This window comes from Tyto alba, unplaced genomic scaffold (assembly GCF_018691265.1).
Source record: "Tyto alba isolate M040663 unplaced genomic scaffold, T.alba_DEE_v4.0 Super-Scaffold_17, whole genome shotgun sequence".
Taxonomy (NCBI): Eukaryota; Metazoa; Chordata; class Aves; order Strigiformes; family Tytonidae; genus Tyto; species Tyto alba.
Genome location: NW_024881279.1, coordinates 15551178 through 15623266, shown reverse-complemented (window position 1 = coordinate 15623266; position 72089 = coordinate 15551178). Strand labels below are relative to the sequence as shown.

General features: G+C 36.6%; 1 long non-coding RNA gene across 1 annotated transcript; it reads left to right on the top strand.

Annotated features, from left to right (window-relative positions):
- Positions 1–37719: 37719 nt before the first annotated feature.
- On the top strand, positions 37720–71598 carry LOC122153218. Its single transcript, XR_006165083.1, has 3 exons — positions 37720–37822; positions 43457–43607; positions 71560–71598. It is a non-coding gene; the product is annotated as an uncharacterized LOC122153218 (long non-coding RNA).
- The last annotated feature ends 491 nt before the right edge of the window (positions 71599–72089 follow it).

Here is a 72089-nt window from a genome sequence, read left to right as displayed (position 1 = left end):
AAATAATTACAAGTATTAGCTTCCCCCCTCCCCGCCGTGTAAGCAGTGATTTGTCTGTATTTTTTCAACAGACCTTTACTTGACCTAGTTTTTTCTACATCTGGAATATGGAGAATAACTTGAGAATAGATTGTATTGAGAAGATTGTATTGAGACATCAGTCTTTCATAATATTGCTGTTACAGTAATGGAGAGCACAGCTTCAGTTTATGCATTAACAGTAGCTCTGCTGACAAGAAATACACAAAAGGCTAAAACATAGGCATGGCAAGACTGGAGATGGCTGAGCAGAAAGCATTATAATCAGTGATGAATAACTTGTAAAGATGTATGCTTTCAGTTGGCAAAGGTTTCCACCCTCCATGTTTACTTTGAATGGGGCTGGGAGAGACTATAACTTGGTTCCTCTTACCCTGTAGCCATATGAGTCAATTCCCTGAAGGCTGCCTAGGGCAAACACTAAGTAAAGCAATTTTGTTTAGTCAACAGGCTGATCTCATTCACACAGACTTTTTGTCTTCTCAATAAAGAAAAGTTAAGAGTTACCATCTAACTGCTGTATGGTTCTAAAACTTCTGTCATGATCAATTGTCCATAGCAGGAAGTTAGCAGCAGAGTTTTATAAAGAAGATGTTCTACAATCCACCACAAACCCTGAAGAATTGGTGTCTGTGTACTCACATGGAGTATAAATCAAGATATTAAATAGTCTACAGTATGTTTAAGAAATTTAAGGTGTCATAAGGCAAGGCAAATGAGCTAGTAATTAAACTTGTTGGCTACATTAAAATTGGCCATAATGGTATGTACTGTATACTTACCAGAGAGCTTATTGATATCAGACGAGGTGAAAAGTAATCTACATGGGATATATGTCTGGATTGTGAGGCTATTTCAATGACAGCTACAATATTCAGACCAAATATAGGATTAGGATTTAAGGAATAAATTTAATTCTAACAGATGCATAAATTAAGAGTAATTTCAATAAACTTTCAGAGATTCAGATAGATGTGAAGACTAATCTAATCTAGCCTGAATTCTGTGTATTTGATTTATTTATAAACAAGTAAAGATACGTTTGTTTCTTTCAAAAACTGTCAGCTAAAAGGATTTCTCAGAAAACCCACAGAGAAGACTCTCAAAACAGAAAAGTTAAATGCAAGCTTGTGCCGTGCAAGGTCTTTTTTAACTCCTAGTTGACTCAAAAGTCACTGAATGTCAAACTGCGCTAGGAAGGCCTTCATACATAATTAGATGCTCATATTGGCTGGAAAGACTCAGTGGTGTTTTTTATTGCCAAAGAGTGTAATTTAATTACTGTCTATGTGCCCTGCTGGGCCTTACTGAAGCCCCATGTTGCTTGAATAGACTTGAGGAGCACAAGTGTTTCTGCAAAGCAAACATCTTCCCCTCACTCAGCCAGTCTTGGACAGGGCCTTTTTCTGCATCTCCTGCTTTTTGTTTTCACAGTGATATTACTACAGAGAGACTTCTGAGTCATCGTGTTGAGGCATTACTGATCCAGCAAGTCAAAACTTACTATTAATGATTTATATTGGATCTCACTGAGCTTTTCCAATTTTTTTTTTTGGACCAACTAAAAATTCCTCATATAACAAAAGTGTCATAAGATATTTCTCCTTGCTTGTATTGATTGTTACAGATTTTCAACCAACGTTTAGATGCCAACTTTCTCAATATATATTAATGAATATGTTGTTATTCCTATCATACGGGTAGGGAATTGAGGTTCAGGAAAACTCCCCAATTGTGCAAGGTCACAGGAAAGACAGGACTGAAATGAAAGCTCTGGAAGATCATCACAAACTTGTCCAACTTGTGTCTCCAAGAATCATTGTACAGCATTCATTCCCGCCGTGGAAGCATTAGCACTCTCTTTAGATTTGAGGAAGTAGTAGCTTTGTTTGTAGCTGATTTAAAAAATAGATGATAATTTTTATTTATTACCTTTTCATATTCCAAACACAGCACTGTTAGGAATACTGGTTTATTAAGCTTCACAGTGCCATCTGTAACAGGCAGATATTTGTGTCTTTACAATACAACTTCTAAGCGCACAAGAGAAACTTCTTGTGAGAGGTAACACTAGATTAGTCTGGAACTGTTCACATGGGAAATGATAGCAGTGTTGGATTAAATCTTAATATCATATCCACATAAAGATTTTCAGTTTAGCACTTCTAAAATAAAAAACAAGATTGAAAATAGATTTTTTTTTTTTTTTTGGGGGGGGGGTTGTATTGCACTGGCCAAGAAAGTTTATGTGGGGAACACTAGCAAATACTGATAATGATGTGCAATATTGTTAGCATAGTCACTATTGGTATAATGACCTCTGAACTGAACTGTAAAAATACTGGCCTAATCCAAATAACTATAAAGAACAGCAGGTGTTGTAAGGCTTGCATCTGTTGCTGAAAGACATGTCTTTTTTGACCAAATGACTTTTATGTTTCCTTTTCTGCCTTTTGGTACAAGTATGGATTATTACTTTTTGTCTGCTTTTGGGCCCCTACTTTTCTGCACTCATATTTTTGTGTAGTATAGTTTATCACATATTCATTTCAAAATTTGCACCACAAAAATAAAAACCAAAAAACCCCAAAACCCTCCTTGTATTTCCATGCTTAAAGACATCACATTAATGCCTGAAAAGTAATTTGGAGCTTTCTAAAGGAAGAAGAAACAATGTTTCCCGTTGTTATTAATGTTATTAAAACCAAACAAAACAACAACAACAAAAAGATAAAAGAGCATTATGGTTTTTTAAATTTTAGGGGTTAATGTATAACTGATGGTTGTTTTTTTTTTTTGTTTTGTTTTTTTTTTTCTGGGTAGTGATGTAAAATTATTCAATTGCTGTACAGTGACTTCTAAATGTACCTTTTCTGATTACCCTTGGGAAATCTTAGAATGCTTACCTTTGGGATGTGATAAATGGAACTGAGTATCAGAAGAGAACTTGTAGGTAGAGAAATGAATAACTGCAGTGATTGTACTGGATCACTATCTGTGGTATACTTTAGTCCAAACCAGAATGATCCCAAGGAAAGATGAGATCTGAAAATCAGCAATTTTTACATCACAGGGACATTGTAATTTTTTTACTTGAACAAGTTCAGATTTTGCAGCTTGCAATAGTAAGGCTAATATATGTGATAGTGCAGGCTAATGTGTAAAACAGAGTCTAGAGTGAGTCTTTTTAGTCACACACTGGGCCGCTGGATAGCACTGTGTTTGTGAACAGACACCATTAACTGGTGTATGTCGTATCTGTTCTGGCCAGCCAGATGTTTGACAAATAGGAGACATCCCCTGCTCTTAGGTAATATTTGTTGGTTTTTACAGTTTTCCAACCTTTTGTATTAAACAAACTGAAATGAAGAAGTTACTTAACCACTACCTTTTCTGTATGGCTTCAGAAGACCATAAGTCCATAGGGCTGCTTTTAACAAAAATATTCACATAAATATATTTATTTTTAAATACTGTGTGTGCATTTGTGCAGAAAATGGTGACACAAGAGAAACAGCTTTGATGGCTGTCAGTGCTTTTTGGTTCCAGTTGTTGAGTCTTTTTACATCATCGAGTGATACAAGCAGGATGTCTGTGATAAATAAGATGGTAAGTTTGCAGGGTTATATGCTTTAAGAGATTGCATTTCAGCAAGAGGTTTAGTATCTACAGCCCTCCAGATGGTAGTTAAGGGTCCTACTACTTTTTGTCTCTTGCACTGAGAAGCAGTGTACAGCTGCAAAGTCTGAAATCGAGACAGAGTTGGTTCTTGATCGAGGAACTATGCATACACAGAATATACATCTCTACCTAGCTTCACTTACAACTAAGGATGTGATCAGAAACATCAGAGGCAGGAACAAGTATGTACAGCACCTGGGGTGATACCCTGGCTCCACGGGAGTGCTGTGGAGAGGTAGGCTTTTACACACTGGTTTTCTGTTCTTGCATCTAATGAGCAACTTCCCCATTGAATATGTTTAGACAGACACATTCTAGGTTATACTAGTTTTGATTTCTACAGCATTATATTGGGACCTCATCACTGTGTTGCAGACATTCCTCCATCCTACTGAAGAATCCTTGTTCACTGCTTCCCAGCAGTGAGCATCTAACGAGTAGTAGAAAGTTGTCTTAATCTTTATATCAGTGCTGTTGTGCTTTGCAGTATAGCATTTATCCCACTACTGTTCTTTGGCTACCAGGGTCATTGGTGGTTCTGGCACGGTGCTTTTATCTGTTTTGTATAATACAAGCTTTCAAACTGGATTAATTATAATTTATCGTTGTACTCCTTTAATAGTGTCAGTCACCTCATTCCACATATCTTCTGTTTGTCTTCCACATTGTTTGTATTGATCTAAATTCTCCTTTCATGTTCTGTCCTCAAAAATTGTTTGGCAAAACATAAAAATTATGTAACAGACCACCCACATTGTCTTTTTCCTGAAATTTAAGTAATGAATCTGGCTTTTTATTCATGACAGAAAAATTATTAAATGTAAATGCTATTAAGCAGGGCAACCCTTTTGTTTCTTCTCAGAAAATTACAGTCAGAAATTGCATGCTTATAGATCTGAGTTACAGTTTGCATATACCAGACTTCTATTTGGATTTGGAAACTTGGAGATCTTGTGAGGTCTATTCTGACATAACTTCCATAAGCAGTGCTTGAAATTATTTCCTAATTTTTTTAAGATTTTTTTTTAAAAGTTCCTGCTGATAAGTCCAGCCATTTGAATGCTTGAATCTGTCCTTTTGTTAGAGTGATAACAAATTATCATTCAAAATCTATTTTTAAATAATACAGAAAACTTTTTTGAAAATTAAAATTAACTTGTTTTTTTAATGTATTTGAAACTGTACAGCCATAGCTTTGCAAAGATTAGAAGAAAATATTATATATTTTGCATATATACTGAAGTGCCTGAAGTAGATTTTATGTACAAAAACAACCTGAGATTCATAGAAATCTTGGGCAGAGGAGTTTACAGCACATACTTACTGGTCTTAATTCTCTTGCTTGCCTTTCACCTGTCGTCTAACTTGACATAGCACAGTCACCATAGCCTGGGGTACTGAGTGTCTGTCTTAAGTGTTCGTCCAAGAAAACAATCAACCCTAGAAATATCTTAGAATGCAGCAAATGTAGAAAAAGAAGTTGAAATGGAGAGGCAGGGACGTTTACTTATGAACTTGTGTGTGAGAGGAAATCAGAACTCAGATTTCTGTACTGAATGCTATTCGTGCAAAACTGAAGGGCTTTTTTTTTTTTTTTTTTTTTTCTCCTTTTATGGTGAAGAAATAGAAGATAGCACTCTTCTGTTCAGGTTGCCTCACTGTTTGAAGTAGCAGTGCCGTAGGTCTCATTGGTCTTGGTAATATTGTAGAGATGGATAGAGAGCAGATGAAGTGGTCAAAGATAAATGATGCTGTGACTGTCAAACAGCACATTAAATCCAAGCATGTGTGTTCTTGGAAGAAGTTAAAATCTGAAATGAATTAAAACTATTAGTATTTATTTGTTGACCATTTCCATTTAGTTTCGTATTTAACTTTGTACGTTTGGACTTAAATATAAACTGTAGAGATGCCCCCCCACACACTTCACAAGCAAGAATGAGTCACCTACAATCAGAAGTTACATGACTGGTGAAGTTCAAAGATCAAATTTCATTCAATATGGATGTTTTATTTTTACTGTTGTTACTTGCAGATACTAATAGTTGATCTCATTCATTTAATTATAATTTAATTTTTCATCTACTCTTTAATCCATCTACTTTAACAAGAAATGTAAACAGAAGTTAGATTCAAAATTCCCTTTTCATTTTTAGGAGAGCATAACATTTCCTACTCTCAGACTTGCTTATTGTTTGGGACTCTGCGAACAGGTCTTTCAAGCACTATTAACTGAGCAGAAAATAGAAATTTTGGCAGCGCCAGGCAGGGGACAGAACAAAATCTGTAATAGATCCAGTGGCATGTAATTTTCCAAGTGATCTTTGATTAAGAGGTTAATAAGATTTATGAACCATACTAGCTTAAATTCCTGTAACAATTCCCATCGTAATTACCTCAGACATATCACAAAAGGTTCAGGGGTTAATTTAGTTTGTGTGAGTATCCAAAAGTTTACAAGCTTATCCAGGGCATACATAAATCTTTTTAAATGGCAGATTTGGATTTAGAGTATTAAGGAAGATTTCTCTAGAGATTTCTGGCACTTTTGGGTTAATATTTCTGTCTTACCCCAGTTGTAGTCCTCCTATTACTGTCCAGGGTTTTAAAGTACAACGGAAGTTATATTTAGACAAAACTCAAACCAGAACAAAAAAGAAACACCACACCAAATCCTAACAAAATCAAAACATTCAGAATACCTGACAAAAAATCCTTGGAATCCTGAATCAAAGTAATTCAGATTTGTCTGTAAATGGAACTTCTACATTGTCATGCACAGACAGCTCTTCTTTATTCTCATGGATAATGCAGCATTTGTGCATAGATAGATATGAAATACACTACAGTTTAATTCTACAGCTTTTTGCATCTAGTGTTTTAACAATATGGAGTGGTTTATATTCTTGTGTGATTTATCTCCCGTACAGCCATATTCCTAAGTGGATGTAAGATACAGTTCCAGGCAAAATATTTATATTCTGGCTTCTTGATGAAAATATGTAAATGCTAGGTAACAGATTGTTGTGCAGACTCCTGCCTCCTCTAAAACATCAGACTGCAGCACTTTATCAAATGCAAACAAGTGAAATAGACAGTGTAAATGGATTGGCTTTGGTGTGCTTCAGGGGAGGGAGGGTGAAAATTGCTTACCGATGGGGGGAAAAAGTCAACTTGCGTTCAGAGAAGATTCTCTGTATTGATCAGTGGCTTGTTATACCGCGATAGAAGTGAGTGGTTTGATCTGGGGATGGTAGATCAAGGCAGTCAGCCAGGCCTTTAATAAATAGTTTTCATAAATGGTGCTGGATAAATGACTTTGAATCTCTGTAAATGTTTCCTTTCATATCCAGACTATCGGGAAAATATACTTTTACATTCTCAGATGTGTTTTAAAGACCTAAAAGCTAAGGGTATCAAACAGTGAAGATTAAAAATCTGGACTATTCTTGGCCATGATGTATACATTTACTAAGAAAAAGTAGATCGTTCTTTGTATGCTTTTTCTGTGTTTTCGCCGTAAGCTACTTGCAATAAGCATGTTTCAGTACTCAAAACTTAAATTCTTTCTTTGAGGAGCTACTTCAAAAGAGTTATGTAGTACATCAGACAACTTGAGTGTATTGTTCACATTTTGCAATATTGTACCTTAAAAAGTTCTATTTGTTTTTCCTGTAGATATTATAAGATGTTAAAATGTGTTAGTACTTTAAGTATCTCAGGAGAAAATCAGTGCTTGTGGAAATAAGGGAGAAGGGTGCTGCTCAGAGATGGCTGGGAGTTGTTACTTCAGGGAACAAACATGTAGAATAAATGTAATAAATGTTTTCTGAGACTATAAGGTAAACTGCAAGTTCTGGAGACTGTGTGGAAATTAGCTGGAAATGAACACCAAAGGAACAAACCTATATTATTTAGTTTTCAATGCAAAAGACTAAAGGATCTCCCATCCCTAAAGTGAATAACTATCTGTTCTGCAACAGTGGTTTTCTGTAACGTTTATATCTTGCTCAAGGCTAATCAGGGGAGGCTTATAAATTGTTGAAATCACTGTATAGCACATTTAGAGCTCATTTCACAGCAGTTTAAATGGCTGCAATGAAGTTAATAGCCTTCTGCATTTCTTAAGTGTTTGTGATTTAAAAAATGATATAACATTGACAACATTTTAGAGTTATTTCCAAAAATAACATGGTAAATCTAATCATTCTATAATCAGTACATGATAAAAATGCCAGTGCTGTGAAGGCCTGTTTTCAAGTATTTTTCATCATGCTGTCCAAAGTTTCATATATTTGGCAGGATGATTCAGGCAAAATAACCACATGAGAAATACAACAGACCGAAATGTTTTCAGGACTGAAATTCTGATCAGGGGAGAAAGAACTTAACAGATTTGTGACAGTAGCCCTTCTCTTTTGCAAAGTGTTAAATTGGAAGAGGTTATAGATTATTTTGTTTTGTCAGCCATCTAAAAGCAAGAACAATTAACCTGAAGAGACTGCTCCTTGCTCTGTACCCATGTTTAATATAACTTGTTATAACTTCTTGTATTGAACTAGCAGAACCATTTAGCAATAAGAAGTGTTGAACACTACAGTAATCAAGTTGCTAATAAAACAGTCACACAATAGGAAGAGATGGAAATAAAGTTGGCTTACATCCTTCTTCGTATAATGTAGTTGCAAATTCCTGTTGGTAAAACTGAGAGAAAAATCTCATTTACTGATGTAAAACATTTTTATTGAAGAAGCAGCAGTTACATACATGATGATATTATTTATGTCCTATCAAGTATTAACCATTATCCATTTATCCAGCTGTCAGTGACAAGATGGCTGCATATAAGTGATGTCGTCAATAACAGGAACGTTAGTGAACGGATCCGCTCATCTTTTTCTGTTGTCCGGGAGCCTGTAAGTTCAGTGATGCTGCAGAAGTTCCCACTGGGTTTATATTGATTGGGCTAATCAGTTTTTACCTTGCTTGACCTATATGTACTTAAAAGCCATTCCTGGTTCAGATTTACTGAGATGTGGCTGGTTGGTCACAAATTCTCAGTTCCTCAGATACCCTAAATTCTTGATAAAGGAACAATATCTGTGATGTTTTCCTTAATTACCAAGTCAGTTAATGCAGTTTCATATTTTCCCTAACCACCATGAGATGTGTGGAGGTAAAGGGTATAAATAGACACCCTTTTAATGGTCAGATGCAATGACATAATGCGAACCAGAATGTCTGCTAGGTCTCTTCAGTCACCTGGAAAATTTAAGAGCTGCTGATTTCTGGACTGTGCTACTGTTGATTTACTTCTTCCTACCATGTATATGTGTATGTATTCTTGTCTTGATGACAGGCATTAGCAGTTGTTTGTTAAGTATTTCTAATTCTATGTTACAGTCTTTTAGTCTTACATCTATCAAAGGCTGGATTTTCTGCATTTCAGTACTGCTTATTCATTAATACTCAAGGACTGAGTTTGAAACTACACAGTAGGAACCTTGCGGACATCAAGGATATAAATCAAAGCTGGTAGCTAATGGCCACTGAGCCAAGATAACATATTTAACGTAAATATTGGCCTGATAATTTTGTGCATAAGCCTGGACTTACTAATATTTGTAGCTGCATTTCTTATTTTTTACCATTTGACTTGATGTGAGAATTGGTATTTGTTTATGGCCTCAGTGACTTGTTTACAATCCAGGTGGCAATGTGCCTAATAGGGCAGTGCTGGGTTTTGTTGAATAAATATATTGAATAATAATGGGATGGTAAATATTACAATTGTCCATGTCCGCAGTTGCTCCACTCTGCTATGAAGGCTATTAGGAGTTGTAATCAGATGCATGTCATAAACTGTAAATAGGAATTTTACATCCTAACAGAACTGTTGAGTCTGAGAGTCTTCAAAACACCTTTCATATTCAGCATGACATCAGAGCTACTTCTTATTTCAGCAGGTCCACTGTAGTTAATTGTATCATACTGTTACTAAATATGCATGGATTTATAGTAAATTATTCTATGTACAAGAAGACATCTGTTGATTCACTGCTTGCAGTTTATTAGACTAATACATGTAAACTGCTTTGAGCAATAAATTACAAGATTAGGGCTTTAATGTTTAGGGATATCATTAGGGATTGTATGCTGGAGGTAGATTTGACAAATGCTCTTTGCTAATGGAGTATATTTAAAGGAAAATCTGCATGAATTAATTTTAATTACTGTCATATTAAAGGATATAAACCCAACTAATGTCAAAGATGTACCAGTGCTTTTGATTCAGTGTGTTATGTGTGTATGATTAGAGAACCCTGTTTACATAAATGTTTCTTCAAATAGTCAAACATGAAGACTTGCCTTTGAAATTGCAACCATGCCATGGTCTGAATTTTTCAGACTGTTATACCTTTTTGAGCTTTATAATGCAGTTGAGGTATCTAAACATTAAGAAGAAACAACCAGTTGGGATCACTGAAGCAGCTGTATGATAAATAGCATGGGAATTCACAGGCTGAGGGCATGACACGTCCAGCTGGTACCTGTGTTTGGGAAAGGAAAATGTTCTGTCTGGCTTTTTGTTTTGTAAAGAGTAAACAGAAATTTTAACATGGCACAAGCAGTTTTGTCTCGGGATCTGCTGGCTGCATATGATAGTGTTCTTTATCTACTATTTTGTTTTCTAATTTACCACCCAGATTACCATTTTTAATAAGACAAAGGCAGAAAAGGGGAATGGGAGAACTTCAGACAACCCCATGTGCAGTATTTAGTAAATGCTGTCAGCTACTAACTTTGCAAATATGGAAGGGAAATGACAGCAGTGGAATAGCATAAGTTAGATTGGATTTGGTGCAGCTTGAAGGAGCTCTGATGAGCTATTACAAAACAACAAGAACAACTTACTGGCAACAACTTGACTTTTCAAAGGAGCAGTGTGAAGGAAGTCTGCCATCCATGCAACTACCTAATGGATTGCCATCCATAATGTGATCTTTCATTTCTATCTTGGAAAGCTGAATACAGAGACCATTTTTTCTACCAGCAAATACAGTTTGCTCTACAAATAAGCATTTTTATTCATTTTATTTGTTCATTTTTTCTTTTTAAAAGTTGCTGCTAATGAGCCTTGCCTAAGCTGTATGCTCTAGTGGTACTCTGAAGCTATGAAAGAGAAGATTTGCCTTTATTTTATGAAACAGCAGGCTGATCTGTGGCTTAATGATCCAGCAGAACAGAAAGGTTAGTAAGGGCCATGACTGCCAGTGGCTCTGGAGGAATTTGTGACTCACAACTCCGCCAAAGCACACTGAAGTAGAAACTCCACGGACATTTGAAATTACGCTGTACCCACTCCCTCACTCCTGGGTGGTGAGTGCTTAGGTCACTTATCTGCCCTTTCATGCCCCATTCCTCCTGTTCTGGTAGGGTCTGGAGCAGGTGGCAGCACAGAACTAACTCTTTTTTCTTCTTTTGTTTCTTTAAAAATCTTTTTGCCTTTTTGATTTGCTACCCTTTGTGTTTTGAAAGTGCTCTGACTTCTGTGAGAAAAATAGAATGGCATTTAATGTCTGGTCTTGTGCTTATGATTTGCAATGGTTGAATGGTGAAGCTGTATGGAGATGTCCTAAAATGGATTTACCATTCCTGCCTTTTTTTTTTTTTTTTGATATCTAATGTATTTCTTCTTAAACTCCATTTTCTGCCCTTTCTATCTCCCTGAAGTTGGAAAATGTCTGGAATCACATGCATACAAATAGGCATTAGCAAGTGTCTGGCTCTGAGAACTCCAGCATCTATTGAGGCAGAAAAAGCTCCAACTCTGCTGTATTAACTGTTATACATGAATAGTCCCATCACAGTGCAGTAGGGAATAGTGACATATACACAAAAACTGTTATAGCCCATCATTCATTTTCCAGTAGAATAATTCATAAACATTCATAAAAGTTTAGCTATGCCAAGTGGCAAACTTCCCATCCTGCTACCCTGAAAAGCCTAAGGTTTTTTCATTTTACAATGTAAACATTTTATTATGACACTTTTTGATTAGAATCACATAAATCTCTCAGCATTGAATTCATTGCATATATTTCTTGTTGAGAATGTAGCTGCAAGTAAGCATCCTCTGATACTCTCTATATGTAATTTACTTAGGGAAGGTAGCAGAACAACAATAACACCGCAGAAATATTGGATCAAAAATTATACAGAGAAGTGTATTTTCAAGGGGAATGAGAGCATATACAAAAAGAGCAAATAAAGGCTTATTTACCATGTGTTATTTGTAAAATGTTTTGAACGTTTTATTGAATATTTCTTCTGTGTGAATTATGCATGCATTCCAGTGCCTTTGGGAAGATGCAAAGCACTATATATGACAAATGGAATACATGACCTCCTGATGGTTTCTAAGATATTGCTTTACATGGAAAAATGAACAGTTTATATCTACCAAGGATTACTTTATTCCCTTTCAACATGGGTAAGCAAGAATATTGCAGTGAAGGGAGGATTTCTGAATATGTTCTCTCTCTGGAGCTTGCTGCATGGCATTGCAGGGAGATATTGCATATTGGTGCACTGAAATTGTGTTTCTGTAGGCTAAAAAATTATTTTTCCAGTAAGCTGCAACTGAAAGCAAAGTGTGTTCTAATTTCTTTAATAATTCCAGTGAAGCCTGGTAATTTTTTTAAACCTTTATGTGTCTAACACCTGACTGGTGATGGGTTCAAACCATGAATCCTTCTGGTGGACCAACTATACTTGCCCTTTTGAGACAAGCAAAAGCTATTACCATGGGAGTGAGTAGCCAAGGGTGATGCAGTGGTGGTCTTACTCTCACTCCTGTGCTCACTGCTTTTTGGATCACACCTTCTTACAGCTTTTCCGTGTCAGATCTGTGTTTGGGAGATAAGTATCAAAGGCATGTTTCTTCCCCTCCATGCTTTCAAGAAAATGTTTAAATTTCTAAATGTAGTCTTAGCTACAGCTTCATAATAAGACATTCATGTACTCAGTGAATCCTTACAAGAGATTTCAAATAACAAAGTACCCATTATTCTTTTCTGAACTATATTTTAAGAAAAAAATACGATGTAAACACTTTTTTCTTGTTGTTATTTATGTGAATTGTAAATACTTAAATGTATGCTTGTGCAAAATTAGGTTAGTGAATCTCTGAAAGTTAAGTTCATTCTATAGAAAGGAAATTAAGAGTACAATGAGAAGTGCCATCAACTAAAGTGCACTGAAATACAGAATTCAGGAATCACACAGTTGGAGTTCCAGGTCTCACTGCTGGCATCAGAACATGAAACCAAAGCGGTATTTATTATTAATCAGTTTAATGTATAAATGTACTTAGTCTTTTTATTGACAGAATGCTTCTGTCACGTAATTTAGCCTTACCAAGAAAAAAAAAAAATCCATATTATTTATGAATTGTCATCATTAATTATAGAGGATACTAATCCTAAACTTCTCTAGAGAAAATAATTGCTCTGATTTATAGAAAACCTTTTTTTATTTTTTTAAATTTAAAACCTAGCTTTTGAATCTGAGCATTGTTAATGTATAGTTAAAAGTGGAAATAATTAAAAAAAGAACAAAAAACACGCACACCAAGCTAACAAAGAGCAGTGAGAATAAGTTAATATAGTGAACTCATACACTTGCTATATTTAAAAACAAGAGGAGTTTTACCTGACTCCTTAAAAATGTTCCGATGCTCAACTCCTGTTTGGGTGCCTAAGCACCACTGAAGTTCACAGGCATTGGCTAAAGCTCTGCAACAAAATAAACAATGGAACAATCGAAAGACAAAAATCTTTTTTTATTGCAAGATTTTTTTAATTTTTTTTATCATGGAGACCAAATTACAATTAAAAGTTAGGATTTTAAAATTATTATTAAATGTTTTCAGTCATTACTTGGCTAAGACAGTTAATTGCCAAAGTTATTGCCAAACATACTTCCAGTAACAACACAGTGCTAGGTTCCCAACAGCACGTGGCAGCGCCGTGCACCTCTCTCCTGCAGGACAGTTCCGAGATGAGCAAGTCTCAGGTAACCTGGAGGTGGGGCTGCAGCTCTCCCAGCTCTCCCTGGCACTGGAGGTATGGTTGGGTGGAGGAGGGGATGAAGGCCGTGGTACTGTGCTGGGGGTACCTGCCAGCACAGCTGGTGGAGGAGTCACAAACAGCAAAAGTGGTTTAATTTAGTCAGTGGTGGAAAGCCGGCTCAGTCTGTGTTGTTATTCTTGCCCTGAGAAGTGGAGGATTAATTTGCTGGGAAAAAGTTTCTGCATGCCAGTCAGAGCCATAGTTAAAAACTGTTAAAATGGAGACTGGGAGGTCAAAACTGGCACAAGCAATCTCTTGCCATTAGGACTAGAAATACAGAGAGTATTACTGATGCCTGAGGATGGAAAGAGATGGGTATGTATATAGATACAAAAATAGGTGTAACTGTTTTGCAGGGGAGAATAAGCATGTGGGAAAAGGGCAGAAACTAGAATCATAGAAACAGCAGTGTCTGAGAGGTTTGGTTTGCTTTCCTAAAAATACATTAAATACATGCATATATTCCCTTAAATAGATGTAATGAAGACGTGAATTCTTGATATTGATCCATGTTTTCAGAGCCATCAGTCTTTCCTTTTTAAGTGATTAGTGTTCTCATGTAATTTAATACCCAACTCTGACAAAAAGGCAGTATGAAGAGTCGAGTGGTCCAGAAATCAATTTCTGGATTGAGGTTTCAAATTTGGCTGTTCGTGATCTCACATCCTCAAGTAAATTCCTTCTAGGCCTCCCGCTTCTTGGGGTACTTACGTTTTTTCATTCATTTTCTTGCCCTTTTGTTAGGGCGAAGTCTGCCTTCTGTATTTTTGTGGAAATCCTTGCTCCTCTGGGGCTCTAGCCTAGGTGAGGATCTACAACAAAGTAATAATAAAGTCAGATCTGAAGGATTAACAACTTCTTTTTCTGAGACACTGATTTAAAGGTTGTATATATGTAAAGAAAGTTACAGAAGACAATAGATCTATTCTTTAGAAAAGTGACTACATGGCAAAAAGTGAAATGAAAGATTTGGATGGTAAATATATAACACAACCTGAATTACTTTGCAAGTGGAAAATATCGGTTTTGTCATTCATCTCTTCAGTAGCCTGTTCTAGTTAATTTGGGAAGACAGACAGGCTTCTGAGATATATTATATGATGAGTCAGCCAGAGACTTAGAGAAGTAGTCAGAGGAAAAAGAAAAAACTTTTACAGTCTCCAGTTCAGAAAATTGGGTTATTATTGTGCAGTAGTTGGAAAAGATAAGCAAAACTGTTCCTGTTGTGTGTACACCGTACTAGAAGATATCCTGCTCAAAATGTTCAGCATCACCACAAAAATGGTGGTCCATATTCTTTCATATAACCTGTTATAATCCAGCTAGGGTAAATCTCGTTTCCTACTCCGTGTTTGTTTTCTCAGTTATTCAAGTGGCCTTGTTTATGCAACTGACCTGTTTGAATTAATGTTATTAGGTATGTCTCACTATGATGGTATTCTGGGCAGAGAAGTAGGAGTGTTTTTCCTTTTTTAATCCCTTAATATTTCTTTATGTATCTATATATTACACTTCATGATGTGCACATCTTTATTTACTCTGCATGGCATCAGGAGATCATGATCATTATCTAATAAGCTACTAGAGTCAATTCTTCCCTACCTCAGTCTTGTTCAGAGAGGAAACCCCCAGAATACAGCAGAACTTGTTCCTAGTTGACTGCAGCTGATTTGGGTCATACCATTAAATTTTATCTTATTTCTGTTCAGTGAAGTAGCACAGTCTCTTTCATACTGTGGTACACCCTAACATTATATCATCAGTAAATGTCATTGGGACCTTCCTATGATAGAGATGAAGTCTTTAATGAATACTGATTTCTAAAATTTATCCTCTAATTTAAGTAGGTTTTTAAATTGCTTTTGTCATATCTAGAGAAATACATGAGGGCATAAGCACCTTTACATATTGCACATGGGCTTTTTATAAACCTAGTGTTATACTGTTAGAAATATACTCACAGGAGTGAAAAAAAGCCCAATATGCAAGTGAATACAATACTGAGGAATAAAGTTTCTGACAGAGAATGTAGTAGTTATTGTACCGATACTAAAGTATCTTAGTACCTGTTCAGTGGTTCCTCAAGCAGGAATTGAATATTTGTCTGCATTTTTTAGATGGTAAGATATACTAAAAAGATATCTTCAGTAAGCAAGAAACTCGGGACAGAAATACTGTATAAATTTTGCTTATAAGCAGTATTGGATTTTAGCTTTCATCCACACTTAGGTTAAATGGTTCAGTCTTTGCATTTTGGCATCTTTGCTAATTTACTGGTGCTAAACTGTGTTAATTTTCCTTTGCTGATGAATTACACTTATCATCTTAATCTCTTAACTGTAATTAAGTTCCTTACAGTTATCTCTACTATTAATAAATGTTAGAGATCAATCTGTCAATGTTTTACTAAAAAATGGTCACTCTGTCTATTCTTTATTTTCTCACCTGTACAATATTTTAATTTTTTCCAAAGCTCTTGCAATTCTATTATATTTTGTCTTAATTTTGTGCTTTCTTATTTGTTTATTAGTAGGATTTTTCATGTTGTTTCTACTATGAAACAGAAAATGTCCTTGTAAAAGGATAATATGCTTGGGGTGCTGACAAAGATGACGTTTTGGCTGTATTGAGGTCTGTCAAGGGAAAGTCCCTCCTGCCTTCAGTGACTATGGGATTTTGCCCTAATTGAATAAGATCCTTTGGATATAAACCACTATTACATTTTCATTGATGTTGTGTCATGCTATTGTTCTCCCCAATGCAATATTGTATCAATAGGGCTATAATAGATACATGGGTCTGACTTACTTTCAAAATGAAAAGCTTTACTCATCTTTTCAGGGTTTTTTTCAACTGATCTGTTTATGTTTATTCTCTAATCTCTTTTCACTCCTTTGCGACATATTAAAGTTGATTTGAACTAAAAAGGAAATGCAAAATCCAGACATTCTATTGCTCTCTATTCTGTTTTTCCAACACCTTGAAAACTAAATAAATCTGTGGGCCCATGTATAAAAGGAATGTGCTTTCATCTCACTCAAGATTAGGAATACTGGTAACATAGATTTAAAGCATGCCTGTAGCACATGGAAGTTGTGCTGGCATACTTTAACATGCAGGACAATTTTTAAGGTCACTGTAGTTCCATTTTACAAGTGTCAGCCCTAACTGTCTCCAAATAGCCCATTAGACTCTCCTAATAAGAAAATTCTCAACTCTCAGCTGCTTCTGTATATGCATAATGCAGAAAGAAATCAGATATCTCGTGTGCCCTGTGGCTGAGAGACTTTTCCATTCAATTAATAAGTACTGAAGTAGATGACAAGATTATTAAATAACTTTTGAAGAGGTGAAAGTTTTTATAGACTTATGATATGGATTATTGACAGAACGAAACATTATTCTGAAATAATCTATCTTTGTTATTTATTGAGAGATAGAAATAATATTTTCTGTTGTGTCCAGATATCTGAGATTACCAAAATATGAATAAAATGTTCAGTCACATTAAAATGGTCTCCCTCCAATGCAGTGATTGAAACCAAGATCTGTTTTTAATGTAATAGAAACTTAAGGAGTCTCACCCAATTTAAGGTACTATAGAAAAAGATTAATTTCTGTTTACATTGTAAACTCAGGTTTTCAGGAATTTGATTGCAGTTAGTATTTTTTAGTGTGAGGCTAGTTAATACCTAGCCTGAATCCATGAAGGAACCAGCACAATAAGGTGAGGACAATTGAGAGCCAGAAGCCTTAATACCCACCTCTTCTAACTGATATCATAATGGTGACTGGAGTAAGAAGAAAGGCAAGATAATAGGAAATAGATAAAGAGCCAAGAGACGATGTAAATGTGAAGAAAGCATGGAAAATGAAGTAAGAGAACAGGAAGAGAAATAAGATTTGATATGCATTATGGGAACTTTGGTTTTCTGCTTTGGGAGTTTTTCAGTGCTTGAAGAAATCATACTGGGAGATATTTGTGCTCCATGGCGTTTGCATTTATCTGCATTTGTTCCACATTAAATTGAGATGAATATGTTTATATTCTCCAGTTTGAGCTCCCTAAAATGGGTTGTTGCATTCCATAAGGATTGTTGTTATTTCAGATAGACATAGGAACTTTGTGTGAGAAATTCTTGATCTATTTCCACTAGAAAAATTGATTTTAAGAGGCTTTTGACAAAGTAACAAAATTGAATGTTTAGGAATGGGTATAAACTTTTACTAAGCCTCTGAACAACCTTTAGCGAAATGTAATCCGTAGTTTTCTGTTGTTATTCTGCCTTGGGACTCTAGATTGGGGGTCAGGGATTTACTTGCTTAGCTCTTTTTTCTGTATGTCTATAAGATTTTAGTTGTCTTGATAGGCAGCTTTCAACCTAATAACTACAGATTGCAGGGGTAGGATGATGGGAAAGAATGATGGCAAAGGATAATGGGTTATAAAGTGTGATCAGGCAAATACAGGAAAAGGAGAAGAAAGTTCAGCTCTATGTGATCTGTGCAGCACTTGGTTCTCTTACTGCTCTGTGGCATTCAGCTCTAACTTCTCTGAGCTTAGCACAATTCTGTATCTGTGAATCTGTGATACTGGATGGATTTTTTAGAAGATACAAAATCCTTTTACTGAAAGTGTTGTTCCAATAAAAAGCATCTAATATGTGCTGCTTGACTGAAAATTTCTAACTGATGATCTTGCAAGAAAGTTGTCAGCCTGGATTAATTTATCTCAGCCAGTGAAATAAAATGCAATCAATAACAAAAGGTAAAATAAATGACTAGTAATAAGTGTATCTGATTGTTTAAATGAAGCATACTATATGCATTATTATGCCTAACAGCATGTGAAATGCACTTCAGATACAGCATTGGTGTTAGTTTACTGAATTATAAAGCACAGCAGAGTGAACAAGGCAACGTTAGTGGACAACATTATTTAATCTAAGAATCTCTTTTAAAAAAGAAAGATTTATATTTGTTGCTTTGTGGTGATTGTGACTGCAGATTTATTAATTTTAAAATTGTCTTTCTTGTTGAGCTGCTGCTGACTTCAGCTGTGTTCAGAGCACAGTGACAAACCTCAGACTGTTGCTCCCTGTGAGCTCTAGGGCACTACCCTGACAGTAGTCTAAAAGTCACAAGAACGTCCAGTTCTTAATTCTTGTCTGGGGGAGGAAATAGAACTTGCAAGACAGTTACTGATCTTCAGTTGTCTTCTTCTTAACCTTCCCTGCCTGACAATTGGGTTCACTGGTTTCCCATGCCTGTCTGGAATGTCCACTGTTATAACACTTCAAGCAGGAAATTATATCCTGTGAAAAGCTAGTGAGACTTTTGGCAATATAAAGAGGTAAGAGAACCTACCTAGAGAATTCTCTTCAAACAAGGACTAGGGATTAATATAAATGTGAAGAGGTTAGGTGTTCTTAACAAGTGATCAATCAGTAACAAAAATGACCCATGGTGATCATCCCATCTGACCCTGCAAAGGGATTCCCAGTCTTTGAAAAACTGGGACTTCTGATCTATTCCAAAATTATCTGTTCAGAACCCTTGTTGAGATCCCAGTCAAGCTCAATTTACTTGGAAACAGCACAGGAAGAGAGCATGCTTCATCAGCTATGTAGTTATGACAGACAGGTCTTTTGGTCTTTGTTTGGTGCTTCTTTTTTCTCTGGTAGTTCATGTTTATTTATGATCCTTTTTTGCTCCAACACTTGTTCTGGACCTACATGTGGCCAAGTTGCCAAGCTGCAGAAAACATTGCTTCAGACTACATGGAATTTGTGTACCAAGAAATTGTCTGACTGAAAGTGTAATCTTTCTTGGAAACCTTTGTTCAGCTGTGGGAGGAAGAACAGAATTTCTTGGGGGTTGCTCTGTGAGGAGATACAGAGCCACTACACTTCACTGTTCTTACAGCGCATGCTGTTGTCAATAAAAGACATTCTCTTTTGAAAGAGAGTAGAAGGAAGTTGCCAGAAGAAACGTGACAAAAAGAGTATGTATGACAATATTCTCCTCCCTAGAACAAACCACACAAGATCTTTTTCACCATTGGTGAATCACACTCAGGACATGAAGGTGGAATAATTCTAAAAGCTTTTATTACACTTCATGAAAAACATAAGTTGGTGGGCTGTTTAGAAGCACACAATTACAGTTTACTGTCCCTTTCCATTCTGTGTCTCATGGTTGAGAACCTCCCACATTCTCAGCTAGGCACAGATTTGGGTTTCTCTTAGGTTTTTTTCATTTTTTGGTCAGTAAATGTTTTGGTTGTTTTACTGTTTTGTGAATGCCTGAAAAAAAAAAAAAAAAAAAGTTTTGAATCTTGATTGTGTTTCTGAATCTTGAATGTGTTTCAGCAAAACTGACCAAATCATCCAGAATGAAAAGTAAAGCTGAAACTTAAAATACTTCAAAAAGCCTTCAAAGATACCCTTTTGTCATGTCTAACCTTCTTTTGTACAGAACTCACAATCTGCTCACTAATATCTATTGGGAATGTTGCTATAATGGGGAATTTGCCTTCCAAAAGAGGTGTTTAATAATTTTTCCATTTTATTTTTCAGTATGTGTCTTCTGCTTCTAAGAATGTCTACAAATTAAGCTTGCAGATGTTAACAGAATACAGGCCATAGTTTGGAGAATTAACAAGTTTGGAGAATAAACAGTCCTTCTGGAAAAACAAAAGAGGACTTTTGGGGTAGACTTTTCTGGATAGACATTTCAGTTCTTAAAACAACAAACACTCCTTAAAGTTAAACTGAAACTAGGAATATTTTACTTGTGGTTTTTGGGTATAGTTTTCTAAACCATTACTTGTCCTTGAGAACCATTAGATGCTAGAGCAATTCTTTCTTTTTTTGTTCTTCAACATGGATATAAATATTTATCTTCACAAATCAGTGAATATTCTTAAAATATACACAGATATGTAACCTCAGCCATGACTTCACTATTATTAATGCACATTATTTGCATAAGAGCAGTACCCATGAGCTACAGGCATGTCTTACATTTTATACAGAATTAGAAATAGAAAAGGAGACATGTTATATAGCCTTTATGTTGAAGGAGATGATGGGAGTCAGCAGGTGGAAATAGGAAGGTGGAGGAATGGGAGACTGATATTGTTTTGTCATCATGGTAAATGATGTTCTCAACATACCACCTGGTCAGCTGGTTTTGAGGATGCTAGAACAAAAAGTAGCTTTTCATAGAGGCATATGAAAAGTTAGTATTTCAGGTATTTGCAGGCAGCTCTTTCAAGCATAAAGTACAGGAAAAGGCCATTCCATCTGAAATTATTCCTTCAGAAAATTTAATAAGCAGGAGATGGGAGTTGATGCCATTGGCCATTCTGAGTCAGCACCTTGTGAGTGAGTCAATTCATTAGCCTCTTCCAGTTGAGGAGAAAGGTCTTTCTGACTTTCATGTAGAGATGGCTCTTTGTCACATTGACAGAGGTCTCGGTTGCAGTAGTTTTACATTGAAGGTTCTACCCCAAATTGCAGAATATTAACCGTAATTGAGAACAGGGTAGGAAGAGAATCAGGCTACTTCTTGACACTGAGCATGTAGATGGAAGTGAATTTAATGTGAAGGCCAGACACACATAAATAAATTCCTCTAACTTAATTTGAAGACCACATGGTTTTATATAAAGTAAATTTGTCAGCGGCATGCCATTTGTGGATTTGGAAGACAATGTATGCCTCAATATCATCAGTGCTTTTATTACCTTAGTAAGCATGATGCTTAGTGGCATTTCTGGTTAAAGTTCTAATTAGCCTTCTCTATCTAATGAGCATGTGATGGTTTAGCTCGTGGCTTATTATCCTACTCATTATTCTGAAGGATAGGGCAACTGTATAAAGCCTCCAGTTTTACACTGTAACATAATTATTTATGAAAAGGCCTTGCCCCAGAAATTGAAATAATGATAATTACATTTAATCTTTTCATGGTTTATGCATTTTTTTGCAGTGAAACAGATGCCTATAGGACACTAATTACTGAGAGGGGAACTGCAGTACGCTACCAGACAGGCTTATTAAAAATATATGAACCTGAAGTTATATTTTTTTTCATCCTTGGTATCATCAATTTTCTTTTTCATGTATGTACTTTTCATGTGCTTGACTTCATGTCATATGCATATTTTATAAACACATTCATTGCTCAGTTCTAACTGCTTACAAAGATTGAGAGGAGGACTACATAAAGCTGCTTGTTTAAGCACCTCTAATTCTGGCTACTGTTGCTGTTTCTGCACTAATAGGGTCACAGAGACTGCTCAATACCAGATATGACTCAGGAATGTGTGTTTAAAAGTTAGCACAAAGGCAACTGTTGAGTTACACCAGTTAGAGTAGTTGGCAATGTTCTGACACTTTGTGTCCTGCTTGAGACTGTTTCCATTGGCTAATCAACTCTGCCTTCCTCGTATATTCTGCCGGCACGATAGCCTTGGTAGGCATCAAAATGGGAATATTCTTTCATAATTTCATGATCAACTGATTTTTGTATTATTGAAATGGACTTGAAAAAATTAAAACTGTTTAATTGGACATGACTGCCTTTTTGAAAAAAAAAAAAAAAAACAAAAACAAAAACAAAACAAACCCAAACCTACGTTTATGGACAACTTTGTAGTTTCTTAAAGTTTAAATAAAGTTTTATCAAAGCCATTATGAACATATTTTTGTGTTCTCAAGAGGAAGGGTGGTGAAATGGCATTGTTCTAGGCCATGGCTGAGCTGGCGAGTTGCCTGGTTTTACAGCATTTCTTTCCTCATTGCTTAAGTGTGAACAGTATTTGCAGCATTCTTAAATCGGAGAGCCACTACTAATGGCTTCTTCCTAGTGCACAGGCAACGGCCTCGTGCTCCAGGAGATGAGTCAGCAGGTCACAGTGCAGAGAAAAATAGAAACCAGCCATATGTGAATGAAGCCAGTGTTTCCATTGTTCCCAGTGAGACAGTGATCTTATCCCACAAATGGATTTGTGGTAAAGAAAGAATAGCAGGTTTCACTGTAGAAGTATTTGAATGATGACTGAGTACAGGCATTTGGAGATTGATGAATAATACAGCACAGATAGCATTTAACGATTTCTCTTGTCAGCTGCCATCCCATAACTTAACATCTTGAAAAGTGCTTTTTATTTTTATTTCAGTATAAATCTCTATGTCTGTCTAACTGCACTGCTGGCAAGACGAGGAGGTAACAACCCAAATGGATGATGAACTGTTCTGGTTTAATCTTAGGTAACTCTGAGTGTTATTTCACCAGTTTAAAACAGTGCTGATGGATCACTTCTTTCACTGAGAGCATGTGGATGATAACATGGAAAGCAAGAGGCCAAGAGCAGAAAACAAGAATGTGCAGATAAAAATGTTGTTACCATATGCCACTGTTTTCATTGTTGGAACTTCACTTTTCTAAGAAAATACAGCAGAACTTAATGAAGGGAAACATTCTCACAATTACTTTGGTTCCTCAAAGAGAAAGGGACTTTAACAGCACAAGGCAAAATTGTCTCTCTGAGACTTTGAACCTCTCTTATGTGAAATGTATTTGAAGGTATTAAATTAAAACTAGTGTATACTGTACCATGGTAACATAATTCTAGCACAGATGTCACAAGGAATTACACCATTTCCGAACAGTGATGTTATGATCACTCCCCATAGGATAAGGTTTTGTACCTGATTATTGATGTCCGTTGCCTTGATGCTCAGATAACCACGTATCTCATGTTTTCAGGCAGTTACCCCAAGCTACAGATACAGCAAGATCATTCTTCTTTTTGCCATGGTATTCTATAGTATTCAAAATCTTGTATAATGTCTTTCTTCAGTTGCTGAACTATAGCACAGTGTGACTTTGGTCACTAGAGTTACAGTTTTCATTTTCAACAGTATTTAAAAAACCAATACAGAGAAGAGTTAATGGAAGAGATTATTAGACTTTTTATTTCTCCATAAACCTGAGGCACAGTAAAAGGAATGCTTTGGATATAACATTTTTGTCCTTGTCCATTAATAGTGCCAGTAATAGTGTTTTAAATCCTGTTTTTATGAGTGGTGTATTATGAAGGAGAATGACATCTTAAGTAAAGAAATCAACTTCCTTATTTAACTTATGTTCTCTTCTTTCCTCCCATTTGTCTTTTGTGGTTTGCTTTTGTTGATTGGCTTTTTTGTATGTTCTATATGTACATAGCTTATTTCAGCAAATCTTTATAGCAAGGCAGGTAACTAGAGAAGATGCTGAATGTGGGATACTTTAGTCATGGAAAAAAGCCCACTCATGACAAGATGGAGCCATGCCAAGTAGTCCTGAAAGCTTTAATAGGTAATTGTAAATGTGGATACCACTTATTCAATATTCTCATAGAAATAGAAACTTAATCTCATGTTTATTTCCTGCTACTAATTGGACATTTTGGGGAGTGTTGGTGTTAGTGAAATAGAAGATTTAATGGAAAAGAAAATGAGATTTTTTTTTTTTTAAGTATTAGCTACTTTAAAGTATTTGCACTGTTAATTCCTGGTTTTATATCTGAAGGTGCATAAGGCTGAATCAAATATTTATTAGCATGCTCACAGCTCAAGTTGGATCTTCAGCTGTTCAGAGCTACCATAATGGTAAAAGAGAGGATACATAGCTGTCCTAGAGACAGACATTGCTCCTGCTACAATGAGCTGCATGATATTAAGGACTGTGCAGAATTCAACTATTCTTGGATAATGTTTCTAGGTGGTTACAGTGGTTAGTAGTGTCTGCTGAAACATGTCACTGAACTGTATGCTGTCAAATATTCATCAGAACAGTATATGAATTTGCAAGAGCTTCCTTGAACATAGCTATGTATTTTTTTACTTCTAACTATATGAACTGAATAAAAATAATATTCTGTTGTATTTTCCCTACATGATGTGAGTTGTTGAAGATGGTAATATATGTCTTCTGTTTGTAAGTTATTTATAATAATTAGTTTTTCAATGCTAGGTATTATTTTTGTACTCGTGTTAGAAGTTGAAAAAGGAGACTAACAGGAGCAACATATCTTATAAGGCAGATTTTTTTCCCTTAGGATTAATTCAGATCAGTATGGGCATAATCAATTCACCTGGATGCAGTCAAAATTCTGACAAAATCACTGGAAATGTTATGTGTATATGAAATGTCTAAAGGAGTTAATCAAAATTCACAGTCAAAGTCTATGTCATTACATAAGTATTATGATGTGGGTTTTAAGGGATTCTTATACTGAATGAAAGATAGGTGCAGAGCACTATGCAGAACGGCTCATTTCCTGATTTCCAGGAAATTAGACATATTTCTTCATGTTATTTATGGAAAGCTTGCCTCTTTATTACTCTTCATTTCCAGTACATTTCTGTAGCCCTTCTTTTATATATATAAAATGGCAACTCCTTCCCGAATGATACTCTCTTTAGTAAGACCATTGGTAAAATTATACGATGTCAAAAAAACCTGAATGGGGTTTCTATAAATTTGGCTGAAAGCACATGTGTTTTTATTGTATATTTCAGTTAAGAATTACCTGTGGTTAGGCTTTTCCCAAAATGTTGTTTTATAAAATCACAGAGTCTCCTAAAGAAAGAAGAAGATAAGCTGCTAAGTTGTTCTACAGTCATCACCATCTGGATAGAAAGATTATTTCAATTTTTCTTGTTACTCATGAAAATCTACAAAGAACAAATGTATCCTTTGAAAAAAATTGAAATAAACGGCAGCTATTCCTACCGCACTCGGTAATGAGAGCTCAGATGTTGCTTTCTGTGCTTTTCATGTTAACTGCATTTAGTTCTGTAGGAGATTATAAGATAAGAAATAATTTCCTGTGAAATAAGAAAATTCAGGCATGATTATGTGTGTAAGACTGGACAGACAGACAAAGCAAAGGAAAAAGAATAATTGATAGAGGCAGTGTATCCTGAAATGTAGCATGTCCTGTGTTCAACAGGAGATTTTAATATGTATTCTTACTGCCTCAAATCTTTTTTCCATGATGCAGCATTCTAATGCTTTGAAATAACACACCTTTCTAACAAAAAAGTTGCAAAGGAAAATACGCTGAAACCTTTTCCAAAAGCTTCCTTATTCTTTGAGGCAGAGTATTAACCTGATGCTGTATGTTGACACTTGCATGGTAGTTTGAAATTGCTTCAGGGTTCCATAATATTTCCACAGTAAAGACACCTAATTTTCTGACTGTTCATGGGCCAAGTTGCACTTTGCAAGCCATGTTGTTGTACGTACAGTATCGGTGATAAGTGTGGCCAGGTAACCTCTGTTTCTTTGTGTTTTCTGCATTTCATTGCAGAGCTACAAAGGATAATTTATCAAAGTTTATAGCTATGAACTAGAGAAGAGTGTTTTTTTCCCTGCTGTTAGTAGAGCAAATGTGAGAAACTAGCCAGCAAGGTACTATTACTACCACTGGGTGGGAATGATTTGTCCCAGATCACCCAAGTCTGAAGAAGAACTGGAACCTGAACCTGGCTCTTCTAAAGCCTTACATAAAACGTACAAAACTGGTCATGTGTGGTCTAGCCCTAGGTTACCTGGTCTGACAGTGGCCAAAAGTAAATGTCAGTGGAAGCGGATAGAACAGAGCAGACACTAATTGCTGCATGCTTGGACTCTTTTCCCATCCACAGGACTCTGCAGCTCAGAGGGAGATGGGTTGTCTGTATGGTTTGAAGTTTGATGATTTCGCTTTCATTAATTTGCTCTGTCTCCTTTTGAACCTATGTAAACTTTTAGAGTACTATGGCAGGAAGTTTCACCCACTAATTGCATGTGTAAAAACAACACCTTTTTCTTTTGTGTTCAACCTACCTTCTGCTGACCTCATTTTGTGGTGGTCAGTGCCATATTAGAATGATTCTTATTCATGGTAAGCATGGCATACAAATCTCTCCATTGTTCTCCCTATTTTGCTTGAGCTGACTGTCCTTGCCCTTCTCTGTGTTGCACTGTGGAGTTACATAATGGCATAAGTTGTCTTCTTACTTTTGTGATCCTTTTATAACCATTCCCCCAAAACTGCCTTGTCTGGGAAGTCAGCTAAAGCTTTTATCAACTGATTTTTTCACGATCAGAATTTCAAAACTTGTTCATGAAGAAGTACGGCCAGTTAGGATCATTGTGCATGTGAAATTAGGATTATTTTTTTTTTCTCCCCACACCCATCATTTTACATTTCTCTGCGTGGATGTAATCTCTACATTTGTTGCTGAGGCACCCAGTCACATAAATCCCTTACGCTATTCTGCACAGCTTTTCATTTTTACTCCTTGAATATTTTGATATCCTCAACAAATTATTTGCCTGGGTTTTTTTAGACAGTTTGATGGATTGGGTGACCCCGTTCAGGCGTTGGCAGTGGAGGCCGCAGGCACCTCTGTGAGGTGAGGCCGCGGCTGCCCTGGGCCGGACATGGCCGGTTCCAGCCGGCGCCACTACAGCCCTGCCGCAGGGACCAGCAGCTCTGGCGGCACCTCTGTGAGAACTTATTTATGAAAGGGCAAAATGCAGCTTGGGAGTGAGGAAAAACGTGTGGGAAACACCCCTGAGAGCACGACGGTGAGGGAAGGAGGAGGGGGAGGAGGTGCCCCAGGCACCGCAGCAGAGACTCCCCCGTAGCGTGTGGGCACCACGCTGGAGCGGGTGGGTTTGCTCTGAAGGAACTGCAGCCCGTGGAGAGCCCCCCCGGGAGCAGGGAAAAGTGTGAGGAGGAGGCAGCAGCAGAGAGGAGCCATTGTGGACTGGCCACAGCGCCCCATTCCCCATCCCCCCTGTCTACTGGGGACTGGGGACAGGAGGTAGAGAAGCTGGGCATGAAGGAGTGAAGTTGAGCCTGGGAAAAAGAGTGGGTGGAGTTATTTGTCTTTGTTTTTCACCATCTACTTCTCTTTTAATTTCCAATAAATTAATTTTCCCCAAATTGAGTCTGTTTAGCCTGTGATGTTAATTGGTAAGTGATCTCCTTGTCTTGGTTTTGACCCACAAGCTTTTTCATACTTTATTCCTCTGTCCTGTTGAGAGGGAGTGTGAGCGAGCAGCTGGGTGAACATCAAGCAGCTGACCAAGGTCAATCCCCACATTTGTGACTGTGTTTAATAGTCTGGGTATTAATGTAGGTTGTGGAACTTCACTGGTGACTTCCTTGTGTTGTGAAAACTACTTATTCATACTTCTGTATTCCTACATCTTTATATACATATTGCAAGGTAAATACCTTCTTATCTCAGGGCTACTTAACTTCCTGAAGAGCTGTCGTTCAGAAACTTGCATCTCCCTTATTTATTGATTCCTGTTTGTTGATTCTTTTGAAGAACTTTAAAGTTTTGTGAGATAGGATTTTTCCTTCTCATTATATAAAGCCATGTGGATATGTCTCCATACTGCCTGGTCTGTATATACATGTCTCCTGAACAGTTATCTGGATTCTGTCAAACTATGTGCAGTTGATGAGTTTTTCCCTACCTTACTTCATTGAGAGTACTAGTTTCACTTTCTCTTCTCTTCCCAGCCATTGATTATCAGAGGAAGCCAATTACCTTTGATGTTTTGAGTCTCTTTCAAATGCATGAAGTTTGCCAGTGAATTCCAAAATTTTTAGGCAACAAGGAAGGAGAGAGGAAAAGGCAAACAGACTGAAGGCAATCACAAAGGCCTATCTTCCTTAGATAAGCATTTCCTATAATAAATACAACCTGGGATTTGGCAGTTGTGTGGTTTTTGTATAAAGCAAATGCAACGAATAGCTGTGATGCAACACTTCACAAAGGGTGAAGAACACATCTGTTTATCCAGAGCTTTGGTGACAGTTACATATTTCTGAGGAAAAAAGTTTATAATAGGAAGTATGAATGATATATTAATATGTAATTGATTTCAGTGTTTGTAGCCTAGGGCACAGGAAAACATCAGGATGACAAAATTTTTTATGTATTCTAGTTTACATATATTTTGATTTGTGCAATAATATATGATAATCAGATGGATATGTATCTTTCCATGTACCGTGGCATTACTAAAGAGACAGAAGATACATATTAGTAGTCTAATTGTATTTGGTAGAAGCAAAATGGGAGTTATAAATAGTCAAACAGAACGGATGAAACTATTGTATGCCTTTAAATTTTCTTTTTCTGGAATAAGTATTGACTATTCTGTCAGATTTTAGCAACTGACTGTTTGTGGCAGTTTTCTATGAAGTTTACTGAAATTATAGTTTTATGAAGGCAGTAGTTTTAAGAAGGAACAGCTGTAACAAATGCTTTTATAGTTTATCAGAAATATGAATACTTCCTGAGTCTTACAGTTTCTCATAACTTGGTGAAAAATTCTGAACAAGATTTTTAAGCTATAGCATTGTAACTTTAGAAATGTAGCCTTGATTTTAAAATAAAACATGTCACAGAATGTGACATGTTCTGTTTCCTTTTACTGCAACAAGTGAAAAGCAGAGATGTGAAGTTTGGACTGGATAATTCTAATTATTAGGTACAGAGATTTGAAACACAGACCTCTCTCCTTTAATGTTTTCTGAAGAGACATCTCTTCTGAATTAAGAGGTATAGGATAATCAGTGAATCCAGGAATAATCTGTATTAAAGCCAAGTTTCTGATTTAAAACCTACTGGCTTGACTTCAGTTTTATTTGCTATGATTTAACCACCACACTGGTATATCTGACAGTATATGTCAAATCTACACTGTGCAGGTACAATCAGAATCAAAATCATAATGGAGATGTTGCATTTTCTTTGACTTCAGATTTCTGTATTCTTTTCTAGTTATTGTTCCTTATTGTGCTGGTTGCAGATTACACACAGAACAGCTTTAAGCATGTGCTCTGGAAATGCCATATGAAAAATAACCTCTTCTGGAAACCAAGATCACAAGAATGTTATGGCAATACAGCAAGGGATGGAGACAAGTATTGCTATAGCTGGAGCAACTATATATCACACAAAATTGAAAGATGGAACAGGAGAGAGTCACAAACAGAATAATGGTACCTTTTTTTAAAAGGTCAAGACAACAAAATCCCAACCAGAATATATAAAAAAGGCAGTCTTGTAAGAAGCTGATTGCTGTTAATGGAGAGTTACAGGTGAAAGTAAGTAATTATTATTTTGCATATTTTTCCTAATGAACTTTAATAACATATCCAACCCAATGAGCTCAAGACAGTTAAAAATCACTGCATTTAATCATCCTAAAAATAGCAACTGAACCTATAGATAACTAGGTGGGGAGAAGCAAGAAGTAAATATATATGTGGATGAGATATTTTGGTATGATTTGGTTTTCCACATACTAAAAACAGATTTCAGATTTCAGTTATTTATTAAAAAAAAAAAAAAAACACCAAAAAAAAACAAAACGCAAACAAACCAAAAATAAAGTAAAATAAAACTTTAAAAATCCTTCCATAAGTTGTTACCCACAGTTTTATGTCTTGCAATCTCTTTCAAAAAGCTGCCTGGTCTCCCACTAGTCCCCTAACTGCTTTTCTTTGTGCTTTTCGCTGCCAAAGAGCAGCACATGCCATGGTAGCTTTGGAGCTACTCATGGTTGACTGATCATCTATCTGATTATTGCCCTTTAGCTGTTAAGTGAAATGAGCAGAACAGCTGAAATTTGAATTCTCCCTGCTCTCTTCTGTCAGGGCACTAATTGGTCGCAGTTCTCTATTCAGTCATTATCGTTCACAAAGTTGAAAGTTAAATTTGTGGAACCTTAACCTCATCAAATTTGGTTGAAATGGTCCAGTGAATTGAAAAGCTGTTGCAGGGAGAATGAAGCACTGACAAATGATGATGGACAAACAAGGAGTGTGATATATATGTTTTGCTTTTTTAGGAAAGCAGGGGAATGCAAAGATAAAACATAAGTACTTTCTAATGTGTTACATAATGTCTGAAATAGCATAACCATAATGGAATGTCTTAAAATTGGTTGTTGGTTTGAAAGGCTCAGATCCTTTTATCTCTGAAACTATAGAGTTTTAATTTGTTCTTTTGAGCCACTTTGAGTTCTCATTAAACTAGACATTTAATTTAGAGCAATGTTCTTCAGCAGCATAGGTCTCAAAAACTTAAGATTTATTTTACTGCTACATTTCTGTGCCTTAACAATAGTTATTTTAGGAGTATAATCTGTCTGGATCTTTCCTGCTGAGTATATTGAAGCTATGTAGAAGTTGCTTGGAAAACCTTGGAAATATGCAACTCTTGAATGTTATATCCAAATATAATATCTAACATGTAAGAATATGATTCAGGTTTTCAGAGCATATGTAAGCTGGGATCTTGAGAGGTCATAGAAATCTTATCTGACCAACAAACTCTTTTCATATAGCTGGAAAATATCATCAAAACCTAGTGCATGAGAAAAGCATTTGGTACTCCCAATTTACAAGATCTCAACATGAATTTTTCTTTTTTTTTTTTTTTTTTTTAATAACAAATGTTAACTTTGGTATGTAATAGATGCTAAAATTGTGTATCATTAACGTTTGGAAGAAATAGCATAGGCCTGGTGGTGGCATTGTACAGCTGGAAATGGTAGTCTCCTGCATATTTCCTAATGGTTAAATATGGGGAATTCTGGGACAAACATTTGTTAGATCTGTTGTTTCTGACATTTCTGTGATATAAATAAGGATGAACTCTGCTGAAATCAGTGGGCTTATGCCAGGAGCATATGGAAGTGAACTGGGTTAATTTTTTTCTGTACTTAAATTGTTCCACAGATTTTAATTACTAAACACTGTCTGCATGAAGTGCAACTAGGCATCATGGAAACATTATGGAACCTCTTTTGCAATCATGTTAATTTAATGTTTCCTACAGGTTAAAAAAAAGACATATTTAGGTTAGTAGGAGCATACAGTGTAAATATCATCACGATTTTTATGTAAGAGTCTCAAAGAATTTTCAAACTGTCAAAGCCCAAACATAGCATGCAATATCCAAGATCCTCAGTATTCACACAATATATAGAGCTTAGTTGAGTTCCTTCCTCTGCTGTAGATGGAGTTGAGCATGGGCTAGAACCAGATGACCTCCAATGGTCCAGGCAAATCTAAATTATCCTGTGATTTTGATTTGAAAATTTAATGAAACCTGTTCTCTGCTATATCTAAGTTAATTAATAGACGCAAAAGTGCTTTACATCGGGAAAAAGGATAGTGGCCCTTGAAATGATGAAATGAAGGATATCTGAAAGTATCTTAAACCTTGGAAGTCATTAGGAAAAATCATGATCAAGGCAGTTGGGATTGTCTAAGAGAAAGTGTAAAAGCTGACCCGATATTAGCTGTAAAGAATATTGTAGTTGCTAAAGTGATTTCTGTAACATTGCAAGATGTAGACAGCTTTAGAGACAGAAATTTTCTTATATGAACGTGGACTATTGTAGGTCAGTGTAGTGGAAGTGTGATAGTCACACATGGTTGAGTGATGCAGTGTGAGGATTTAAGAAAACCAGTTCTCCTGGTTTTTGGTCACAAGTGCTAGAGGCATTATACTTTCAAATCACGAAACTTTCAGAGGTCAAATATCTGCAAAAAACAAAGCACGTACCATTGGTTAAATTACTGCAAAGAGCACAGATTAATACTGTCAGTAAGACTGAGATGATGATAATTGGATTACTGAAGAATGTTTACTTTAATATTCACTCTGCCAAATACCAAAGCACTTGATTTACATCCTCTGCATATGTTATAAAGTACCTAAAGAAGAACATATAAATTTTGGCGTTTGGGAGTATGAAAGTTAGGAAGGTAGAATACTCTAGAGAAATATTTTTTAGACATTTTCAAATAGCTGTTAGTGGTAAAAGGCAGGTGAACTTGAACTCCAGATGCAACGCTGGGAAGAGACAGATAAATATATTACCAGGGAATATTGGTGTAAGGACATGTGGAAGTGACATTGGGGACTTTCAGACTGTAAGAGTCCTAAAATTGGTTTGTCATCGTAAGAAGACAGCTGAACACAGCAGGGGTTATGAATGCATGATATTGGAAAGGGAACCATTGGTCTAGGGTTCATAATTGGCTGTCAACCCAGTGTAAATATATTTAGCGTTTCTGTGGTGAGACAGATACTAACTGAATTGCTGACTTAGCATTTAGCTATTAACTGAATTGCTGACTTATCATTATCATATTTAGTGAATTGCTGATTTAACATTTAGAAGGCCATAGGATAAACAATGCAATAACATGGCATTTAAGGCAGCGTGAGGGTGAAGTGGATGGTTCTGAGTCAGTTTTAGGAGGCAACTTCCCAGTAGGATAGCTGCAGGACAAGGACAACATGACTGGTTTTCTTTGGGTTGGTTTTGGAACTGACTCTCAGCAGGGATAAAGAACAGTCCATCTGCACAAAATGAGAAGTACAAAAGGGCACAGCTATAGAAACCCAATGAGATGAAAAGGTAACTTTAGCACTAAGTGTGACCTGCAAAAGGTGCTGCAGCATTGCTGAGCCTGTCACTTGAGAATCGACTGCTGTGGAGGTGAACATCACCCTGTGGGCCACCAAAACACTGCTGAACCTCTGTGCTCTAAGTGTGGAATGCATGGACCAACAGAGGGGTCTCAAACCTCCATGGGTTGGGATAAGTCAAGTATTTGGGAGCATTTGTCATGATTATAACACTATGCCAGTGATAGTCATTGTACCTGTATGCTGCTAAATCTATCTTATAAATACAAAGCTGAGTTTAGACAAACATAACTGACAAATTTGTATGCTACTGCTAGACTTGAGGTGTCACAGTTATTTGTTGTAAAGTATCAGGTAGAAGCTATGGAAGGTTTGCTACATGTGTATCTCAGGAAGTCACAGACTCTGTCCTTACAGGTAATGCTGCTCACATTTTTGCTTTCCCTCTAATATCACAAAAAAGCGAATGGGGGTATTCAGAGGAAGCAATTGGAAGTCAGAATAACTGACTTGTAGTGAAAGAGCTAATGAACTGAATTTATTTGCATATCCAAGTGAAAATGAATTTTAGTTAACAATAATACGTTTTAGGGAAGTAATATTCTAGTAGTTGATGGCTTTTCAATCTGGTAGAAAAAGCAGACGTGAAATGTTCTAGCAGTCATAAGATAACAACAGATATACTTGGAATGTAACCCAGAAGCACATTCATAGCTGTGTCACTAGTTAATTTAGCTACAGGAACAGTCTACCTAAGGATGTGGTGAATAATTTGCCACTATCCCAAATAAGGAAAAAATGTAATTTAATGCTACATTTTTAAATTAATCTAGAAAAAATATTGGGGTCAAAACCATTCAGAAGTTGAGCAAAATAATGGCAAAGTAAAACATAGTCATGTGATATACACTGGTTATTGCTTGTTTCTGAAATACAGTAGCATTGCATGTTTTTTGTTTTCCCCTGGAGTCAGCTCAGTTAATCATTATTGTTGCTAAATCTGACATGTTTTCTATATTTCTATGGAAAATGGCAGGATTTTATATGACAGTGATGAATACTTCAGTTGTAAAGAAATTTTTTTGTCTGATAGGTGTAGGTGTTTATATTTCATTATATCTGCTTTTGGGGCTGCACTTGTCAGATTCCTGCCCAATTCAAGAAAAGAGGGTCCTGTCCACCATTTTATAATGTCACTAGATAATGTAGACGAGACAGGCAAAGTCTTTGCTGAGATGAGAAGATTAGATTAGACACTGCTTTGTGCTTTACAAAAAGGACAATGCTTGCTTCTAATTTTATCTTTGTCTAGACTGTGCTTCCAATGGCAACAGCACAGCATTGAAATGTTTCAACAGGAGCTGGGAAGAAATTATTTCCAGGAATGGAGTTTTCAGACACAGTGTGTCTTTATTATCCACAAAGAAAGGTCTAGCAAGTGTTTTATTGGGGATCCTTATTGAAATTGCCAGTTGTGTGTTTACTGCCCAAGAAAGAGCAAAATGTCCCAGATAGAAAAAATTCAGACTTTTCAAATGCCTCTCCTCTCCCCCCGCCCCCCAGCAGTACATTTTGATTTGTTTTAGAATTTGCACTGGGGTTAGATGGACATATAAATTCCAGAGGCACTTGTGCAACATATTACTCAAGAAAGGCTTAGTTGCTTCACTCGATTTCCCTTCTGTTTTTCTCTTGGCTAGAGGTCAGGCAAAACACTTTTTCATAGGACAAGCCCAGTTTTTTTCAATCACAGTGACAACTTTTACTAAGAAAGGAAACAACAGTTAATCTGTTACATTTCAGGTGGCACAAAATCAGTAACCAGTATAGCTGGTAAGAGAGATCACCAGGAATGATAGCATATTTGGCTTGAGCAATATTACTGAGTATCTGACTGGGGGATATGCTTCCAGTATATTGCTCTGAATATCAGACACAAAAAATTATGGACTATTCCAACTGGGTGTAGAAAGTAGATCAGTAGCTTCTTGAGAAGAACTTTTAGAATTTTAAAAAACAGAAGGAAATGGCACAGACATAACTAAGTCTATGACACAGGAGGACACGAGACCAATGTTTTCTCGGTAGTTTTTCAAGAGCCGCTTTTTACAAAACTCATTGCAGATGATAATTTAGACCCTGCAGGATAAAAAAAAAAAAAAAAAAAAAAAAAAAAAAAAAAAAAAGCTCGATTTCTGCAGGATAGGGCATCAAAATTTTGTCAATATGGGTAAAATAAGAAAAATAGACTTGGAAGCTAATGGAAAAGAGGATTGTCCAGCCTGGGTGAAACTAGAACACATCAGGAAAATATATTCGCCTCTTATGGAAGTCCTATAGGAAATGAGTTTCCTGATTTTTATTCTTACAAAAGTTTCATTAATTTCCATTATATTTGTTATGTGACTCTCCTTTTTAATCAGTTTTCAGAGTATAAAGCCATATTTCTGCTGATATAAAATAATAACTTATTTGACATTTAGAACCTGGACAAATGAGTGTTTCAGTAGTATAGCTACAACAGACTTCTAGAACAGTAGGACAAATTAATCTTTACTCTGGTTACCTAAATCAGGTGATGTCACTCAAATTAAACTTTGGTTCAAAAAGAAGTTTGAGACATTGAGCATGAAAGAGTGTATGCCCTTTTCATGCTGTAACAAGGTTTCCCCCCTCGTTTTTACTGCTACATTAATGAAGCAGAAGCAGCAAAATGAAAAGTTCTACATATGCAATGTAAATCTGATAAATTTTCCCATATCTTTATATGCACTTGAACTTGAATTGTGTATGCTATTGCAGATTGCCTCCTTCCTTTAGGTGATTTATTTTTTTTTTATCAAGGGTTTTATAGTTAATCCTTGTTTATCAAAATAAAGCATCTTCGATCACACCTCATTTAGGCTTTCATCATTTGAGATACATCACTCATATTCTGAAATACAGAAAATCAGTATGTAATATGTGAAAGATTTGCTTGTGGTAAAAGGTCAAAGAAGATGATTTTTCTCCTAGCTATTGACATTAACACTTTGAGGTGAAATATTTTTCAAGGTATTTTGTGTCACACTTGCAGTCACATTCTGTGATATAATAATAAAGACCAAGATGATAATAATTTCATTCTGTCTATATCAGTGCTTAGGAATATTACAGATAAATCTTCCTTTGGCTGCTACAGGGTTGGTTAGCTGTGGTTACCAAACAATATGTTTTATTCTGCAAGTATTTTTCTATATCAATCTAAAATTATGATGTTGAAAGCATTTTTAAATTTAAAGTAGAAAGATAAAGATATAATGCTTTTTTTCCATTTGATAAGACTCAGCGCAGAAATATACAAGTTGCAGATTTTGCCCTAAGCAAAAAGTAATCTCACAGGTATTTTTAAATTTTCAAAATTTTTTTTTAGCTATGAGAAAACAGATGTCAAGCATTCACTGTGCTTGAGAAACTTTGGTTCTCTAAAGTATGCTGTGAGATTTGAGATATGTACTAATTGTGGAATAAATAATAAAAAAGTAATTGGAGTGTCGAGAACACCAGTCAGCTTCAAAAAGAACAGGATTTTAAGAAGTGCTGTTAGGTAAATGTAGTGGCAATGTATTCACATTTGTGTAGAGACAGGAATTCTGCAAAAAGTTTTGCTGTGTTCTGCAGAAAATAATCTGAAAAACCTCTCCCACAAACCTTATGGGTTTTAGTGGTCATTACTTTAGTTCATTCTTAGACTTGCATACATTTTACATACTGGAAATCAAAGTAAAGTAAATTAACTAAACCAGTTTGCTGGTTTTGTTGTTTTGTTTTGTGGTTTGGTTTTGGTTTTGTTTTTGTTTTTTTTTTTTTTTTTTAAAAAGCCTGCAGGAAACTGTACAGTGCAAGGGTTAATAAAACACTGTTAGTCTGACATTGGCCCTTAAAACCATAATACTGTGGCTGTTGGGCTGTTGGTCCTGTAACTATGAAAAAGCATGTGCATTTAAGAATTGACTTGATACTGTTTCCTTATTGAAAACTACTTAATGAAAAACTACTGATGAATATTCTGAGATTTCTACTATAATTTAATTTAATCTCTTAAAATGACATCTCTATAAAACAATTGATCTTTACAAACCATTCAAGGCAGTTGTCATAGATTCATAGAATAGTTTGGGTTGGAAGGGACCTTTAAAGGTCACCTTTAAACTGGAAGAGACTAAGCAAAGTTATTAAATCATGCAGAAAATGCTGCTTGAACTATGCATTTCTAAAATAAAAAGCATTATAATTACTCAGATATTTTGATACATGTATCATAAAAAAATGAACTTATTTTATTCTGCTTTATTTTGTAGATTTTTCTGAAAATGAAGTTGACAACTGAACTCATGGTGCTGGCTGCAGGTCATTACGTTGATTGAAATGAACTTTAGAAACCCATTTAGAATGTCTTGGCCAGAGAAGGTAAGAACTGAAGTGATTTTTTTAATCTGTAGCTGGTGCTAAAGTGAAAAGGCATGATGGGATAAGGGCCATAAACACTCCATAGAAGAGTGTTATAGTCTCACTCAGTAATGATTTACGAAGACTGACTTGTATAACCAAACCTATGGAGCATTTGGTCTTTGTTCAAGCAGCAGTAGTTCATACTTTAAACACTAGGTATGTGCAGACAGCCAGGCAAGGACTCAGCTGTAACACAGTGATTTTGTTTGTATTTATGACTTAAGCTGAGGGGAAAAACCTCTTTTTCCCTGGGGCTAAAATGGGACTTGAACCTGCGTCAGTGCAGTTTTATGGAAGGCAGCAAGCATTCACTGAAATAGCTAGCATTTTTTTAGACTGTTATGCAGATCATATAACATACATTATCATTTTCTATAAAATCATTATGCCTGCCTGGAGCCCATGAAATAGGCAAACCATTAAAATGCTCCTACCCTTAACCAGGTTGAACTTTTCGTGACAAATTTATTGTAACAGTCAATGAATGACTACATAACAGTTATCCTAACACATCACTTCTTTGGAATATAGAAAACAATTTTGAGAGAAAATGGTAGGCAGGCTACTGGAAGAGGTGGTTTAATGAAATATTATAAGCATAAGGTAACTTTTCAATAAATTGCTTAGTGTTGTTAGTGTATTTCTATAACAACATCAGAAATACCTATTTGGAACTATAAATTATTAAGTTATAATGACTTTAATTGAAAATGAAAGGAAAACCATATTACATCACGTTACGTTGCTGTAAACCTATTGCATTATACCTTTATATTTTATATCTCCATTTCAAAATAATAGTTAAAAATGGTTACTTAAATGATAGCAAAAGTTAGTCATTGTGATGTATGAAGTCAGACATAGCTTCAACCCTCCTAATTTTCTTATTGTAATCTTTACTCACACAACAAAAGATCCATGTTTTTACATGGACCTATGAATAGAGATGTTAGTAAAAAAGATAATTACACAATAAGAATATTATCAAGATCTCAAACAATATCACAGGACAAAAATATTTACTTTTCAACTTTAATACACAGCAATTTGGAGAGTTTTCTGTAAATGCAGATACCAGGTTAGGACCATGAAATAGGTATATATTGACATAGAAGAAAATCCATTTAAATGTAGGAAAGACTCTAATACGGAAACTCTGCAAATTGTACTCTCTGCTAGCAAATACTCAGTTCTGATATAAACTGAATGACAACTACTTTTAATGGTCTTAGAGGTCTGCTCATTTTACATAACACACATATAGGCAATGCAAACGTGAATTCCTGGTTGAATGCAGAAGCACAAAGATTAAATGCTCTGACTCTAGGAGGCACACATCAGCACAGATTAGACAGGGTATGGCAGGATGCATTTCAAGTGCTCCAGCCTCTCAGAGCAGTGAAAGAGTAGGCCAAAATTCAGTCCTGAAGACTGCTAGGAGATTGAATGCAAGAAGATTGTTTCTTATCTATAGACTGAGGTTCAATCTCATCTAACTTCAGATTTCTGCAATATAGATATCTGTATTTTAGCTAGATTTCTTTTGAACTTGCTGAAGAGAAATAGGCACTTCTAGGATGTGATTCATCAGACCAATTTTGTTTTTTTTTTTAGGAAAAGATTAGGTGACTTTATTGTACCATTCTGAGCTGGGTGAAATGACAGATTTTGTCCCCTAGAAAGTAAAGATATTTCAAGCTGTGTTCTGTGGGAATTTTTTTGATTAATAATTTGAGTTTAAGCAACCTATTGCTATCTCCCTGTTTGAACTAGGACTTTCGAAGTGGGCTAACAATTTGAATCTGTAATGGTAGGTTTTATGAATAACCCATATTTGAGAATCTTGTGGTTAAAATCTATGAATGTGAAATACTATTGCTTGCCATTATATAAAACTTCTCTCCTTCACTGAGAGACTATGAAATCTGATGAAAGAGTAAGAAGAACAGAAATTATGTTAAAGTTTAAGCCAAAAGATAATTACTTATTAGCAATTAAAGTAAAATCTAATTCAATTGATTTCCTGAAGTTTGTTGATCAGAAGTCTGTTACTACAATACCAAAGTGTTACTTCACATCTTATACTACTACTTTTTTTCCTCAGTGATGGTTATACAAGAGTTTTTATATTATCTCAGGCTTTTCTGTAAATAGATTTGATATCCAAAGTATTGTCATGTGTACTGGTTTTGGCTGGGATAGACTTAATTTTCTTCATAGTATCTCTCTTACGATGCTGTATTTTGGACTTGTGACCAAAACAGTGTTGATAACACAGGGATGTTTTAGCTGTTGCAGAGCAGTGCATACACAGCATCAAGGCCTTTTCCATTTGTCACACTGCCCCGCCAACGGTCTGGCTGGGGGGGGGGCACAAGAATTTGGGAGGAGACACAGCTGGGATGGGTGTCCCCAACTGACCAAAGAGATGTTCCACACCATATAATGTCATGCTCAGCAATAAAAAACAAAGAAGGGGGACTTCAGTGAGGTTAGTCATCTTTTGCTTGGGAACTGACTGGATGTTGGCATACTCATGGTAGGTGATGAGTGGTTGCCTTTATATCACTTGTTTTGTTTTCTTTCCTTTCTCTCTTCTTGCACTTCTCCTTCAGTTATTACACATTTTTTATCTTGGCCCACAAGTTTTCTTGCTTTTACTCTTTCATTCCTCTTCCCCCGTCCCACTCTGGCAGGGGGCATTGGGGGCAAGCGGGTGGCTGTTTGTTGCAGTTTAACATCTTTGTCAGTGACACGGACAGTGGGATCGAGCGCACCCTCAGCAAGTTCCCCGCTGACCCCGAGCTGTGTGGTGGGTGACACGCGGGAGGGCAGGGATGGCATCCAGACGGACCTGGGCAGGCTGGAGAGGGGGGCCCGGGCAAACCTCATGGGGTTCAACAAGGCCAAGGGCAAGGTCCTGCCCAGGGGTCGGGGCAATCCCCAGCACAAACCCCGGCTGGGCGAGGAGTGGCTGGAGAGCAGCCCCGAGGAGAGGGACTGGGGGGGTTGGTGGGGGGAAAACTGCCCGTGAGGCAGCCCCGTGCGCTCGCAGCCCAGAACCCACCCGTGCCCTGGGCTGCAGCCAGAGCAGGGGGGGCAGCAGGGCCAGGGGGGGATTCTCCCCCTCTGCTCCGCTCTGGGGAGACCCCCCTGCAGTGCCGGGGCCAGCTCGGGGGCCCCCAACAGCAGAAGGACACGGAGATGCTCGAGCGGGGCCAGAGGAGGCCACGGAGATGCTGGGGGGGCTGGAGCAGCTCCCCTGGGAGGCCGGGCTGAGAGAGTTGGGGGGGTTCAGCCTGGGGAAGAGAAGGGTCTGGGGAGACCTTGGAGCGGCCTCCCAGGGTTTAAAGGGGGGACATGAAAGGTGGGGAGGGACTCTGGGTCAGGGGGTGTGGGGATGGGATGAGGGGTAACAGTGTTAAACTGAAAGAGGGTGGTTTTAGTTTAGATAGAAGGAAGAAATTCTTCCCTGTGCAGGGGGTGAGGCGCTGGCCCAGGGTGCCCAGAGCAGCTGTGGCTGCCCCCTCCCTGGAAGGGTTCAAGGCCAGGTTGGACGGGGCTGGGAGCCCCCTGGGCTGGGGGAAGGGGGCCCTGCCCGGGGCAGGGGGGTGGGACTGGATGGGCTTTAAGGTCCCTTCCAGCCCAAACCAGTCTGTGATTCTGTGAATACCTGGGTACATTTTGTGAACTTAAATACATTACATCAAATTAAATAAAAAGGCTTAGTAGTGCTGAAAGTTAATCCATTTTGTTCTGTTGTGCTTTGGCAGTGGCAACTCATGCACACTTGTGCAGCTCTGTAGCTTCCTTGCAGGTTCCTGGTTCTGTATGCCAGAGACATGGACCAAAGGGAAGCCGACTCAGTGAAGAGCATCAGGGGATGCCCGTGTGTCTTTTCACAGCTGCAGCTTGGCACAGTATCCCCTTCTCTGACTCCAGGCCCACTGGGCTGGGGAAGAGGGAGCATTACTTCATGCAGCTGCACGGCTGTGTTATTCCTATTGAGTCTGTATCCATTCCTGCAGTGGAGAAGCCATTGAAATTTTACAGAATATCTACCTAAATCCCCTAGTCTGCTATTGTGAATATCAGCTTTTATCCTTATTTTTGTTCATACTCAGCTCTTACCCCACCTTCGTTTATGTGCTATCTCACTGGGTATATTTGTCTATTTCAACCATGGCTCAAGGCCAGAACTGAGTCTTACTTTTGCTTCTCTGCAGTATGTCATATAACTATATGCTATATTGATGAATATATACACCAACTCAATTGTGTTTATCATTTATCTTTTCCTAACCAGGATAACACTGTGATCTCCTTATAATTTTTCTGTTTCTGAGCTCAATATATTAGGAAAGAATGACCAAATGCTAATGTCTATGACACACTAATTTCTGGTTATTACTGGAGGCGTGAGAGCTAGAGAGATGTTTCCTGTTGAGCAGACATGAGAGTTGAGAGGAGTTTAATTAAGCAGCATGGAGAAACTGCAGGATGAGGAAATATATCTTGTGGCAGATAGAAAGTGAGCAAGATCAATTTGTTTGTACTGGCAGTATCACCCACAGAGTATCGTTGCTAACAGGGGAAAGGGCCACACTCGTACTGAGAAGATCCATAAGTGGAGAGAGCAAGAGGACATGTATAACAGAGAAAAATGTTCACTTAAGACTGAGATGTTTCTGTGATCTTCAACAAAATCTCAAGACCTTCTGAGATTTTTATATTGCTGATGATGATTCTAGGTTTGTTAAAAAAATCTGTAGAAGCAAAGAAACTCTGGTAATGTAATATCTTCTTTATATGAAAATATGTAGAATATATAGAATAAAATATATAGAGTCATAAAATTCAGCTGCTTAAGTACTTTTTTCCATAAAAGACATAGTTCTGTTTTCTAGTATTATTTATTCTAGTACAATGTACTATGGAAACCTGCACCCAGTGCAAAATTGCACTGGTTTTTTTTTCAGTTTCTGGTAGCTCTTTAGCAGACCATCTATTTACTCTCTAGCATTAATATTAAAGATCTGAAACGCATTAAGCCATTTATATAGGTATTTTTAATTAGGTAGCCAATTGGTTAAAAACTGACCAAAGGAGGCTTTTATTTGGGTTGATCCATTCTTCATTCCCTGTCTAGTAGCTAACCCCTATGATTTATATAATCTGAGACTCATTTATTTTGAGGAAAGGGAAGAAAATCCTGAACGTTTTCAGCAGTGAAACAAGCCAGTTCCTGACAGCCAGTAGATGTCATTCTGTCTCTATTTTAATGTCAGTTCCTACTGTTCTCATATTTTTCCAAGTCACAAATTGCAGGTGGGAATGGGGGAAACATTTATGTTTCACTTTCTTCTGATTAATGCACAAGTTTATATCTTTCTTTTCAGTAATATAAGGTGTCAGAGTGTGAAATTGGAACTTTTTGATGCAACTGAAGCTGATAAGCTATTGTCGTTCAGTCACTCATCCATTAGTACGATTTTATTTATTTGTTTGTATAAGAGATTTGCAAGCTTTGCACTGTGAATGGTTTTCTGTTCTTTCTTTTTTCTTTACAATTTCCTTTTTCTTCCTGAGCAGCTTTCCTTGATGCTGTTCCTGTAGTTCTTTTCCTGCCACTTCTCAAGATGTCAAGGCCACATACAAGAAGAGGGTTGTAAGCCTGGGGGGACACATGGACTGCTGCCCAGAATCACACAAGAGAATGGTCTGACACTACATGGAAAGAGAGGTTTGATATTTGTTTTCTGAATAACCATATTGATAACTAGAACTCAAACACAGAGCCCTGCTGACAAATGTAGCAAATAAAAGGAATTTAATGTACAATAAGGATTTTACAGTCTTGCTAAGATAAGGAATTTGAAATTACTAATTTCATTTCTGTCTACAAATATACAGTGACTGTCTTGAGGTTAGTGCGGGCAGAGAGGCAAAACACTGAGACTATGAGGAGGGTGAATTGCACTACCATTTTAATGCTCACAACAGCACGTTCTCGTGAAAGTAGGAGGAAACCAGACAGGCAATTAATTCTATGGCTGGAGTAGTCCAGGTGCCAGGACTATCAAGCTGATAGCTTTAAAAATACTGAACTGTTATTTTTGCTCTTCGGTAGCCATCGTTTCATCTGGTCCTGCTCTGTCATACAGGGACCCCTCGTGTTTTGTTAGCCACTGAACTGAGGCAGATGTTCTCCAAAGTGCATTAACTATGCTTCAGCTCAGAACTCACAGCCCATGGTCCTTGAGGAGCAGTGAGCCTAACCCTTGCTGTGTCAGAGTGAAGATAGCCGATTTTCTGCAGAATGAATAACGAGCATATGAACAGATGAAAGTCAGGCCTAACAAGTGAACTTAAAAATGGGGGAATCTTACCTGACTTTACCAAAGTAAGGTTTTAAATGAGGGTGGAAGAATACAGGAACTATAAAATCCTCACAATGATATATTATTTAAAGCCTTTCTGACTCACCTCTTCCCAAAGGGCTTACAATATACAGTACCTTTGAACCCAGAATGCTGGGCGAAATGGCAGTCTTAGTATCTTGGCTTGGGTATTACCAATGCTATTGTGGTTTGTCTCCTGGCAGTCATTGAAGGGTAATCAGGTGAGTGGTGGTGGCATGAATTAATCTTCTGGTGCTCAGGAGGAGTCCAATGCTGTGTTTGTTCTGGGTAAGATATGCAGGGAACAACAGTTACAAACTACTGGTCTGGGTCTGGCTGTTCCTATTGCATGCAAGGGTCTGTGGCAGCCCATGATAGTTTCCCACACATGTTATTACCACACTCCTATCACACCCGTACCACACCCTTACTGGAAATGATTTGACACAGCAGAGTTGCATTTCCTCTGGATCTTGGAGTTGTGATCTTAGATAATTTTTCATCATTGTGAACTACATCTTGATCAAATCAGCAATGAAAGCTAATGGGAATAGGGATACAGGATGCAGTAAACCACAAGTGTTCATGTTACTATGTGTCTTATTAGCATATTAATTATATTAATGCCAAAAAATCACAGTAAATGCTATTGCAATCACAGAAGGAAAACCAGTAACAAATCCCATGGCCAGCAAGCAATACAAAAATAATGAAAAGAATGACTGATAATTTTTTTACAGGTACTGACCAGCAAAATGTCTGTCTACCGAAGAATATCACAATCTTGGTTCTGTTTGCATAGCTGAGAAAATCAGTTATATAAGCAAACAAAGTAAACACTACTCACTTCTGCTTGTCTAAAGAGGAACAAACAAATGAAGGAGCTAAGTGTGATGGGGAAGTTAAAGTGAACTGAAGAAAATAAAGATACTATGAATAGAAGGAATCAATTGCTAGTCAGTTCATCTTGTACAGCTACAAGGAAGAGCATAGACACACATTGTCACAACCTGACAAGGAAATAAGAAAAAGGCTCAAGAAATAGGGGCTGTGTCAGTGGGTCTAAAGGACCAAAGTTGTTAAAGCTCAGTTGGTTGGACAGAGGGCAAAGCTCTTGTTTTTGAGTACACATCTGTATACCTTTTGCTGAATTCTATGTGTTTTTACTCGCAGCACCAAAAATAATGAAATTGCATTTAACCTTTTAAGCTGTGACTCACTTCACTAAAGGGTCATTGCCCAGACAGTCTGAATGTGCTCAGCAGACAGAGAATACCAAAAGGGTATAGAAATGTACATCACGTCTGTGTCGTGACAAAGGAAAACGTAAAGAGCTCAGCTTCTCAGGGGGGATGCTAGTAGCGATCATTTCAATCTATGCCGAAAGAACATTATTCAAAAATCATACTAGGATGTGATTTGTGACTGACAAAATTTTTAGTACTGAGTCTACTTATCTGCTGGAATGTACTGTATCCTATTGCTGCATGTGTTTAAAAAAAGGCTGAACGAGGAAAAGGTTGAGATGATCAAGGAAAGGTCTGCAAAGCAAAGAAGGGGAGCCTCTAATAATTTCCTAATTCTTCCTCTTGTCGCCCACATGAATCATAGCATGCAACACTGAGTTTGTGTTCAGACTCAGGGATAAAGGAAGGGAAGACCTGCAGGTATTTTTGCTTTAATCTGTCACCTAACCCCATTAAAAAGGCAGGATAAATTGGATTCACAGAAATTGGCAGTCTGACTGTGATGGTATCAGAGCAGCCTTTAGTGAAAAATATAAGAACCTAGGTGCTTAGAGACGATGACTGTTCAGCTGCTTTTTCGCAAAATTGTGAACCTGGCAGGACAGCAGGCCCCACCTTCTTCACGTTGCACCTCCTGCATTCCTCCTTTCCTGTAAAGACCATCAGGACATCAGTGTTAAAGATGTGTCTGCTCCACATACCTGTGGGTCAGCTGAATCTTAAATGCTTAAAAGGGAAGAAAATACACCTGTAGCAGGCTTCCTCAGAAAGCTGTTTTCCTGCAGAATCTGCTGCACAGGGATTTTCTTCTACTTTTGAGGAGGGGCTGCAGGGTTAGGAAGTGGCTGGCTAGAGGGGCTTTCTCTCTGTTGTGGAGACTCTCAAATTAAACAGAACATAACTAAAATAAAGTTTATTTTAGGTACAATCAATTGGCACTCCAGCAATTAATAAATGACAGATCCAAATGTTCATGAGGGAAAAAGCTATTACTGCACTATCATTTCAATAAACTCCTAGGATTTAACAATAATCCAAAATTCCCAGTCACTCACCTAAAAAGTGAGGGCTCTCAACCTCAAGGAGTTTCCTTGGGCAGTGTCCCAACCCAAGGGGAGAGTCCTCAGCTGCAGCTGTGCTGCTCCAGAGGGGGTGGGTCAGAATGACTCCCCCAGGGGACTCCATTTATACCCCATCTGAGTCTGCTCTGTGGTCAGTATCATCAGATCCCGCTGGCCGAGGGCGCCCCTTACACTAAAAACCTGAGAACAAGAGGGTGAAAACAGAATGCGCAGCCACTGTGTCTCAACAGCCAGTAAGCCCTGTCTTCATCGGGGTGGGTGCGCCTGCCACACTCAGTTTGAGTTTTCAGTGAACTGACACCAGGGTGGACTTCGCCGGTTTTCAGATACACCTCATCTCCTCTCTTCTGAACATGTGGGAGACCATGCGATGTTTCTAGATGATAACAAGTTATTAATGCATCACACTATGTATTTCAATAATTATGTCTTAGGGTTCTGCTAAAGGGAAAAATTGAGCTAGCACCTTCATTTGTGCTGTGAATATGATCCATCTTTTCTCTGTGTCCAGGGCTCTTACTGCAATAATTAGTTCATATAAACTATTTGCAAATTTGAAACTATGAGGAAACATATGTCATCTTCTGTGGACACAGCTTTTACAAATAGATGACTGTCTTTCTGTGCACTATAGTGCACAGATATCTTAAAGTTGCATATGCTTTGTGGTTTGTAGGTCCTACTCCTTCAAAGCTGGTGCTTTCTGAAAGCACAGAGAATTAACCTTATCTCATCTCTCTTCCTTTCTTTCTGACTGTAGTGTAGGCTGGTTGCAATCTTTATATAAAATGCCTTGACACAGGAATTTCATTATTTTATGTATATCACAAAATCCAAGCAGGCCTTCCATTCATCACTCTCTCCCCCTTTCCACTTCCCTCTTTTTTTAATAGAACTGATGTGATTAGACTTCTGTTATGGAAAAATTAAGGTCATCAGCTGAATCATCATTACATTAGATGAAGATCTTGTTCATTTTAAAGTGCTTGTTTTCAGTTCAACATAGATGTGACGTTTTACTTCTTCACATGGAAATACTTATTGCAAATCAATAAACCTGAATCACTATTTTATGTGTCCAGTTGTGACACAGTAGATTGCTATGAGGGACAGATTCTGCATTCCGGTTCATGCAATGAAAGTCAAAACCAGGCATTGCATGTTAAATACCACTGGTTTTGGTTATTTGTTTGTTTGTTTTGAGTTTCCATTCAAAGATGATGTATTTGGAATAAGTCGTCTTTTCTGAAAACATTACTTGTCACGCTGCCTAGCTTCACGTGGTCTTATATAACTCTTTACCAAATGCAAATAACCAAATAAATGGGATCTACTCACATTTTACTGTTTTACTACTTACTTTATTATTTCTTTGCAGTCAAGGAAATTTTGTATGTTTCTCTGTGTTGTTTTTTAGCTTTTTATGATACACTAGAATTATAATTTCAATAGGCAAAAAAAATATTATTTTCGAGGTAAATAACTTACCATTATTTTCAGTGGAGTTTAAATGGTGTGAAATAAATAATTCTGGAATACTCCTAAAATTGTGGTACTTCATTTTTTGGGAAAATATTAAGTATAAACATTTGAGGGTCTGGTTTTGTTTGTTTCTTAAATAATTTTAAAGCTTACTGGCAATCTGTTAGTTATATCATGCAGGATTTGTACCTAAAATGTCAGTTGAAATAAATAGGTTTTGTTTTGCTCATTTATTTTATGAGTAGAAATAAAGTAGCTTTCTGAGGTTCTTTCATTTTTTTAGCTATGTTTTTTGTTATGTATAAGTAACCAGAAGAAATTACATCATTTACATGCTCAGTTTAAAAAAAAAGAAGAAAAAAATATTTTAAAGTTAGCTGTCTTCTGGTCTTGGTCACAGGCTAGTTGTGTATATAAGAACAATCTGTATATGATAAAATAACTGTAAAGGACCAGTAGCTGTTCAGAATGACTGTGCTTGGAGTAAGCAACAGAAAGGTCACACTTGAGATAGTAAATATTCATGTAATTAGGTTATATGTAGCCACACAGAATACAATAGCACCAATCACCATAAGTGATTGGAGTGTTTTCATCAAATTCAGTGGTGAATGCGAGACGAAGTATATTGCCAAGTGGAATGAGTTCTTCGAATACCGCATGGTAGCTTTTAAGAGTGGCTGTTCAAGTTGTTGGGATCATTTAAATCTGTTTGCCAAAATCTCACTTTCCTCTTCTGAATAGTGCAGGACTCCTTGGAAAAGCATGGGTAAAGTTGGTGTCATTCATCAGCTTTTTACATCCTTTTGGTATTAGAAAAGATATTTGTACAGGGCACAATACAATAGAGCACTAATCTTCTTTTATAATTTTCATTATAGAAACAAGTCAGATAAGTTAGTCACAGCTTTTCCCTGTGCACACAGTGATGCTACCATTCTTCTCTTTCTTCCTCCCCTTTCTTCCTTTTTTGTAAAGGTTAAAGGCATCACTGGTAGTAGCTTGCCTGAGTTCCATTTTAAATGATTCCTTTCTGCTTCTTAAATTCCTTCCGAAATTTCAGCAGGCGTCATCACTCATCTTCATCTCTAGTCCTAAACCATTGCGTCATGTTTAACAGTGCTCAGCAACATCTGTCCAAAAGATCTCTGGTTTGTAGTGATGCTGGTTTCTAATGTATAGGTTACAAAAGACAATATTATCATTCACCACATGTATTCATTTATCTTACGCTGCATTACAGTAGTTTAAGCTGCAAGCTTAGCTCTTGCAGGCAAGATACCATGCAGGGAGATGGACAGTCCCATGGGGCTCTCCCTACATTTATGTTGTCTGAGGAAAAGCCTGATGTTCAGGACTCAGAGTGACAGGAAGTTTTGCCTGAAACAGCTAATTTGCTTATCAGCTTGCAATGCAAAATTGCAAGTATTTTATAGAAGAAAAAATCCTGAGCAAGGGGATTTGGTAGACGTGTTCAAACATGCCTAAAAATACAGCAGAGATGAAATACTTTGCATAAATATACAGCTGTTCCTCCTTGGGATGAAAAGAGGAGTGTTCTATCCAAGGCAGTCTGCTGCAAGTGGACATTACTGCAGGAGTTGTTAGATTATTGTCTGTGTTATGGCTGTGTTAAACTCGGCACTAATGCGTAAAAGAACACCTGAAAATCTGGGACCTGGATTTTATTATCCCTCTTGGTACATTTTTCTAGACAGTAACGTTGCATTATGAGAGGCTGTGTGTGAGGTATGTTAGTTACCTCTCTGCAGTCAGGAATCAGACTACTGGCAGAAGGAATCGGGCCCTCGGCACCGCACCGCACATACTGCATACATTGCCCTGTCATCTAGAAGCAGTGTAGCTGTGGCCGTCAAAGGCTGCTTGCAGTGCTCTCACAGATAAAATGTCCACCGCAATCAGGAGGACACAAAGGAAGTTTAGGTCTTGTGTTTCAAAGACACCATGCCTGAGATTTGACACTCTGCTCACAAAACACAAGAGGATGATGGCTGTGATCCAAGTAGGAGAGTGAAGGAGTTGGTAACAGGAGGTTTGAAGAGAGGAGATATGTGACTGGTTGTGATTGCCTTCAGCATATATGGCATTTATAAAAGCCGTGAAAAACAAATGTTTTGGTATATTGAACATAACTAAATTCTAAAAGTTTCTCATCAGAGACAATGAAAAATGTTAAATGAGAGAAATTTTTCATGTTCACCTATCTAGAGACAGTAATACCTTTCGATTTAATCTTGTTCTACAATGTGGGAATATGAAGAAATTCTAGTTTCTGCTTCAAGGTGACAGACTGTTGGATGAAATCTTGAACTATTTTTGTAGAGAAATTTCCATCTCTAACGATGTTGATTTCCAATTAGAATCAGATTATAGCTTCTTTCATTGTTTTCTGCTCTCAGAGGTGTGAATTAATTTAAAATCTCTAGTTATTATTTCTTCTCGTCTAATACTTGTTTATTTACTTAAAACCAAAGCAGAATGAGAAACCATGCAATACCTCAGCATACATAATTAATTCAAAGACTATGTGCTCCTGCTTGGCTAAAACTAGTAAAGCACAGAATATACTAAGAAAAGATGTATTTCTATGTTGTTCTCATGCTGAATTTTCATTAAGATTTCATAAAAAATCCATTAGAATCCCCCTGTCTCATCCTCAATAACTGCAACAAGGGCTTTTTTTTCAGGGGCTCAGAAAGTCTTGTGTTCGTTAAGGAGATGAAATTCAACCTCCTAAGAGCTTGCAAGGACATTTATTCTTTTTTTCTCCTTGAATGACCTGATCAGCTAGTTTTGTTATATTTTAGTTTACTTTGACTAAATTTCTATCTTGTTTACAATTATATGTGTAATTATTATTTTTTAGATTATCTTGAAAATGAGGAAACAGGTTCTTGGGCAGGGAATTTGATTTTAAGATGGAAGTTTAACCATCAATTGTTATTTAATGTTTGTTTGTTTGTTTTTTTTTTTTTTGCTTATAGAATCTGGTTCATAGAGAAAAGGATAAAACTGAGTGTTTGGGAATGTTTCTTATATGGCAATGTTTACACTACTATATGGAATTAGAAAACCTAGCAGGATATGTGAGAGTACCATAAAATTTGGCTAGATGATGATGAATAAATCATAAATAATAAAGGTGTATTATATATAGGGCATTTCCATCTCTACAACAGGTATGTAATAAATGTCTTTGGAAAGTTAGAAAAAAGTAGATGTATTTAAGAACAGAAATAGGGCGTGGTTAAGATCTCAAGTTCTTCATCATGTCTGTTTTATAGTATCTCAAGGTTCACGTCTCTAACTGGAGAACAAAGAATGAGGAGTTTGGGCCTATAATCCAACAGCTAAAAAAGTGGCTGAAATTAAGAGTTATTGATCATCTGCTGGGCTTTTTTTGAAGCTATATTGTCTATGTCAGTTTGCAGATTGGTCAGATGTATCTAATTTATCTCAGTTTTCTACCAAGCTGTCATGATGTCTCTACAGTAGTTTAAAATTCACACAAGTGGATGAAAGAAGTGCATAATTAAACAGGAATTTGAGTTGTTAAGAAAGGAAAGTGTTGTTGGACACAATAAGATGATGTCAGATGTAAAAAAGAGGTTATTTGTCCATGTATAATGAAATCTTTTAGCACTATTTCAGAGTATGTAAATTAGATATTTGTGGACATAGCTTTATGGACATTTCTTTCAGAAGAAATTAAATATTTATCATCTCCCATTTTAATGCATTGTCTCTTTTCAGAAGAAAACATGAAGGATGCAAACAGATTTACAAAGATGAAAAAATATTTTAATTCTCCTACAAGAAGAGAAGATAATTAATGTTTCCCACATCTTCAAATGAGAAATTTTTTTAAAGACATCTTGTTACTTTTATATTCTTAATTTGTTCTTTCTAGTCACTAACAACTGTATTAGCCACTATTACCAACTGAGATTGCCATTCTCTACTCAGTTTAAAACCTTTGCCTATATTAGAAAAATAAGATATGTCCTGTCTCTCCAAAAACACTTGGACTGATTTTTTGTTTGCCATTCAAAGCCAAATTCATGTGGCCAGTAATTTTATTTTGTAATAAACAGAAGGAGAAACTTCCATAAGAGAAATGGAAATATCTCATGGACTCACTGAACACAGATCTGGAATATTATTTACCTGATTCCTAAGGGATTACATCAGAAAAATCTCTCTGACATGCTTCCATTTGCTTGCCTGTCTATATCTAGGAAGATGTAGGCACCCTTCCCAGAAAGTCATGTCTAGCCATTGGAGCACTCAGAAGAGAGTGAACACAGTTTTTGTTAATGGACAATTTGCACATTATTAATGTTATCTCCCACTCCCAGCAGCTGAATGAAAATCTCTTTCCTTTCTCTCTTATTCCCCTATTGTAGATTTACCCAACTGATTACTCACTTGTGGTTGTATCACTCTCTTGAAGACTGGAGCACTGAACATAGATGTCTAAAGTATTTTTTGAATAAAAGATCTTTCTAGGAGAAAAATTCAGGAGACAAATGGTGTCGAAAGCATCTTGTTTTTCCTGGGCTGGGTTTAAGGCTTATATTTTGGGAGAGGATAATTATTTAATGAGATCTGCAGAGGGTTGTTTAGCTCAGACACAGGACACCAGCTAATACCAGGAATAATTAAAGAATATTCTCTTGTAGGTGTTCAGTTACCCAGTCTTTACGGATGTTTATTTAAATAGATGTGTGTTTTGTTGAACACTGTTACAGCTTCTGCTTTCTGATAATGGTGGTGTGCTAATGGAAGCTAGCTGCAGTGAAGTGTTGTGGAGGAAGGAAAGGTAGTGGAGAAGATACGCTTCAACATGTAGGTAATTTTTACTGTGTGTAGCAAGTGTGCTTGAGTCCGGAAGGCAAAAAAAAGAAAAAATCCCCCAAACTTTTCAGTTTACAAGCATAGCTTCAAGGGACACATGAGAAAGACACCTCCTGTTTCCCATAAAGGTTCTAAAAACAATTCTTGGGGTTTTGAAGTCTCTGAGCTGTGATGAAGTCAAACCCCAATGCTTTTAGTGCAGAAGAGGTAAACAATATTGGGGCAGATATTAATATCCTGTGACTACAATGCTAAATGGGTTACGTGTTTGGCATGTTTAGATATGGCAGACATTTAAGAAATAAGCACTGCCAAGGTCTAATTATTGCAAAATAATTACAGCTGTTGAAGTTGAAGCTCAGGAAATGTGAAGTGTATTCAAGAACTGCAATTCCCTGGAGAAGTGATTAACTCAAAATCACCATGCTTATAGTTCTGCTTGGAGGGTTTTTTGTGTAAGAAAAGAAGACAGGATTGACAGATAAACACTGGTTGCATGTGAGTTGCAAATTGTCACAGGTTGATTCACCTGAGTAGAAAACTGACCAAGCAGTCAAGGATAGGGTCTTGTTGTCTAGAAAATTACAAGAAATATTGGCTGCTTACCTGGAAAATGGGATAGGATACAGTACTCTGCAGTGCTGTATACAGAAATGTATATCAGTGTGTTCACTCATTGGTTTATAAAACACAAGAGCTAAGACTTTTTATGCAAGACTGTGTTTCTGCCTGTATGAACTTGATATTGACCTCTATCACTTTGTGCATAATACTCCTGTGTAGATGCTTGTTATCCCTGTGTACTGGAGTTTGCAAGAACTCACCCTGGTTGGGTTTTTTCTGTGTTTGTTCTTTTTTGTTATTTGTTGTTAAAGTTGCAGTCTTTTAGCACCCTGTAAAAGAATATTTAGGGTGAGGACAGTACAGAAGTATCATATTTAACCTGTCAAACTTACTTGTGCTCTTCGAACTAGTGACAAGAAGTTTCTGAGCTGCAGGCCTCTTTGCATGGGGAAGATATGGGGCACTGGAAGCTCATTTGAAATACTGATCAAAAAGCATTTGCATACTCATAAGTTACCCCAGCACAGTTATTAAGCATGGGCAGACTGTTACCCCAAATCTTTTACCTAGAGGAAGGAGATATTTGAAGCAAAACACATAACTAGTATTCCTTACAAGAGGAGAAAAAAGAAGCATCAGAGGAAGTTAGGGGGATTTCAAGAGACAGGGGAGTGGAATTCCAGTTTGGGTCATTGCACTGGGAGCTCCCTGAATTTTTTTTTCCTTGTTGCTAGCATTTTAAGTAGGTGTGATTTATTGTGAATTTAGAAAGCTTGAGGAAAACACTGCTACCTTCCTGGAAGAGAGACTATATGGTGGCTGAGGTGCAAGACAAGGTGTGGGAGCAGAATGGGTCCATGGTGGTTAGGCAAAAATAATGAGGAATGTGGCAGGAAAGGATGATTATCTCCCTTATGTATTAGCATTCTCAACTTTTCAAGATGTTGCCTATTGGCTAAACAAGACAATCTGTCAGCTCTCAAAGCTTATTAGAAAAAACATTCAGGGATTTTTTACTTGCTGCGTGGTACTAATGTGTTTCAGAGCTGTTAAATATGTTAATTATTAGTTGCACTAGGGCTCCTGGAGTAGTCTGTGCTTCCTAAAATGTGCCTAGGTGCAAGACAGTAAGTAAATACTTGTGCAAATCAAAAGACTTTGTAAATAAGGTGACTCAGGGTTAAATTCTACCTTAAGCTTTTTTTTTTTTCTGGGTGAATATTAGTGCAAAGCATACCATGTAGCTCCGTGCACTCAGAGTCAAACACTGTGCTATGATCTGCCAGATGCATGAAGTGAGAATATGTATGCACTTCATAAATTTTGAGAGTACAAATTATACAAAGTATGTGCATGAACGGGTTTAAATTTTTGCATATAAACCCATGCTGTGGTAAGCCTCTCCTCACATTCACCTTCTGTACATCTTCTCTGTTCTGAATAGTTAGAACCAGAAAACATAATAGTAAGGGGCATCTCTGGTGATTTAGCTGAATACAAAAAGGAAAACAAAGGAGGTTTGTGTTAAGACCAAGAGTTGAATCAAAGTTCACCTAGTCTTTTAGCTTTATCTTAAAGTAAGAATAAGACTAATCTCTGGAAATACCAGTTTGCTAACTCAAGTTCAGACTTCTTTTGAGTCTACAGAAACAGCATCTTACTCCCTGTGTTCAGAAAATTATAATAAATTTCTGTGAATATTCACTAAAATCTAGTCATTACCCAGTCTAAAAGGGCCACTTTGGACTGTCCAAACTCAATAAAAAATATATTAAACAAATTATCAATTGTAATCTGAATACACTGGGGAAAACTGGACTATCAGTCCTTTTTCTCAATTTTTTCCTTTCTTAATTCGGTAACAAAGGTCTGAACCCAGCAGCTGCAAGAGGTTTTCACTTGTATTGGCAGCATTATTTTTGCATGGAAGAGGTTGCTATCTTCTCTAGGGACTGGTTTTCATGGGATACTGTGTTTGCAATGCAGCAGGTGCATGTTAGATACTAAGACACCTAGCTTTCTATCTGTGACTCTGGAGGGAAACAAGGACTGAAAGAAGCTTCATGGATCATTAAGTCACATTGCTATTGCTGTTTCTTAAACTTCAGATCAAACTTTACATCAGTTAGGATTTTTATCTTGACTGCTTTACTTGGAAGACTATTCAGGAATGTCATTGTCCTGATGGCTAGAAACCTCCTTCTAATTTCCAGTCTCAGAGAATTCAGTTGATATGCATTTCTTCATCTACCTACTTTAACCTTTAGATTAAATTATTCTTTGAAGCCCCTGGTGTTTATTACCCTGAAGTGTATTTATAGAGAATAATCATATCCTCTGATGAGCTTTTCTACGTTTCTTCTCATGTAATAGTCTCTGTTCCTCTGACAGTAACTTTTTTTCTGTGTGTGTTTCAGTTTCACAACTTTTAAAAATATGAATAACCAAAGCCGTACTGAGCACTCCAGATATTTTGACAAAGATTAGTGTTTTCTGGTCTCTCCTGGAAATGTCTGGCTCAATTCTCTCCAGCTTCTCATTTACTTTTTTTTGCACTCGCACCACATTGGTGGCTCATCCCCTGACTGGTGACTGATATGCCTGGGCTTCTTTTCTCTGTGACATCTGCAATGGATGAGCTCATAGCTTGTAGCAAAATTTCCCGTTGTTAGTCCTCTAGTGAGTTGAAAGGTATCAAGAGCTGAATGTATAAAAGTTGTCTCTGTCATATTAGTGACCTAGATAATGTTCCTAATTTTGCTTGTAGGACCTTTGTAGAACTTCTGAGTCACTTTATTTGTAAATCTGGGGGAAAGAGAGGGATTATAGTTGACTGGTTTCTTAGCTAGGGATGAAGTTAGTAAATTCCATTGTAAAGCAGTAAACCAAAAACTCAGGACCTCCCAAGCTGCAGCATCATTAATGAGAATTACTGGAAGAAGTGTCACACTCCTCTATGCATCATAATTTGTATGAGGTGCATGGGTCTTAAAAAACGTAGAGGTACTAGAAAGGAGGAATTGAAGGTATATTAGGCCTCCCGCAGAGTGGCCACTTGGACTACCTCTGACAAACGTCTCTGAGCATCTTCTTCAAGGAAATTTTAGAGCTTTAATTACCACAGTTAATGAAGGTTTGACTGAGGACAAAATACTTTTCATTTTGTGTCTATCTTCCAATGAAACAGGTGAAGGTAGATAGAGATACTAGCTGCTGGGCACAGCCCTCCATTGTTTGATAAAGGACCCTTTGAACTTAAGTAGAAAGGAAGAAAAGCTGAACTGATGATTACTAATGAGTTTGGCCTATGCTCCTTTTGAATACTGGGAAACACAGCCACTGGAGTAGAAAAAAAGAGGCAGCTGGTGGGCAGAAAAAATTTATAATGGCAGTGAAAAAGAGAGATCTTTGAAAATGTCCTTCTACATTTAAGTTTTCAGGAATGTATCAGCAGGCGCTTGCCACACCAACGTCACCTTCGGCTGGGGCATCAGTGCAAATTCAGTCATGTTTCTACAAACTTCACCTAAGGCCTTTTTGAACTTTTTATTAGCTGAGAATTCCCTGTGCTGTGCTGCACTAATGACGATATCTGCCCTATAACTTACGAACACAAGGGACAACAGTGATTGAACACTGTTTAACTTACTATTGGTAGCTACCTTAATTCCCCAGAATATTATATCCTGCTACTTAGCAGGCATTTGTTCAGCACTCTATATTTAAAAGACCTTCAGGTTATAATTTCAGCCATGAAGTGCACAGCTGGGGGCAGCAGAGGCAGGGTGGGAAGTTATTGGCAACCAGAGTAAGATACAAGTGTTTATTGGTTTGTTTGGTTTTTATTAAAATATTCAAGGTCAGAACTATTTTATTGTTTTCAAAGAGTAACAGAGTATCTGAAGACTCTAAATTCTATAGGGAAGGAGATGCAGAAGATGAAGGGCAGGTACTTTCAAATACTGAACCTGGCAAGACTGTTGCAAATGATCCTGTAAAGTGTGATGTAAATGATAGGAAGAAGAAACATTTTGAAGGGTTATTGATTTTAATTCTCAGGCTCATCACTTTTTTAAAACTAAGATACAAAGGACATTCTTGAGCAGGGTGTATGTCCTTTTCCTGCAAATCTGAAATGTTGTATGTAGCATTCCAATGATGAAACTAGATAGCTGTGTTTTTATTGACATCTCCTGTCTATACAGAAATAAACAAATAGCCAACTCATTTTCTCTTAAGAATATCAAGAGCAGGCAAAAAGTTTTGTGACTAAGGAATTCTAACAATATTAAAATTACATTAAAGTTTGACTGGGTAAATATCTCAAAAAGCTTTATCTACCTTAAAGATAAGATTGTGTTCTTTGTCTTTGCTGTCATTTCTTCTTCATCCTGTCATTAATTACCTTCATAACTCTTCCTTTCATTGTTTTTCCAGCCAATTTAAAATCTCACTTTATAGATTTCAGAGACAGATGATTGCCCCTAATTTTGGTTTTGTGTTTTCAGAGGTTTTTCGGATGAACTCATAGACATACCTCACAAACATTGCATGATTTTAGAATAAGAATCCCTTTAGACAATCTCAATTTTTCTCATTCTTCCTCTCTCTATTTTTTTTTTTTCCTGTTTTATTATTTGTAAATTCGCTGGTAACTAGAAAAAGGAAGGAATCTGTAGGATCAAAGCAACAAGCAGTGCACCTGCCTATAGAATTACAGGACAGTTATTTTTGTTAGACAGAACATATTTATTGGGAATTGAAGTGCTCTGCATTAATAGACCTTGTGTTATTCAACAGCACTGCACAGCAGACAAGAGTTCTAGAATCTCAGTTTCCATATGAAAGACTCTATTAGATATAAACTTGAAAAGTTTACTAGGGGAACTGGTGCTAAGAGTGCATGGGGGCAGATTTCTCTTTCCCATCGCTATTTCCTTTCATCCAGTTGGGTCCCCCCTGGACCCATTTCTGTGAAACCTTGAGGGTGCAATAAAAGTGATGGGGCAGGCTGAAAGCACAGTACAAAATAAATTTTGATGTATGGTTCCACACTAAAATGCTGAAATGTTATAGGAGCCAAAGACACAGAAGGCAAGAAAAATAAACAAAAGAAGACAAAGTATTTATATCACAGTGAATGTAAATAAAAATCCCAAATACTTAAAGGCTGATTACTAAGTAGTTGCTTTAAATAAAAAAGGAATAAACTGGAGAAAAGGATCACACTTTAAAGAAATGATTGAGAGGATAGAAGAGGAGGACACCTACTTTAGATGACTGCGAAAGGAAAATAAAGTGAGAGAAGTTAATGGAACAAAAGTAAATAATTAATGTGTTGAATATGCAATTCCAAGCAATTAGTGAGAAGACATCAGGACATGTAAGGCAAGGGGGAAAAATAATGCGTAAGGAAGTCTGTAGGAAGGACAGATCACAATGGGGTTTAATTATTCTAATGTTGATTAGATAACTGGTTAAATAAGTATTTTGAAGGGAATATGTGTTTCTAGACAGGAAAGATATATTAGTAATCAGTATACTGTGGAAAAAGTAGATTTTATGGCTTGATTCTTCATGGATGTTAAGCATCTATCATACCTAATGCAGTGAGATGTGGAAATGCAAAATGCCTTTGAAATCCATGTGTGTATATGACACTTGAAAAACAGCCACAGGGAAGTTCCAGCTGAACAATTTTTAAAACAAGGAGGGGAACACAAGTACACTTGTAGATCAAGATAGGAAACAGGGAGAAAACCAATTTCATACAAAAAATACAGAAAATACACTTGCATAATTGGTTTGTATTGTCCATTCCTTGGAGACAGTAGTATTTATTACTGAATGTGTGTATTACTGTATACTATATGTATAAATAAAATACTGGATTTTACCTGTATGTAGTTTGGACAACTTCTGCTCCTTTTTCAAAGCCAAAACCAAACTGTGTGCCTTATGACTTCTCTAATTATTCCAAAGATACTCACTGGCCTAATAAAAGGATTCTGCTTTTACTCTACATTATTTAATATGATTATCTGTTTACATGTTTTTATGTATATATAATTATTTTGTTTTCTTAATAGTTTTTCCTGTATTCGTTGTCATAATTTTCTTAAGTGATATTCCTTGATACAAACCCACTTGCTGTATTCTCCAGAAGCTTCCAACAGGAATATAATTAGTGTCAATTCCTCTTCCTCATATCACAAAGTAGACATTATTATCATGTGGTTTCACTCTCCCAGTTGAAACCTAATTCCAATTTCTGACAGGGAGCTGGAGGGAGTTCCCGAATTACTTCATTACAAGTTTCCTAAAGCAGCCATTTGTTTCAGTACAAGTACCTCCAGAAGTGTGTCATGTAGTAAGAATTTTTATTTTAAATATATGATGCTCTAGAAACTATTAAGACACTATTAATAACAGGAAAACTTGCAGTTTGATTCCTTTCAATGGGATTAAATGTGAATTGTGTAAAATAAAATTTTAAAAGGCAATGAAACGAATCAATCCCGACATTTTAATAGTCATTAGAGAGGATATTATTTAATGTATTTTTAAGAGAATAGTATGAAAATTTATGTGCTGCTTAGGAGATTATAAACAGCAGCATAAAGATCTAGATTGGAAAGAGTTGTAACTGGTGATCTGGGGGGGATGAAAGTTTACTTAAGTTCCAATAGCTGATACTCAGCATGATAGATACAAAGATGGGAACAAATTATTTCTGGAGTATAGTCACTGTCCTCTCATCGGAATGAATTTTTTTCTGCGGTATCTCTTGAAGCTTAGAAATGTCTGTCTTGTTGAGCTTCATGTTATGTTTTTTTTTGTCTGACTTGAAGCAAAGCTTCTTAAACTTGTCCAAATCAAGTTGAGTAGTTCTCCCTTTTAGACTTGAATATCCTCTATTCCAAGTTGGTGTGATTCACAGGTTCTACAGGCAACTGACATCGCTCTTTAACCAGAAAACATCAAGGACAAAAACTTTGCTAAAGCCAGCACAACTCTGAATTGTTTTTTCTTAAGTGAAATGAACTTGTTCTTGTCCTAATGCAATCTTCACTGGCACTAGACCTAGCACACCCTGGCAAACTTCTAAGTGGCACTTTACCTTGTATCCGTCAGGACACAATGGTGCTTACAACTTTTTACACACATTCTAGAAACTTTTTCCCTTGTTTCTGCAGTGTAGCCATCTGTCAAGCAAATGAAGTTGCTGTTAAAAGTATAAAGTTTGAGAATAATCTTTCTATCACGTAGTTTACTTTGGTCAAGGTTAGCACAATTAAATGCTGGTTGCAACAAAACACATCAACAAAACCATTCTCTAGCTCTCTCTCATTAGCCTTCAGCATTTTACATTTAAAATGGCAACTCAAATTGGTATCAGCTGAGCCACTGAACTCTTTCTATTTTATATGGCTATTTTGGAATTGAACAACAGGTATGGGATTGTGGGTTTGGGAACACCCAAACAACAGAATTGCTTATTCCTGTGCTGAATTCCAAACAAAACCCTGGAGAAGTTCTTGGCAGTGTCGGTGGGGTTTTCCCTCCTCTGTGTGAAAGACTAACACAAGTAGTTGGGGAAGTCCAATTCTTTCAGTGCTGTGGGACAGATGCTAGTTTTGGACAACCTCCAAGGGATCGCTCTCTGGATTCACAGCAGCCAGTCTTGATTCAGAGAGTTGCAGCAGTGTATCAATTAATGCTTGCAGAGTTGCTCAAGAAAATCCTTCATACAAAATGGTCTTTTGATTATTAACTGAAAGGCTAATTTTTCTGTGTATAGTTATGTCAAATACATGTATTACTTAGGAATAATGCTAAGTACTCATTTGTTTTCCTTTCTAATTTTAATTATAGCATGTGCAGAATCTTATAATAAAAATGTCCACCTTAGAAATGCTTTTTTTTTCCCTTTCTCTGTTTTCAGTTCATAAGACCATAGGAAAACAGTAGACACTTCTAATGACCTGGGAGAGATCCTCATCTTCAGCAAAACCTCATAGCTCCCGTGAAATCAATAGACTTATGTGAGTTTACTCCGAGAATCCAGTTTCAAAAAATATTCTCAAAATTAGATTTTTTTGCTTTAAAAGAAAAAATGATGGTGCAGTATGCAGTTCTTGTCTTCTGAATTTTTGTTCATGCAGAATGTTAGGTCTTTTTATGTTTCTTCCTTTAGAAAAAAGCCATATCGGAAAATCCTTTGTGAAACTGAACAACTTATGGGTTTAGAGTTTTGATTCTTTTCACATACTCACCCATTAGAGTAAGTCTAGTAGATTTAAATTTGACTCTTGTTTTGGATCAAAACCAAGCTCCAGCTCTTAGTGAGGAACACATTGGCAGGCCAGCATTATGAAGCAGAGGTTCTCCATGATGTTGCTTGCTGTTTTCAATGCGCCATGGTTCTGGTCTCCCTCTCAATCCTTGCACCTGTGCTGGGTACTCTGGGGAAGAACAACTCATGGAGTCTTGGCTTCCTCTTGATGTGGGACCAGATTTGCAAGGTGCCCTCGACTCTGCCATCATTGCATATGCACTTACCAGATGAGAAGTTGCAGCAGCCTAAATATTAGGTTAAAGCCATTAGTAAAATTAGTCTGATTAGGCCAGGCATATAGCAGGTGATTTTATCTCCCCACAGTGTTCTGGAAGAACTGAGTCAAACCTCCAGGGCCTAATTCTCATTTGTACAAAGTATTGTATTGTATGTCAGGAACACCAGTTTTATCTGCCCAATTTTAAAAAATGATGACTTGACTTTTTCAGATAAAAGGTATTTTACAGTTTTTTGCGTGTTCTGAGAAATCCTCTCCAATTCTTTTTACCTTAATTTTTATTTTACTCTATTCTCTTAACAATGTCTTCCTCAAAACTCAGGCTTGTCTGCTGTGTATGTGGGGTCTCACTGGGGAGTTGGCATAATCCAGTCAGTCTGCTCTCTCATTTACAAGAACTTCCCTTCTTAAAATATGAATGCAGAAGACCTGTAACACTAAAACAGGTCTCAAAGATTAATTTTCTTTGGTGTTTTAATGACAATGCCATTTTCCATTACTTTTCTTAGTTTAGTACTTTGCCGAAATGTTTGTTGATCTTACTGATAGTTTCAGTATAACAGATTGTCAAACTTGTTGTAATAATTTAAAATTTTGTGTTAAATTTCTCCAGTTGCAATCTAATAGATTTCTTCTTGCCTCTTCACTTGTGTTCTTTCCTTTATTAATGGATTTTTTTCAATGTTTTGGGGAAGTTCATGTTTGCTGCTGCTTGTTTCTTTTCCACATACTTCCATATATCTTTCTTTATCTTGGTTTCTCTGACTAGAAGGCACCTCTGTATTTGTTAAGGCATTTGCTGAGTTTGTTGCTAAGACAGGGCTTTGACATTTTAATGCTACTTTCTTGTAGTGGATCTCTGTCTAGTGTCAGTTGAATGATCTCTTTTATTTTAAAATGGTTGATCTCTGATGTTGCACATGCCAATTCTGCTGGTATTTTTCTTGGTCTTATTTTTTAAAAAATGTGAATGTTAACATTTGGGTAGACATTTTGATAATGTCTACCAGTTTCTCCATTCCTTTAAAAGTTGCTGTAAATACACTTCTAATACATGTACAGTCTGTCTGGTTCTAGGGAACATTATTCAAATAATTTTCATTTAGTTTTGAGAATAGACCATGTTGGAAATATGCCACTATGCTTATATGAGAGAGATGAAAAATTATTACTTATAGGGAAATCACAGTGTAGGAACTGTTCAGTACCACACAGCTACTATGAATATTTTGCTCTGTAAATCCCCAACTACAAATTACTCCAAATGACACTGAAATAGTGAAGAAGTTAAAAATGTAACACAGTTGATGTAAATCTTTCAAGTGTTTATAATGTATTAGGCACTGTAAGATTTCTGTTGTGGTCTCTTTATTTTAAGTGCGAGTTTTGCTTCAGTGTCAATAAAGAATAAATTTTATTATATAAGAATGTAACATGATATGCTGGTATGGAGACAGACTCTTTCACTTGTTGATTGTTTTATAGAGAAGTGTAGGAGATATAGAAAATAAGAAATAATATGTGCTTACAGGTATATGTGCAACCTCTTAAAGAGTGAACTACAGGAATTGTCATAGAATTACTTCTTATTGCTCACAGATCCTGGTAGTTAATTCCCCAGAGATGAGGTCTGGTGGTTCTGGTTCGTGATAAACTATTTGGAATGATACTGTCATAAGGTGTGGGCTGAGACTTTTGGTTTGAGAAGGGAACCTTAGTTAGGTCCATCTGTACAATCAATAGAATAATTTAAGCTATAAAGGACATCTGGATGTCTCTAGTCCAGCCTTTGCTCAAAGCAGGTTAGACTAGATCAGATTCCTCAAGGCCTTGTTTAATGGAGTTTTGAGTATCTCCAAGGATGGAGTGTCTACAACCTGACTGCAGTCATGTTCCAGTGTTTGAACACTCTAATGATTAACTTTTTTTTTTGTCTAATTAGTAGTTAAGAATTTCACTTGTATGTATTTATGTAGATATGTGGTGGTATGTATCTCTATATGTATAAACATCTGCAGTACTACAATGTGCGTACGTAAACATTCCAGGTAGCACAGGCCTTTGTTACCAGGTGGCTGAGAGACTCTGTAGATCCCCTCACTTTTTGGAGGAACCTGTGGAAGTTTGCTCCATAATAGACTGAACACAGAGTTAATGCTTCATGACCTTTGTTCCTTCACGCAAGTTCTGTTGCTAACATATTTTCTCTCTGCATCTATCTGAATGAACTCAAAATACCTACTTAAATTCTTTTATCCAACTGATTTGGCCTGGGGCAGATTAGTAACACTGACTACCTTTGACGAGAGCTAATAGGAAGTTGCAGAAAGACCATCCTTCTTGGACAGCTATAGCTGGTAGGGAAATCAGTTTCTACTAATTGTTTTGGTCTTGGCCCCCTGAAGTTTGTCAGCAATCTCCTCAAGAAAAGTTAAAATGTAGAGGCATCTGCAGTGCTGCTGTGAAAATGCCATAGCAGATAGCACTGCACCAGAGACTGTATGATTAGGAGTTAGATTATTGTTTCATGACACTCATTAGTTTGCTCAGTTTTGGTTACAAACAGACTGGGGTTTTTACATCATTAGCTTTAAAACAGCTTCTTGACTGAATTTAGAGAAAGGGTTTCATTAGTTATGTGATACTTTGGCAAGAAAAGCCAAAGAAGATTTTGATTATCAGCAAACCCAAATATTCCGTTCTCTTGCTGAGCTCTGTGAAGGTTGGATCTGAATAGTTCTTCTAACATAGACACTTACAGAAGGTCTTGCATATCTACAAGGAGTTTTTTTCATCTTCTACAAGTCCATCCCCCCACCTCACCCCACCTGTCTTATAAATCAATACAAGCAGAGTCTTGCTGACCAGCACTTCTCTTGCTGTATACCTTCATTAATGTCATTTGCCAAGTTTAAGCATTATTATGTTTTAAAATATATATTCCATACAGTATTTGTAGGATTTGGGGTAATGTTAACATTAAAATGAACATTCCACTTTTTTTAGTCACCAAAAGACCTCATGATTATACACTTTAATTATCTACACAGTTGATTTTCACAAATTATCCCACTGTGAGGCCTCTTTCTTCAGAATCTACCTATGTAATAGATGATCTACAGGTCACCTTTTTTCTTGCTCTGTATTTTTCTGCTTGCTTCAATAATTCAATATAATCAATTGATTGAACTATTCATGGGAACAGACAGAGTAGAATATACTTAAAACCGTAACTCCTGTTATCTCCAGATACCTCTCATTACATAGTGGGTGGTTTCTATCAGTACATGCTAATCAATAGAGAATGTAAATCCAAATGGAGGTTATTCAAAATGTTACACAAGCTAGCTGAAGCCTGCCTTATCCATGTGTTATTAAAAACCAAACAAACAAATGAAACACCCAAAAACCCCCCACAAACCAAAAAAAAACAACACAAGAGACTAGGATTCAGCTTCTTTCTGGCAATGATAGCTCTATTTTGAAGGCGGGGGACACACACTTTTTTCCATGTATAACTAAGGAGTTCTGCATCTGTGGAGATCCAGTTATTGAAAATCTGGCCCAATATTAAGCAAGTGGAGGGTGACAACACAAGATTTTTTTTCAGTCGTCAGTCATGTGAACAGGGGGGTACTTAAAACTTTGTATGGTTAAAAATACGGTTTCCACTGCAGACTTCATATGGGAACTGGGGCAAATCATGTAATGATTCCTAGATGTGTGAAAACCTAGTGAGAGAAAAATGCCTGGGAATCTGCATTAAAAAAATCTTAAATGGAAATAGGTACTTCACTTATGTAATTTAATATAAGTCCAGCAGAATTTTTGGAGTTACTGGTAAGATGATTTCATCATCCCAGTGTTCATGAATCTTATTAGCTTTGTTTGTTCCTGCTGCACAAAGAAGTCCAAAAGATTTTGGATGAGATTTTTTTTAACTGCATTTTCAGTGAGATGTCTGAAGGTGCTATGGCCTCCTTTCTTCTATATTTCTTCTCCAGTTCCATCAGTATCACAGCCACATACATCTCCTATACCCACAATTTTTAAGCGACCTTTCTTCAGTCTTATTTTTTCAGTTCAACATCCAAAACTCATGTTAAATTTATCCCTTTTATTAAATCTCAGTGTTTCCAAATCGCTATTCTGTCACTTCTGCCTTCTTGGAAATCTGCTGCAGGACTTGTGCATTTTCATATAATGTCATGTTGGTGATCTCTCCAAAGTATCATCTGTTAGTGACTACAGTGACAAAAAAACACAGAGTCAACACAAAGTATGCTCGAGAGAGGAAAAAGAAGACACAGTATCTCTCTCCCTGTCATCTATCTCCCTGACAGCTATTCTGTCTCCTGCTGCCCCTTTTTTACTCTTCTAGGACTTTTACCTGCCCTTTTTTGATCTTTACTCACCATTTTCTTTTCTTTTTTGTAACTTTTTTATCACTGTCTAAATTTTCTACAGATGTGCATTGTTTTACATTATTCCTTTTCTTTGACTTGTCCCTGCTCACCCATACTTTCCATAATTTTTGCCTCACCCTCTTTTTCTAGGGCTTTTGTTCTTTCCCCTGTTCTTTCATCCATTCTTCTTCCTCAGCCTTCCATTAAGGCTTCTCTCTGTTTCTGCAAGAAAGAGAACTTCTATCCCTACACTGAGTAATTGCTCATTCCTACCTCAAGTAATCTCAGTTCTCCTCTTCTTCCTTTCTAATTTTAATCAGGTGGTAGCTTTACCGTGGTAGCCCAAGGGAGTTGTTCCTCTCCCTTTTTGAGGGACAGGACACCAGACAGGACTCTCAGAGAAAAGGATGAGTGGAGATCATGTGAGAAGCAGTCAGTGACCTGCCGTTTAGTAACTGTCTTGCTCCTGTAAAGACCGGATTATATGAAAAACGCAGCAAGATGTCCATTTACTTTTTATGCACTTTGAAAATTAATACTTAACTGTTTCCTCTAGGTGTTCAGAGACACTGCTCTTAGCACCAAGATAAGGAGCAGAGTGGACTGTGCTCTTACATATTTTGATCTCCCTCTGGCCAGATCCAGTGTTCCTAAGTTTAGAGAGGGGGAAGGGTACGAGAATTAAAAGCTCTGGCACATCTCACTAAGTGCAGCGTGAGCTTTGTGTTATTGGACAGACAGAGGCTGCATTTCTCTGTACACTTTTCAGTTTGTGCCTTTATCCACCTCTGCCTTTATCACTCTCTGAGCAGGATCACAATGTAGTGGTTTAAAATGTTTTTGGGCTTCCTGAGTCCATAACTTAGCAACATTTCATTTACATCATTGTTGGCAGCTGAAGATGTCTAAATACTAATCCTGTTAGTGTTGATAAACTTATCTATGAACATTGCGTGAACTTATAGAGTCCCTTTGGGCGTTCCTGCAAACCTAATGTGAGAATTATTTAACATGTCATCTCATAAAAATGGAGCAGGATTCAATTAGTCCTGCATTACATCTGTGGAGGCAGCGTATGCACTGGCAGTACCTCTCTTTGTGGCCTAAGGTCAGAGTTAATTCCCAGTGGAAAATGCTATTTTGTTAGATAAATGTTAAGTGGCTATCACAATTTCAGCAACATTAGATTCTGTAAACTGTATTGCAAAGGCCAGTGATGATTCTGGCAAAAGAGGAAACCTCAGTTTAAATCCAGTTTTTACTTCTTGACCCCAAAGGCAACTAGCAGGTAGATAGTTAGTAATAACTACTTCCTGCCAAAATATAAGGTATGGTCTTTGCAGATATCTTTTTATTTGGCATGTCCTGACATACATCCCTGCACCAGTCTATATGCCCTTATATCACTTAGCAGGCATATTGATTCTATCCACTCAATTTAAGAGATTTATACTCTTTTTTTTAGACCTCTGATATAGAATGTTCACAAAAATCTAATATTCCAAGAGGAAATGTGACATAATGGCCTTTCTTATATAAGACATTGTGTCTAAGTCAGGAGTTGATTAATGATGCTTGCATGTGAATAGTAAAATATTTTGGTTTCTTCTATTTCTTTATTCTATTTTTTATTTTTGAAGAAGAATTTTTATGGATTTGTACAAAACAATGCTTTATTTTTCAGGGCATTCAGCATATCCTTTTTTCTTTATAACACAATGCAGAGATTCTGTAAAAGGCAGTTATAGAGTAATAGAAGAAATATTTTCTCCTAGTGCTAACATACAAACTCATTGTGCTGTGGAACCTGAGTATTTGTTTTGTTTATAAAATTCCATAAATGTAAGATTCTATGAACATAAAATTTGTATTTATTTTTATGATTTTGGCTATTCCTGGTATATAATCCCTTTCAAAAAGCCTGCTAAATCTTAGTATCCACAGATGCCTCAGTGATAACAGTTGTAGTCTACCATCTCTAAGGCAACAGATACCTCCTGAGGAACCCATATGAATCCTGGATTTTTTTTGTTCATCTTTAGGAGGAGTTCATCAAACAAATAGATGATAAAGAGACAAATAAAATCTCTTTATCATCGATAGGTCTGAAATTAAATACATATATATGTGTGTGTGTGTGTATGTATATATGACAATGTCAGTAATTACTAAACATCTGAACTGGAATTTTCCGTATGAGTTCCCATAGAGTAAAGGGCATTAAGTAACAGACATGAATGGAAATGGTAATAGCTAAGAGCCATAGTTTCTGGAGCATCTTCCTAACAAAATATATTTCACATACTTCCTGATAAAAGGTAACAGTGTTCTTAAGCTATAATGTCCCAAAATCTGCAAGATTGTCAGCAGCCAAGTGGACCTACATCAGAGGTTTCAACATATTCCAGAGCAGCCCAACAGCACCAAGCAGAACTGATATACAAGTAGAAATAACTTCATATTTGTCCTTTCTCAACATAACTTTACCATCACCAACACAGATTAAATTGGTTGATGTTATTCTGTTAAAATTGTGTGGTAAACAAGCACAAAATAGAGTACCTTTCATGGATTTTACTGTATAAAGCCAAAACCAAATAAAAGCTGTCATATTTCATTTTCTGTTTAATACAATTGAATATAACTAATGTGAAATCTTTATTGCCTTGATTTTTTAAATTATGTTCTAGAAAAATAGATATTTATTTCTGTTAAGCTACATCATTTAAATTCTAGTTTTTAAAAAAATTACATAAAAATTGAAATCCAGCTACAGAGCATACAAAGAGAAGACATTTCTGCAAAGAGATTGGTTTTTACTTTTATGTTGAAACACAAGATAATTGTATTTGTAGTTGACTTACTGTAAATATTTTAGTTTTGTAAAATGTATCTTTGAATTGCCATGCATATAGGTGGACTCTTCCATTTCATTAGTATTCTGGGTGGTTGGGATGTGCTAGCTAAATACATCCATCCTATGGGAGCTTGCTGTAGTCATAGCAACTGAATTGCAGTTTCAAATAACTGTGTAGTGGGGGCCTGGCATATCTGAAGCACAAGGTGCACAGTAAATGTTTGGCTTGCTGATTAATCAATGTGTTTCTTAAAAAACAACAGTAAAAATAATTCAATAAATAAACTAAGAAAACTCTATGATGATTTTCGGTCAGTTTTACGTGACTGGTGAATTGCTGCTATATTTAAGAGCTACAAGTCTTGATTCCTATTATGCATACCAAACACTCAGCATTAGAGCCAATCCTGTTGGGTAGCTAGAGCTATGGGTAGAATCACCAATAGTTCCACTAAGTCATGAGAACACTGTAAATGAGAGATACAGTATTACAGTATTAGGCATGACAGTCTCTTAAGCCTCTGGTGATTGACTAGAAGCTCACCAAAATCACTGCAAATCTTAAGAAGTCATCTGAATGGGATTTGGGTTAGGCTCAAAGTACAGAAAAACGATGAGATATAGTTAAGACAGGAGAGAGATTTCCTTATAACATTCAGTAAGATTTGAGTACCTAATTCCTTTGAATTTATATGGAAGTCCCAACTGAAATGCAGTTCATCTTTTCAAGCATTGTTTATGATGAAGTACAAAATTAACTCATAAATAAGTCACTGAAATTAATTATATGGGGTTTTCACTCTGATTTGGATCTCAGCACAAATGCTTATCAAGAGGGACAAATGAAATAGATGTCATGAAGAAGACAAAATGGTTATGGCCTACCAAAAAGTGATGGATGAAGAATTAGAAGAATCATGAAAAATCTTCACCCTCTAGTGAAAAATAGATTATGATATCAATGAGTTACTATGTATCAGAAATCCGTACTGTCTCAGAAGGAAAAGCCATAAATATCATTGGTGATACATGGAATGATGTGAACAAAATATTCTGGATGCTGTAAAATGTCCTAAGTAATAATGACAAATATGTCAGGTAGAGAAAGTATAGTTAAAAACGGAAGGATAACTATTAGCTGTCAGCTGTGACAAATGCACAATTGGTTAAGAATGAAAGGAAAATATGCAAAATATATTAAATGCAAGGATATTTATTTCTATATTAAAATTTAACATATTCTGAAAAATGTGACCAAGAATGTTCACAAGTTGAGTATTTTGTTTTTCAAGGACAAATGTACAATTTGTTATTCAAATCACTTAAACAGTTACGTATAGAGATAGATAGAATGATACGTATTTTTTTTATATTTATTGTAGTTGTGGCTCTGAATCTGGCAGAGGCTTATGCTTTAAATCTAGTAGAGCTGTTGTCAATTTTCATTAATCCAGTTATTCAGAAACTATAACCTGCAGAAAGGATTCAAATATGAACTGCAGAGTTGAAAACACACTTACTACTTTCTATCCCCTCCCCCAAAAGACAGCAAATATTTTCCTTAAATATTTGCAAGATATTTAAATAAAAGTATTAATGTTATTCTAAAGAACTTGACCTTTCGCACAATGGAATTTGTATTGACCTTCTTAAGGTTCTGCTCAACAAAACAGAAACCAAATTTATATCAGGTTTAAATCACAGAATCATAATTAAAACAAGCAGAGGAATCAGAGAGCTTTCTCCTTTTTGTTGACATACTGTGACTGCCTGATATTTGGGGAAATTTGTGCAAGTTCCAAAACATTATGTGACAAAAGGTTTTTCACTGAGTGAGAGATTTAGCAAGAGCACTCAAATGGGCCATAGTCTCCCCCAGACCAGCTCAAAAAGATTCAGAGCAATTGTGCAGTTTTGCAGCCTGATTTCTTCCAATGTTTCCTTGCAAACCAGGCAGGGGCTGCATTTATTTCTGGTATAGCTCATCTGTCTTTTTTCTATGGCTTAAAGCTGATTTAGTGAAGGCTACGTAAGTCTTACCCCAGATTTCATGTTACTAATTCCAAACTTTACTTACTTTAGTAAATTATGTTAGCATTTAAAAAATATCTTTATTTTCAATAAAGCAAAATAAAATTGTCTTTCCGAGAAGTTGCACTAATTATATTTTCTGTTTTCTTTTTTTTTTTTTTTTTTGTATAGGGTGCTGAGAAATCTTAAGTGTCACATTGTTAAAAGCTGGTAAGTGATTTATTTCATTAAAATCAAAATCATCCACATTTTTAGTGAAACCACAGTAAAATGCAGGTCAATGAAGTTGAAATCACATTTTTATTTGAGTTTGATCAGATAAAGGAGAGAATATTGCAAATAGTTTGGGTTGGAGTTTTATTTCTGAAGGCAGATGCATTACATTGTTTTCAATATGGTTATTTCAGTGCATGAGACAGATGTTGTGTAGGCACAGAAAGCTACACTAGCTGCTCTGTCGTCTGCATAAGTATTCTTCAAGAATACATTATGGTTCTTTTTAAGTTATTCTCATATACCTACAGGAATCTGCTGAACTTGCCTTGTCCTTCAGGTTCATTTTCAAAGTAAATCTTCTTGCTTGTCTTTCTCTGGATAAGTAGTCTGTCTAATTTTTAGGCACAAAACCTCTCCTTTTCTAATGCAATCTATAACATCTGAGCTGCTTTTAAGTTCTGTCTTACAACTTTTTGGGGTTTCAT